Here is a 72,089-nt window from a genome sequence, read left to right as displayed (position 1 = left end):
CCATTGGGTCTTTCCCTATGCTATTTTCATCACCTGGAATTCCTTTTTCTTCTCTTTTTGTATAATGAATTCCTCTTAGTTTTCCATATATTGACTCACTTTTCAATTCCTCAAGGAAGCTTTCTGTGTGCTCTGAATTAGGTCAAATCTCTTTTTATTGTACCACGTACTTCTCATTTGTAGTATTTGAAATTGTACACTTACGTATGTGCTCATTCAATTCATACCGTTTTTCATTACACTGTAAGCTTCAGGAGATCAAGAACTATGAATGTTTTGCTCACTAGTTGTCATCAGCCGCTAGTGTATACGTGGCACTTTGTAGAATATACAAAATAACTTTCAGTAGTTTTGTCAGCAAATTAAATACCAAAATATATCAAGCATTCTAGGAATTAAGAAGTGTGCTAGGAATTCAGTATTTGGTGGCTTGAACTCATGCCAGTGAAATTTCTATGATATTGTTAGGAGATGACTCAGGACAGTATCTTAACCTCCACATTCAGCTCTCCATTCCCCACCTCCACTCCCCCCCATATGAAATTTTATATTTTCCATTCTTTGAATTATGTCTACAGTCTAGTATTTTCAAAAACATTTTTCAGGTTACAGGTGACAAACACCTTTTCCAAACTGAATCTTAGGGGAAGTCCAAGATATTCCCCAGGTAAATGTAGAATTGTTGGAGAAAGAGTCTCCAGGTCTCTGAAGAGTCCAGATATACAATAAGTGCTCTAAGCATTCCTTTTCTTTAGATCTATGTGACATATATATATATATCATAAATATATATATATATATTTAGTAATTATGTGAATGAATTATGTGATAGGTAAGGGTTAGTAAATGTGTGAGGTTAACCAGGAAATAGAAAACCTTGAGCTGTAATTTCTAGCTGAATTTTCAGTACTCTGGCTTTGGGGCTAGGAACAGCACGTACATGTTCTTCTTTGTTCTTCTAAATCCTAGTTACTATTTTGTAGAGTTATACTTATATACAAAGTAATCATAAAGCAAGTCAGTATACATGCCACATTCGTAGCAGAGGTACCAGGTGCTATAGGCGTTTTGATTAGAGAAGGATCACAGCTGCCTGCCAAAGATTTAGTAAAAGCAGTGGAATTGAGTTTAATATTGAAAATTTTCCATGATTTTTTAAAATTTATAACTTTTTCTTGTCACAGAAGCAATATAAACTCTCTGTAGAAAATGTCAAGCAAAAATAAACACACATGTGTAATTCTACTAGATAAAAGTAACCAGTGTTAACAGTTGGGTATATTTCTTTACCTAAAGGAGTAATAGAGAATATTTTATTTTATTACTTTTAAGCATAGTGGGAAATAGTTTCCGTTTCAGTAGATATTCTTCTATAACATGCTCTTTAGTAGCTACATATGTATCTTATGGATGAACCATGATTTATTTAAATAATCATAATGATGGCCACTTTTCTACTATTATAAACAATTACTGTGGTGAGATAGATGGTCAAAAATTTAGGGGGGCATGGCAGGCGATGAAGGTAGGGATATTCAAAATGTTTAGCTAGACCTGAGCTGAGCTATGAAACTTAGATAACTATATGTTGGGAGACTTGGCAAAGATAAATGAAAATCCTGTGACAGAGAAAAAGCCCAGCAAACCTTTCTCTGTTTTGATTAAATATAGGGTGGATACTTTGTGCTAACTGAGGCCTAAAGTTAAAGCAGGCAGTACAGGAATACAGTAATTAAGAACATTAGCTATAGATTCAGGCTCTAGGGCTCCTTACTTTGCCACTTACTATATGGTGATTCAGGGCAAGTAATTTTATTCCTCTGAGCCTCAGTTTCCTCAGATACAAACTGGGAATATTTATACTTGGCTAATAAGGTTGTTGTAAAGATTGGTATGATGCATCTGAAGTGCTTGGCATGGTGCTTATAACACAGTGAATGTCTATCACATGTTATCTATTGTTATGAACATTTTGAGACCCTTCAAAAAATAAAAACAAAAAATTTGAAACACAAATACTAAAATGGTAGTAAACATGGGTCTATACAAACCCCCGAGAAGGGGATGGTTTTGTATGTATGGTTGATTTTTTTTCCCCATTAGCAATGGCTCCTTTCCTCCGAAGTCTGTTAAAGCCATTTCTGCTCTGGTGCTTATCTGCACACTCAGAGGCTGTGAATTTTTGGGCAGTGCCCACTCCACCCTCCACAAACATTTCATGAAAATAAAAAACATGTAACATTGACTACCCATCCCCTCTTTCTTTCAAGGACAAACAAGTTATAAGAGATTTGGTCAAATGACAATGCTCTTCTAAAAAAATTATCCATGTATTTTTTATTTTATATCCATGTATTTTATTCAGTTTTTTTCCTAATGAGAAAGATGCTTTTTGAATATATGTCACATATATATACATATATATGTATATATATGGAGATATAATTGACCTATAACATTGCATTAGTTTTAAGCATGCAACATAATGATTTGATATAAGTATATATTGCAAAATGATTACCACAATAAGTTTAGTTAATATCCATAGCCACACATAATTATACATTACTTTCTTTTGATGAGAACTTTTAAGATCTACTCTCTTAGCAGCTTTCAAATATACAATACCGTATTGTTACCTCTAGTCACCATGCTGTACATTACATCCCCAGAACTTACTTACATTGTAAGTGGGAGTTTGTATCTTTTTGTACTAAAAGGTACAAAACACAATGCTCTTGACCAGAAATCTACCTTTAGTTGAGATTGGGCACATTCAGGATGGTATGGCTGTAGACTGACATCTAACTTTAGAAATATCTGAACTTTTTTTGGAGGTGATTGACCTCAAAAACATACATCTAAAAGGAGGTCATGTGAGTCCTGGGCTGAAGGCTGCAAAAGCGTGACTAATTGTGAGGCTGGTGAAAGTGTCTGAAAAGCCTTCACTATGCTAATAATTTACTGGGATTGTCACTGTTCATGTTAGTGCTCTGGTGTGTTAGTGCATAGGTTTTTTTTTTTCTTTCTTTTTTTTTTTAACATCTTTTTGGAGTATAATTGCTTTACAATGGTGTGTTAGTTTCTGCTTTATAACAAAGTGAATCAGCTATACATATACATATATCCCCGAAATATCTGAACTTTGAAAATGCACATTTACTTTTCTAGGGTTAGCACCATAAAGGATAAATCTCCGTGAAGAGCTGAAAAAAGGTTCTAAGTCCTTCCATTTTAAAAGCACACTCAGTATAGTGAAAGCAACACACACACACACACACACACACACACACACACGCCGACTTGTTGCATAAGGAATCAGTATAAGAACTTAGAGTTCAGAGGAGACCCAGGCAAGAAGTCATGATATGTGTCAGAATAGTCCTATTTCCTACCTCATACAAAATTCTGCTGAGGAATATTTAAAACATAATTGAAGGCAGAAGAAGAATGTTTTAGTGCAAAAAGGACTTGCTATTGGTACTCCTAATATCTTGGGTATTCCTTAGCTTCTCTGAACTTCAGTTTTCTCATCTGTAGGAAATAAATAATATAAGTGAACTTCGAGGGTTTTTTTTTTGAGGATTAAATGAATACTGTGTATGGAACCCCTAGTAATGTTGTGTATGGAATAATGTGAATGGAACCCCCTCAATATACTTCATTTTCGTTCACTTCTGCTTAATCACATTATCAAATCTAATCCTAAGGGTGGTATTTATAGCAGTAATTTGTCTGCCTTGCCCCTTTTGGGGCACTTGGCTTAAACTAAACCAATGAGACAAATGTGTAATTGGAGCACAGACACTCTAAATGTTTATCCTGGAGCCCTTGAACTGGGAGATCAGAGACCATGTAGAGTGGAGTCAGACCATGTTCAAGTAAAGGAAATTGGCCTGTGGAAGGAAAAGAATGGAGCAGTTGTACAGAGGGAAGCTAAGATGAGAAAAGCCCTGAGGCTCTTGACAGACCAACAGAGTTGAACAGGTTCATCAACTTGTAGTTCAGGTTCTAGCTGCTAGAGAGACCCTTCTGAACTTCCTGTTCTTGCAGGGTATCAGTCATGTTTCCATCCATATATTACTGGATCACTAACATCCAGGAAAGAGTAATAATTAAGACAGATATGGTCTTTATAGAACAGACATAGATACCTAGGTTTTATTTCAGTAACATCTCTTTCTACTGATGACAGCCTATCTGTATTGGTTTCTTAAACCAAACTGACTAAAACCCTGGGCAAAGTTATAAAGTAGGCAGTACGTGTCTTATCCTCGTAGAGATTCATAGCGAGAGCTCTATTATCTAGTATCCAAATGTGGACTACTCAGTTTTTACCTTCAATGACACACCTCTAGGAAGTCTGTCTGGATCTTTCTAGATACTGTCATTCCCTCTGTCCTTGGTGGTCCCATACATTTTTATTAACAGTTCCTCGCCTACCCCCACTCTTTCATGATACACTCACTGATGTTTAAGTCAAGATAGAATTCGTGTGTAAACACATTTCTTAGTCAGCCCTATAAACTGCTACATATATTCCCTCTGATTCAAAGAGGGAAAGAAAACACAAGAAAGTAAAAGGCATTAGGATCTAAGGTTTGCTGTCTCATAGAGTAGCCATTGGCCACGTGTGGCTGCTTGAGTTTAAATTTGAAACTAAACACAGTTAAAAAATTTTTGTTCTTTAGTTGCACTAGCCACATTTCATGTGCTCCGTACCACACATGGCTACCATATAGGACAGCATAGATTATAGAACATTTCTACCATTGCAAAATGTTCTATCACATAGTGTTGACATAGAGAAAGCATAATAAATATCTCCGTTCTTTTATACTTGTGTTCTGATTCATTTGAGAAATATTATCACATAGAAAATGGATTATCAAAATACAATTATTATTTCAGATAAAGAGATTTGAGGACACAGCTTGTATCCGTGGACAGGAGTGCTTGTTTATACAGACTTATCCATACAGACGTGGAAGAGCTTTTGGGGTGGCTTTTGCTATGTGTTAGAGAGAGTCTCTCCTGGGGGAACAGCTGAGAGAAGATGAAAGGCAAACCCAACGAGGACAAAAGGTCACCTAGTTTGTTCTGCCCAAATTCATCCATCAGATAGTTCACTCTACCTCCCCTGGAGCAGAATGAATAACATACCAAAGACAGAGCATTACAGTCACTGATCTCCTTTCCTGTGGAAGAAAACAGGTATATAGAAATTATCTCCCTGAAATAAAAGATAAAAATAATATCCCCAAAATTTCATTATGCACTATGAATTATAAGTTATTTTGGACTCTAGGACTAGAGCTTCTGAAACTATGTATCTTGAGATGACAATCCCTTTAGTTCTCGGAGTGGTACCTGAGGAAGCTGGAACTCTTTGCTGATTGTTACCTGCTTCCAAGCTGCCTCATCCTGGGTTTCAAGTCATTCATAACTTATTCCAGTTTGCCCAAAAATTTGGTTGATTATGAAAATATTCTAGGTGCCACAATGAGAAAGGACACTAAGATGGTGCCCAACTTCTTCCACTGAATCTGAATGCCCTTTGTACTCCGTGTCTCCCTCTATGGGACCTTTTTTTTTTTTTTTTAAACTCCAGTATACCCATATTTTTGTGTATACACCTTCTACTTTAAGGTAAGATTGGTTTCTGAGAATTGGTCATCTTGTATTGAGACACGTTTTATAGTTGACATGGTTTGGTTTTAGCTTCACCATTCTGAACAATCAAGAAGTGAGTTTTATTCTTTCTTTCTTGGTCTCACACAGTGGCTCACAGCAGACATTATCATTTATGTCTTCTACCACAAACATCTTCTTCCTCTCCTAGACAACCACCTCCTTTTAAGAATCTGTGCCCTGAATGAGTTTAAGTTGTAAATTTAATTCAGAAGTGTTCACTAATTTGTTTATCATACTCTGTGCCACTTCTAAATTTATCATGTCTTCTTTCTGTCTTTGTCTTGAACTGAGTCCTAAGTGCAACTACATTCTCTTATCAATATGTCCGCAGAGTTCTAACCTGAAGTGGATGCACATTAATTAAATGATAAATTGAATTAAATAGATTGGATAGCTTTAGACCATTTAATACTCTATGGTAGTGATGTATTTTGGATTCAGTTAGGATCTTTAAATGCCCCTCTTGTCAAAAATAGCCCCTGGACTGAATTGAATCCTGGCTTCTTCATCTACTAAATATATGACCCTGGACTACTTATTTAGGCTCTCATTTTCCTCACACTAAATTAGAGACAACATTGCCTATTTACCTCATACAGCTGTTAAATTTAATTGAGCATATTCATGTAGAGCATGATGAAGGGCACGTTGGACGTGCCAGAAAAATGAACGATACTTTTATCTTTTTTGAACAATTTAAAGATACTTATTTAAAGTCATTTTAAGATTGCTCTATTATCTCTAGTTTCTCAGGTATGAATTCTTCCTTTTGTTGAGTCTGTGGATTATATTTCTTGGTGATAGACTTTTTCATGTATTTTAACTTTTGCCTTTGGTTCATTTTCTACGAAAGTTATCTCTCTTGGGAGTCCCAGCATACCTTGAACTGTGAAAACTCTCCTAACAGATGAGGTTTTATAGTTTCTGCTGTCTCTACTCTATATTATTCTTTCAGCTCAGGGTTTCTGCACCTTACTACTCACCCTTATTCAGGGCAGGCTAAGGATTCTGATTTTATTTCTTGGTGAGGCTGCTGTTGGAATTTGTTTCTACTTATAGCTCTATTAGGCCAATTGCTTCTTGCTATACCCCTAGACTAGTGAAGTAGAGATTTTCTAGCCTTGTTCACAGATTGGGCAGAGTTTTTCTTCTTTCTTTTTATAACATTTACCAGCTAACCGTAAGTAAGCTACTTTACCTTTCTCTGCTCCAGTTTCTTAGAAAATGAGGCATAATAATAGTACACACCTCATAGATTTGTGTGAGGATTAAATAATCTGATGTACGTAAATTGCTTAGAACAGTGTGTAATATAATAAATGTTATATAACTGTTAATTATTATTGTTATTTCTTCTCTGGGCATTAAAGTTCAGCCCCAATCATACTGAGAGCATATCTGCTTTTGGACCTCTTAAATTCATCATTATGGCCATGTTGTCTACCTCTCATAACTTGAAATTTTCCTTTATTATTTTTTGCTCTTGAGTTTATATAGGTATTTTAAATTAGAAAACAATTTGGCAAGTTGTTTTTTTTTTTAATGTTTGGAGAGTATGAGTGTATGTATGTTGAAGGAAGATCAAGTGGAGAGGCAGCATTCATGTGTCAGCTTAGTCGACCACCTGACAAAAGACTTAGATCCTGTTGTTATTGCAGATATTCTTTTTTTAAAATGATTAATAAACTTGTTTCATATCTAAAGTTGCAAAGGTTGTTTTATCAGTTAGGATTCTTTAGATTGTATGTCACACACACACACACACACACACACACACACACACACACACACACCTGCTCAGAGACACACACACACACCCCAAACCAAAATGCCTTAATCAAAAAGAATTTATTAGCTCATGTAACAAAAATAGTCGAAAGGGAGATTATAAGCTCAGTTTGATTGAGACTCAAAGGATATACCAGGATCCAGATTTTCTGTTTCTAAGGTCTGCCTGCTTCTGAGTATTGATTTTGTGCCCAAACTAAGTTTTGCATATGGTAACAAGATGGTGGAATTAGCCTTAGCCTACATAAATGCAGTGACAAAATTCTCATCATGTTTTATTGATCTTATTGGGTCAGCAACGGGAGAGGCCACGACAGTGAGAGGCCCGTGTACCGCAAAAAAAAAAAAAAAAAAAAAGAGAAACAAAGGTTCTTCCCTATATTCATAGGCTATTGGTGTCTGATATTAGATGATTTGACAATTGTGTAATACGCACATCTTCACCTCCTTTCATGGATTGTCTTTCATAAATATGTATTTCTTTTTTTTTTTTTTTTTTTGTGGTAGGCAGGCCTCTCACTGTTGTGGCCTCTCCCGTTTGGGAGCACAGGCTCCGGACGTGCAGGCCCAGCGGCCATGGCTCACGGGCCCAGCCGCTCTGTGGCATGTGGGATCTTCCTGGACCGGGGCACGAACCCGCGTCCCCTGCATCGGCAGGTGGACTCTCAACCACTGCGCCACCAGGGAAGCCCATAAATATGTATTTCTTGAAAGGAAATTTGGCTCATCTTCTCTAACATCTGCCTTTATCATTTACTTTTTTTTTCAGAGACTTATCAATGAGCTGATATTCTTCACCAGAAGGTTTGCAGATTTGTAGTTTATAGGTTTGCAGATTTGTAGTGAGTAAGAAAGGATACCACATGGCAAATCATTGATTGTATAATAGGCATCATTGTTCTAAAGTTTTTTTATTTGACAGTTTTTTTTAACATCTTTATTGGAGTATAATTGCTTTACAATGTTGTGTTAGTTTCTGCTGTATAACAGTGAATCAGCTATACATATACATATATCCCCATATCCCCTCCCTCTTGCGTCTCCCTCCCACCCTGCCTATCCAACCCCTCTAGGTGGTCACAAAGCACGGAGCTGATCTCCCTGTGCTATGCGGCTGCTTCCCACTAGGTATCTATTTTACATTTGGTAGTGTATATATGTCCATGCCACACACTCACTTTGTCCCAACTTACACTTCCCCCTCCCTGTGTCCTCGGGTCCATTCTCTACGTCTGTGTCTTTATTCCTATCCTTCCCTTAGGTTCTTCATAACCTTTTTTTTTTTTTTTAGATTCCATATATATATGTTAGCATACAGTATTTGTTTTTCTCTTTCTGACTTCACTCTGTATGACAGACTCTAGGTCCATCCAACTCACTACAAATAACTCAATTTCGTTTCTTTTTATGTCTGAGTAATATTCCATTATATATTTGTGCCACATCTTCTTCCATTCATCTGTCAATGGACACTTAGGTTGCTTCCATGTCCTGGCTATTGTAAATAGAGCTGCAATGACCACTGTGGTACATGACTCTTTGAATTATGGTTTTCCCAGGGTATATGCCCAGTAGTGGGATTGCTGGGTCATATGGTAGTTCTATTTTTAGTTTTTTAAGGAACCTCTATACTGTTCTCCATAGTGGCTGTATCAATTTATATTCCCACCAGAGATGATTATATGGTTTTTATTCCTCAATTTGTTAATATGGTTTATCACATTGATTGATTTGCGTATGTTGAAGAATCCTTGCATTCCTGTTATAAAACCCACTTGATCATGCTGTATCATCCTTTTAATGTGCTGTTGGAATCTGTTTGTGAGTATTTTGTTGAGGATTTTTGCATCTGTGTTCATCAGTGATATTGGCCTGTAGTTTTCTTTCTTTGTGACATCTTTGTCTGATTTTGGTGTCAGGTTGATGGTGGTCTTGTAGAATGAATTTGGGAGTATTTCTCCTTCTGCTCTATTTTGGAAGGGTTTGAGAAGAATAGGTGTTAGCTCTTCTCTAAATGTTTAATTGAATTTGCCTGTGAAGCCATCTGGTCCTGGGCTTTTGTTTGTTGGCAGATTTTTACTCACAGTTTCAATTTCAGTGCTTGTGATTGGTCTGTTTATATTTTCTCTTTCTTCCTGGTACAGTCTCAGGAGGTTGTGCCTTTCTAAGAATTTGTCCATTTCTTCCAGGTTGTCCATTTTATTGGCATATAGTTGCTTGTAGTAATCTCTCATGATCCTTTGTATTTCTGCAGTGTCAGTTGTTACTTCTCCTTTTTCATTTCTAATTCCTTTGTTATGAGTCTTCTCTCTTTTTTTCTTGATGAATCTGGCTAATGATTTATCAATTTTGTTTATCTTCTCAAAGAACCAGCTTTTAGTTTTATTGATCTTTGCTATCGTTTCCTTCATTTCTTTTTCATTTATTTCTGATCTGATCTTTATGATTTCTTTCCTTCTGCTAACTTCGGGGTTTTTTTGTTCCTCTTTCTCTAATTGCTTTAGGTGTAAGTTTAGGTTGTTTATTTGAGATGTTTCTTGCTTCTTGAGGTGAGGATTGTATTGCTATAAACTTCCCTCTTAGAACTGCTTTTCTGCATCCCATAGGTTTTGGGTCATTGTGTTTTCATTGTCATTTGTTTCTAGGTATTTTTTGACTTCCTCTTTGATTTCTTCAGTGATCACTTGGTTATTAAATAGTGTATTGTTTAGCCTCCACGTGTTTGGGTTTTTTACAGAACTTTTCCTGTAATTGATATCTAGTCTCATAGTGTTGTGGTTGGAAAAGATACTTGATACAATTTCAATTTTCTTAAATTTACCAAGGCTTGATTTGTGACCCAAGATATGATCTATCCTGGAGAATGTTCCATGAGCACTTGAGAAAAATGTGTATTCTGTTGTTTTTGGATGGAATGTTGTATAAATATCAATTAAGGCCGTCTTGTTTAATGTGTCATTTAAAGCTTGTGTTTCCTTATGTATTTTCATTTTGGATGATCTGTGCATTGGTGAAAGTGGGGTGTTAAAGGCCCCTACTATGATTGTGTTACTGTCGATTTCCCCTTTTATAGCTGTTAGCATTTGCCTTATGTATTGAGGTGCTCTTAGGTTGGGTACATAAATATTTACAATTGTTATATCTTCGTCTTGGATTGATCCCTTGATCATTATGTAGTGGCCTTCTTTGTCTCTTGTAATAGTCTTTATTTTAAAGTCTATTTTGTCTGATATGAGAATTGCTACTCCAGCTTTCTTTTGATTTTGATTTGCATGGAATATCTTTTTCCATCCCCTCACTCTCAGTCTATATGTGTCCCTAGGTCTGAAGTGGGTTTCTTGTAGACAGCATATATATGGGTCTTGTTTTTGTATCCATTCAGCCAGTCTATGTCTTTTGGTTGGAGCAGTTAATTCATTTACATTAAGGTAATTATCAATATGTATGTTCCTATTACCATTTTCTTAATTGTTATGGGTCTGTTTTTGTAGGTCTTTTCCTTCTCTTGTGTTTCCTGCCTAGAGAAGTTCCTTTAGCATTTGTTGTAAAGCTGGTTTCATTGTGCTGAATTCTCTTAGCTTTTGCTTGTCTGTAAAGGTTTTACTTTCTCCATCAAATCTGAATGAGATCCTTGCTGGATAGAGTAATCTTGGTTGTAGGTTTTTTCCCTTTCATCACTTTAAATATGTCCTGCCACCCCCTTCTGGTTTGCAGAGCTTCTGCTGAAAGATCAGCTGTTAACCTTATGGGGATTCCCTTGTGTGTTATTTGCTGCTTTTCCCTCGCTGCTTTTAATATTGTTTTTTTGTATTTATTTTTTAATGGTTTAATTAATATGTGTCTTGGTGTGTTTCTCCTTGGATTTATCCTGTATGGGACTCTCTGTGCTTCCTGGGATTGATTGACTCTTTCCTTTCCCATATTAGGGAAGTTTTCAACTATAATCTCTTCAAATATTTTCTCAGTCCCTTTCTTTTTCTCTTCTTCTTCTGGGACCCTTATAATTCGAGAGTTGGTGTGTTTAATGTTGTCCCAGAGGTCTCTGAGACTGTCCTCAGTTCTTTTCATTCTTTTTTCTTTATTTTGCTCTGTGGTAGTTATTTCCACTGTTTTATCTTCTGTGTCACTTATCCGTTCTTCTGCCTCAGTTATTCTGCTATTGATTCCTTCTAGAGAATTTTAAATTTCATTTATTGTGTTAATCATTGTTTGTTTGCTCTTTAGTTCTTCCAGGTCCTTGTTAAACGTTTCTTGTATTTTCTCTGTTCTATTTCCAGGATTTTGGATCATCTTTACTATCATTACTGTGAATTCTCTTTTAGGTAGACGGCCTATTTTCTCTTCATTTGTTTGGTCTGGTGGGTTTTTACTTTGCTCCTTCATCTGCTGTGTATTTCTTTGTCTTCTCATTTTGCTTAACTTACTGTGTTTGGGGTCTCCTTTTCGCAGGCTGCAGGTTTGTAGTTCCTGTTGTTTTCGGTGTCTGCCTCCAGTGAGTAAGGTTGGTTCAGTGGGTTGTGTAGGGTTACTGGTGGAGGGGACTGGTGACTGTGTGCTGGTGGATGAGGCTGGATCTTGTCTTTCTGGTGGGCAGGACCATGTCTGGTGTTGTGTTTTGGGGTGTCTGTGAACTTATGATTTTAGGCAGCCTCTCTGCTAATGGGTGGGTTTGTGTTCCTGTCTTGCTAGTTGTTTGGCATGTGGTGTCCAGCACTGTAATTTGCTGGTCGTTGAGTGGAGCTGGGTTTTAGCATTGTGATGGAGATCTCTGGGAGACCTTTCGCCAATTGATATTACATGGTGCCAGGAGGTCTCTGGTGGTCCAGTGTCCTGAACTCAGCTCTCCCACCACAGAGACTCAGGCCTGACACCCGGCTGCAGCACCAAGACCCTGTCAGCCACATGGCTTTTATAGTGTTCTTTATTTTGCCAATAGGACTTCTCCTTTGTCCCCTTTCTCCTGGTCTGAAGTAGCTCCCCATGAGGTCTGGGGAGACGGGGTGCATCAGCCCATAGAGCCTTGCGTCCACCTGAAGGGGACTAAGTGGCAGATCTGTTCTAAAGTTTTTAAAGATTTATTTTCTAAAACTTATAACAGAAAATGTATATGAGCTAAATTTTTCTTCTATCCCTGACTGCTGCCATCTTGCTTAGGCCATCATTCTTATTTCCTTTCCTCCCAGGTTCTCCCATCCTTTCCACCAGCTGCCAAAAGTTCATGAAAACCTGCTTATTATTTTCTCTTGCAAAGCAAGCTAACTATATTTAGTTCATATAGCTCCTCTATTAAGCTATCTATACCATGGTGAGGATCAAATATATGCTACTAATTAACCATATAAGTGCTATTGAAAAAAAAAATCTTTCCTTAAAAGGGTTTCTGGGGGCTTCCCTTGTGGCGCAGTGGTTGAGAGTCCGCCTGCCGATGCAGGAGACGCGGGTTCGTGCCCCGGTTGGGGAAGATCCCACATACCGCGGAGCGGCTGGGCCCGTGAGCCATGGCTGCTGAGCCTGTGCGTCCGGAGCCTGTGCTCCGCAATGGGAGAGGCCACAGCAGTGAGAGGCCCGCGTACCGCAAAAAAAAAAAAAAAAAAAAAGGTTTCTGCATTTCTTCTAATAACTGGCTCAAGTTTTGCCTCATTTCAAGAACAATTTACCTCACTTTCTACCTTATCATTGTTATTAACTGAATGTTATTACTAATATACTATATACTTAATTACCCTGTGAAATAAGTGCCGTTATTATCCCCATAATACTGATGAGAAAACCAAGTAATTTTAAAACATTCCAATACATTTAAAGTAATTTTTCTAAGATCATGCAGCTAATTAGGGGTGATGCTTACTTATGGTAGAATCTGTGTTATTAACCACTAATTTCTAGGTCCTACTGTGAGACTATGGACTAGAGGGAAGGAAACTGTATTTCGTTTATTTATATCTCTATTATCTTACATAAGATTCAGGACATAGTAGCTATTCTGTAAATATTTGTTGTTCAATTATGAAAAGCTCCTAGCATTATAAACATATTTGTGACTGATTGAAAACAAATGATAAAAATGATGAAATAAATTTACAGATCAGTAAGACAATATGTCTTAACCAGATGATCATAAGTTAAACACGTTACACAGACATGGGAAATCTATTTATAGTTTCTTATTTTCCAAGTAATTTTACAGACAGAGTAACTTTGGGAAGAGAACAGTCTAATTGTCCACTTAGTTTTATTTTACATTAGGGACAAATGAATCAGATGAAATCAACAATTGGCTATTTTTATTGAGTAATTAGAGAGAGTGTATTTTTTTTGAGTTTGAAAAAATAAAGAGACTCTAATTACAAGTTTAAAAAAAATCCTAAGCTTAGCTCCTGTAGTAGTCAGCTGTGTTTTCTACACCTTGTTTTATTACACATGGAATGCTGCAGCAGCATCTCCTTAAAGCCAGTATGTCAAGGTGTCTCAGACCAAAGTTCCAACCACCCTTCTAACACTGCCCATACTGTCTTTGTTTCATTCTTTTGAAAACCTCAGACATACATTTCTAGGAAAAAAATCATCATTATATTATGAGTCTTAAAGATAAACTCTAGATTAAAAAATAATTTAAAAAAATTTACCCATGAAGCAAATGTAGTTTTCCAAGGAGGATCTTTTAAAAGTCATGATTTCTTTTGATGAAAATCTTGGGAGATTTTCATAATTGTTTTTGTTTATCTTTCTCATGTTTTTGTCCTTAGTGCGTCTTTTTTTTTTTTTTTTTTGTAAATTACTGATCACTGTATGTATTTATCCATTTATTTGACCAGAGTTTATTGAACAACTTCTGTGTGTCTGGCATTGGCTTTGGTAAAAGTTGGAGATGCAGCATTGAACAAGGAAGACAAAGTTCCCTCCTAAGGGAGCTCACATTTGATTGGGTGAAGCAGATAATAATAATAAAGGAAATATATGCATAAAGAGCCAAGAAAGAAACAAGAGTTTTGAGATAGAGATTAATTGCCTACTTTAGATAGAATGGTCCAAAAAATTCTCTCTCAAATGCTGAAAGTTGAGATCTGAAATATGAGAAGGATCCAATTTTACAAAGAGCTAGAAGAACATTCCAGAGGGAATAGCAAGTATAAAGGCCTTGAGGTGGTAATGACCTTGGTATACTGGAGGAGTGGATAAGACCCAAGCGTGGTTAAGGAGAAAAGTCAGTTCATATTGAAGAGGGGCTACAACATGTAGCATCTTCTAGGCCATGGTAAATTGTTTTGATTTATTTTAGGAGTTTTGATAAGCCACTGCGGGGGGTTTAGTAGAGGAGTGACATGACATACTATATGTTCTTAAAAAAAACATTAAAAACATCAACTTCGTAGTGGTAGAGTATATTTTTTTTGTAGGGGTCAAGGATGGTGATTAGGAGAGCAGTTAGTATTCTGTGTCATTGTTCAGGCCACCAGTGATGATGGTGTTGACTCGTGTGGAAGCAGGCGTTTGGAGAAAATGAATGGATTTGAGAAACGTTTTGCAAGACTGGCAGTGTTTACTAATGGATTAGATACGGTAGTGAGAAAAAGAGCTTGAAATAGGTGAAGGATTTGGATTTGGGCAGTGGAGTAGATGACAGTTACTTAGGTGGGAGAAGGCTGGAGGAGAAGCCACATGTTTTTTAGGTGTTTGAGTATCCCCTACAGTTTTGCTTTTCATAAAGGACAAGGCAAGAGGTCTTGGTCTTTGCTCTATTCTGCTTCTAAAAAGTTCTTTGACTTTGGCATGACAGTTAATTTATTTGATTCTTGGTGTCCCCATCTGTAGATTATAATATGCTGCCAGAGTGATTTTTATAAAGCCTAAATATAATAATTCCACTACTTGGCTTAAAAATATTTAAACCTTTCCCTTGCTCCCATTCTTGATATGTCTCATACAGTTCTGCGTGTTCTGGCTCTTTCTTGCATTTCTAGCTTCATCTCCTACCATGCCTCCTCTCACCTTCTCTACCTCAGCCATCATGGCTTCCTCCAGGCCCTTGTTCTCACCAAGCTCCTCTCTGCCAGAGGAGCATTTGCCAGGCTCCTCTTGCACATGCTTTCCTTCTCTTTGGAAATCTGAATTTTCCCTCCTTGGACTACTGAGCTTTCATTCTGCTTCAGATGTGGATTAAATTGTCACTTCGTCAGGAAAAGATTGTTGTCTTGACTAGATCAAATGGGCCTTTTATATGCTCTCATAGCTCTATGCTTTTTCTCTCCCAGCATTTGTCAACAAGATTTACGTTTGTGTGTTTGATTATTTTATTAACTCTATTTCCTACTTGAGGACAAGAGCTCTGCCTGTTCTTAGTATCATATCTCCTACACCTAGGCAGTGCCTGCCACTTGATAATGTTATTGAATGAATGATTTGTTGAATGCAATAATGAGAGGTCAGATCACATAATGACTAATGTTCTTCTAAGCACTGGAAGCTCTAAGAAAGAAAGTCATTCTTTTAAATGCATGTGATTTTTGTCAGTGTGTCATTTTTCATACTTGATTCCTCTGACCTAGAATATTCTCTGCTCGTAAAAGTTCTTTCCAGTCTCTAGCTCAAGTCTCACCTCTTTAAAGAAGTCATCTTTACCATTGCAATTCTTATTACCTTTTTCAGGGATTCTGAGCTATATATTGTTATAGGTTGAATTTTGTCCCCCCCCTCAAAAAAAACTATGTGTTGATGTCCTAGCCCTCAGTACCTATGAATGTGACCTTACTGAGAGTACATTTTTATAGATTTAATTACGTTAAGATGAGGTTATTAGATTGGCTTTCATGCACTATGACTAGTGTCTTTGTAAGATGAGGGAAAATTTGAAAGCATGTGAAGATGGAGGGCAAGATTGGAGTGATGGAGTCACTCCAAGGAATGCCCAGGCTGTCAACAGAAGAGAGAAGCATGGCACAGATTCTCCCTCAGAACTCTCAGAAGGATCCAACCCTACCAATTTCTTGATTTTGGACTTCTAGCCTCTAGAACTGTGAGACCATAAATGTGTGTCATTTTAAGCTAGTTTGTGGCACTTTGTTATGACATCCTAGGAAACTGATATAATCATCATGCAGTTGTTTGTTCTTTACTTGCATATCATCTTCTCTCTGTATACAGTCTCCCTGCGTTCAATGTCTGTCTTAGGCAGTATAGATACTGGTACAATATTGACATAAGTAACGGCTCTACATTCAATGCTGAATATAATGAATGAGGTTTTAATTTTCCTAAGGCTAAAAAAGTCTCCACTTTGGTTAATTCCTTTTCTTCCAACCTAGCAAGATGTGATTTATTTATTTAAATAGAATAATCGAAGTTTTGTTTATTCTGGAATCCAGCATGGATTTGAGGTATCTAAAGAGTAGATTTATAAAATGACCCAAGAATTTAACAAAACAACACCTGTCCTCTCCTAAGACATGTAAAGAGTTCTTATTTTAATACAATAAAAATCGGTTTGATGTAACAATTGTGTAAATGACAGTTGGAATCTATTCAAGTTTAGGTCTTGAGTTCCAAAATTATCTCTTAAATATGTTTCCTAGAATGGAAATGAGTGCATTTGTATTCTTTTCTGTGTTAATTTTTCTTTTTTGTTATTTTATGAAATATAAAAAGACAAAGGATAATTTATATCTAAAATTAATCCTTGTTAATATTTTATTATAGTTTCTTTAAAGAAGTAAAAATCATTCAGATAATGTCCATTTTGTCACTCACCATGAAGACTAACAAAGTATTTTTTTCTGATTTTTATTTTTTTAATTTAATTTAATTTTTTTAATACAGCAGGCTCTTATTAGTTATCTGTTTTATACATATTAGTGTATATATGTCAATCCCAATCTCCCAATTCATCCCACCACCACCATCCCCCAACAAAGTATTTTTAAATATATACATAAATGTATCATACTGCACATATCAATCTGCAACTTGCTTTTTCTAAAAATCATATTTTTGAGGTCTAATCATTTTGAGATATAGAAATCTAGCTTATTTCTATAACTATAGTATAGTGTTACTTACCACATTCTACTTATATTATTTCCCTATTGATGATATTTAGGTTATTTCCAATATTTTGCTATTGAAAAGCAGTACTGCAATAAATGCTTTCCCTAGGCTACACTGAGAAGCAGCAATTCTGGTCCATAGGGAATACAGATTTTCAACCATACTAGATTCTGACAGATTGTCCTCCATATTGTTTTATTAACCTACACGCCCACCAGCATGAGCCCCTTTTTTTTTTTATACCCTCCTCTAAACTTAATATTAATCAGATGTACTAATTGTGTCTAGTCTTGCAAGTGTGTGAAGTGGTATCTCTCACTGTGTATATTTGAGTGCATGTTTTTAGCATATTTTGGGAACTGATCTTTTTAGGCTGTGTATTTTTAAAATATGGCCTCCTGATCAATAACTTATCTTTCAACTTTTTTTTTTTACTTTAAGTTAAATAAACTTAAATTTATATACTTTTTCTTAATAATTTGTGATTTTTGCATTTTACCTCAGAAATTCTTATCTAAAGGTCATAAAGTTATTTTCTATATTTTTTCCTAACTTCTTGTGGTTGCATTGTTTTCATTAAAGAAAGGGTTGCTTCACACATAGGATTATTTTTTCCTTACTAAGTCTTAGTCCATTTTATTCTGCTTCTTCTCAAAATTTCATCTACACTCTAAATCTTACAAAGACACCTAGACTGTTTCTGTCAAAAATGGATGTGTGTTTTTTTTCACTTGAAAACAGTAGGAGAAATTTCTTAATAATGTTCCAAGTTCACATTTTTCCTAGTACACTTTGTAATTTCTTCAAAAAACCTGGGAGATGTGATACTTTGTCTTATCGTTTTATTTTATTGTTTTAGAATTTCACAATGCTGTAAACAACTGAATGACTCGCCTGCTTCCACCCTCTGCTCTGCTATATCATCTGCTGTCTGGTAGCACACCACTACCTCTTCATAGCTACAGATACTGCTTTTACCCTGAAGCCAGAATACCTTCCTTTGATTGATTTACTTGAATCTTCCTGGACTGCAGTTATGGGGTGGAGTCATGTTTCTGCACGGCCAACACCAAGAGCTAGGTTGGCTCAGGATCATTAAGAAGCAAAAGACATTAGATGCCATCCGTCTATCGTGATGAGGGACTCCACATATTACAGGGGTCATGAATTTCCCTTTGCTGAGCTTATCATTTAGATGCACTAAAACAGTTCATATTCATGCAGTAGTTCTTCCTGCTGTCAATATTTTATATACCTCCCTCCATTTTGAATATGGTATTTTTCTCTTCAGAGGCATTTGAAATAACTTTTATAGTGGTATAAATATGAGTCCTTAACCCTAAATATACAAATAATTTGTTTTTCTATATCACAGCCTAATTTTAATATCAAGACTTCATTCTGCAGGAGTGCTAAGGGGTCGTTCCAAGGGCTTGTGTAGTACTAAGACATTGTAGCATATCTGGCCCTTGAGTCATCTATTTAAGCAAGAATCCTCAGAGACTTACCTTTTCCGATTTAGTCCTTAGTCACTCAGGAATTAAGATTCCTCTTGAGTCAACCCATGTTCCTGTCCTCAAGGCTCCTTCCAGTCTGTTGGCATCTCTTTTCCACATCAGAGTCAGACTTAAGGCATGGACATTATCCTACAGCTTCTACTCCATGATGTGGCACTGGAAGCTCCCAATGTCTGCCCAGGGCTCTGTCTGGATCTATTACACAAATGTTCTTCACTCTCCCTCATGGTTTGCTGCCTTCCCCAACCCCACTCTGAACATCCTACTCTGAAATCAGGGCACCGGGCCCCTCTCTCAAAAACTATACTTTCTCTTTTTTTGTTACTTCTTTACCATCTCTTCTCTTCTCTTCTCCACCCAGGGTGTTATTTTTCTAGTCTGAGTGGGAGTGGGCATGAAACACCCCTTTTTTCCTTTGCTTTTCCTATACACTTTATTCTAAATCCTTAAAATTTCTCCAAAGGAATTTAAGTTTTGGGAACACAAAAGGTAGGCTCCTTCTACTTTTTATCCTGTGACAACCTTTTGCTGAAATGATAAATGCAGAGTCAAGTATTTGCCTGCATGAGGAAACAGATAGAGGAAGAACACCAAAAAAAAAAATTTTTAAGGGAAAACCTCAGTTAACTTCTTTAAAATATGGCTTTGCCATGCTTGCACTTTATTATTTTAGTTTTAATAGCTTTGATTTCTGTACTTTAAAATTACTATTATAATTTGGTCTATTTATGATTGCCACTGCTGATTGAATTTAGTAAGAGTAATACTGAAAGTTCTCATTTCTGTTCAATCAGTCTAAGTTCTTGCTGTCTGCTGGCCGCCAGACCTGTACCTATTAAAATCCACATTTATTAATGCTCATGGTTCGTGGTTGGCTTTGAGCTTTTCTAATCACACTGTCCTTCCTGTCTTAGTTTTCTTTTAAAACAGACTTTAAAACATGTCTTCATTTCCTACCATCAATCATTAGTTGAGCCTTGATTTGTTAAAACCTCTGTCTAAAGCATTACGTTAGTAAAATGATTAGACTTCAAGTCCATGTCTCTTATCATTAACTAGAGTTTTTACATCTGATCCCTACGGCGATTCAAGTGAAGAATTGTTTTCCATGAGCTGTCATGGAGAAGGAGGTCATTATGACAAAAGATTCCTGCCTAATTTATATAGTAAGGCATGCTCACTAATTCTGGCGTCAGAGCTCGGACCAGTTACCAATTGATTTCTATCAGTGTTGTGTGAGATGATAAATTTTAATCAGAGCTTTTTGGTCTCTATTAGTCTGGCTTTCTTTTTATAATGGATTTCTCTCATTCATGCTTTCCCTAGTCTGCATTTTTATGACTGTGATGTGCTTTGATTTACTTCATTCAAAGTATGATGCTCTGGCTTCAATTATTCCATTTAACTTTAAATAGACATTGCTACAAGTCTTACTGATACAAAGAACATCTGGTGTCAATAAATTGCAGCAGGAGGTGCCATGTGGGAAGGAACCCAAGAACTAAACACATTTCTGGGCACATCCATCAGGACATGAGCATACATGTCATGGCATTCTGCCACTTATCTTCTTAAATGCTCTCAGAGTGGAGCTAGCTCTAGTTGTTCAAGCCAACATGGCATTTTGATTATAATTGTAGCAATGCTTGACTCACTGATGTAAAGCTCCAGACACTAAACATTCTGTTCAGTTGATAACATCTTTGAGGACGACTTTTGCTAAACAAGAAAGGAACAGAGAGCGAGGGGACACTTTTTTCTATGTCTTGTACAGAGTGTTTAATGAAGGATGTTGTAAAGAAGTCAGAAAAAAGAACTCTATTCCTCACACTCCCTCCCCACCAAACACACCAGAACGCAAAGTGCTGGAGTTTCCGCAGGGAAATACATTGACTCCCTGCTATTTTGGGGTTGATCCCAACTACAAATTTTAATAATTACCTAAGACTACCAAATCCAGATAGTAGAATATGCAGTAATTAAAGAGAAACCTTTGCCCATTTTTAAGCTTTGAAAAATAACTCTTTAATTGCAAAAGTATGATACAGAAATAATTTACCGAAGATGTAATTTACATTTAAATTTTATTCTGTATAGAAGAGCTCTGTTCATAATCCAAGTTATGCACTGATAATTTGAGTCTTGTAAAAAAAAGGGTGTCCCTAGTAATAGGCTTTATTTAAATGATCTTTAATTGAAATTATTTATGGATGTTATACTGGGAAGCGTGTGTCTTTTTTTCACAGTGTATTTTGAAACTCAGGTTCTCAGGCATGAGAACAAGGAACCCAACTTAACCTAACTCTTCTTGTCTCCACTGCTTATTTCTGCTTGGCTTCATGGCTCTCTTCCTGTGCTGGAGAAGGAGTTGACCAGGAGCCATAGATATCACATCCTCCTAGTTTAATGAACTCTGTAGAAAGAGAGAGTTGCTCTTTCCCGAAGTTCATGTATTAATCTTGCAAGAGGACCCCAATTAGCCCTGTTTTGTGATGTGCTCATCACTGGATCCATCACAGCTGCCAAGAAGAAAGAGAACGTGATGGGCCAAGAACTGAATCTACAGTGGAGGAGAGCAGGTTCTGTTCCCAGAGGGAGGGAGATGAGAAAGCTTACTGGGTGAAAAACAAACCAAAAAATAAACCAAACCAAACAAACAGTTGTTACCACTATCCATGATTCTTAGTGAACCAATTCCGGATAGGGATGAGAATGAGAAAGGCATGCATTTCAGACTGGAGACACTTTGTTCTATCTATTCAGAGCTGAAATGTTCTCATAAGACAGGCTGTCTCGTCCTGCCACAAGGCGGGAGGAACCAGACATCTCTTCAGCATTTCGGAAGAACGCAGTAGCAGTGAGAGAGACTGTTCTCTTGGAAGCAAATATCAGAAAATGGTTAGACTAGGTCAGCACGTCTCCAGGTGTGTCCTCATAAGATGGTAAAAGATGGCATTAAGTGAGTAAAAGGGAGACGATTAGGTTACACAAAGTGAGAAAGAAAGCTTTCTTTACTGAAAATTTTCATACAACCTCTAACATAGCAAAATACTTCTGAGAATTTCAGAGGATGATATGCATGCATAATTTCCAAAACATATTTAGCCAGAGAGCTCTTTTTTTTTGTTGTTTTTTTTTTGCGGTATGTGGGCCTCTCACTGTTGTGGCCTCTCCCGTTACGGAGCACAGGCTCCAGATGCACAGGCTCAGTGGCCATGGCTCACGGACCTAGCCGCTCCGCGGCATGTGGGATCTTCCCGGACCGGGGCACGAACCCGTGTCCCCTGCATCGGCAGGCGGACTCTCAACCACTGCGCCACCAGGGAAGCCCCAGAGAGCTCTTTTTATTCTTTAGGGAAGATGAAAGATTAGATGATTTCTAAATACCTTGCTTATTCTGATATTCTCCCAATTTTATAATTTTAAGAGAGCAATATAAAGCTGGGATTCCAATCCCAGAGCTTATGTTAATGCTGTGGATATCTATGGGGTCAGAAAGCCCAGTCACAAGTTTAAGTACCTTTCTGTATCCTGTGCTTGTCTTCCTTTTCTGTGATCACCACCTTCCTTTTCTGTGATCACCACCTGTCTTCCTTTTCTGTGATCACCACCTGGTGATAGAGGGTCATTGGAATCAATGTCAACTCAATGTGATATACCCAACCTGATGAAATACAAAAAAAAAATCATGCCAGGAAAAACATTGTGGCATTGGCTATATAACAAAACTTCGCTTAACAAGTCTTTAAATTTCAGGCTTTAAAATCCAGTGCATAGAATGTCTATATAGTTTTCTCAGGAGCAGATTCTTAAGTTATCCATGCTATATATTATTTGATATGGAAGCTGAAGGAAATGGGGTATAGATATCTACCCCCACTGTGTTATGCAGTCCCTGATTCTGCATCAACTCCACCTCTTGCCAGAACTTCTTGGAATCTTCTACACTGATTCAAAAATTTTGGTACACAGACCTGAAGCCTGTCGGTTAAAGGAAAGAATGCTCAAAACAGATAAAAGTCTACCTTTCTATATCAATTTCTCTGTGCAGAAACCAACCATCTGACTATCTTTAGCTAATGAATATCACCTTATTTTAGATCATAAAACAACACCTGGGCAGAGGATTTTTGTTAGCCATTTTCAGCCTTTTTTGGTTTACCTAGTTCTGTGATTTTTAAAGCCATTATGTTTGTGACATTTTTGTTTGTCTGCCATTTATTTTACTTTCTCCTTTTTTCATAGAACAAGGTTAGTTTGTGAAATGGAAGAGTCTGACAGAAGGCAAATTTGGTGGGGAAGGTTAAGGGAGTACAACACATTCTCTCTTCAAAAGCTGATGTCAAATGCAGTGGATGCTTTATTTAATAGCCTAGGAAAGGCACAAACAGTCCCTCTCTTCACAGGCCAGATTCATAAACACAACACTAACTTTTATCTACTCAGGGAAAACAGTTGAGTTAGTTTTTGTAGAACAAATATGCTTTCAGTTTTGGATCGTCTCAACCTCACTGAAGTGCCATTGCTAGTGAATAGATGTCACTGAGTGCTGAATTTGTGAAGTCACTAATAAGTTTTCAGGAACTGATGCATACTTTTACATTTACCACTTAGCCTTTGAAAACTCATGTTTGGACAGTGCAGTTAATTTAGAAATTGGATCCCATTTACATGAAAAGACTACATGACTTATGATATGAAGATCTAGAATCAAACTCTTGTTGCCATTTTATCTTTCTCTTCTTGGGCTAGTTATTTCACCTCCCTGAATCTCAGGCCTCTCATTTGAAAACTGAGGTAGTAATGATAACATTTATTCTCCCATTCACAAAGGTGTGATGATCAAATGAGAGAATGTCTATGGCACTTTGTGTATTTTGAAATCTGTCACAAAATTTTATGTTGGGAACTGCAATGATGAGAGACCCCCCCGGAGCATATGGACTTTGCAGAGAAGCAGTTAACCATATATTAAGATAAATGCAGGAGGAGTATATATAACAACTACAGTATACTAGGATAAATGCAGGAAGTGTATCTAATACAGTCTTAGAGGAGTGGAGGAGACTTCTGGGAGGTAGTGACACCTGTATGAATTGAAAGATAACTAGGTAAAATGAAAAGGGAATATTTTTCTTTCAGATGGAGAATATGCAAAGATCCGAATTGGAGAGAGAACATGGCATATTTGCTGAGTAAAAATGAATTCAGTTTGTTTGGAGCATTAAGTTTGGGGAATTGGGCCAGAGAATGACAAGATATGGAGTAAGAGAGACAAATGGAGGCCAGGTGATTTTTAAACCATATGCAGAAATTTGGACTTTAACCTGACAGCAATGGAGAGTCCAAGTAAAAATTATTTTAAAAGTTTTACATAGAGAATGACAGAAGCCATTTTATGAATATTGGTTATTACTGGTTTTGTGTTAATTATTTTAGAAATAATATTCAGAGAGAAGCTCTAATTTAGTTTGCAAACATTTAAGCTAACACATTGAGGTAGTCTTAAGAATGTTACTTAACTATTTACATAGGATCTGCCCCTTTAGATGGGCCTATTCTTTGTTACTTCAGTCTTGGACTTACATTTCTAAGAGATTTAACCGGCCATTAAAGAAACTTGGAAAAATAATGGCAAAGCATAAAATAATTTGAAAATACAGAAGGAATACAGGCATTTCTAGAATTTCAGCTGAATTATGGTGATTCTGTCAGCATTTCCCATGAAAGGTTAATTCTGTTGGCATCAAAGACTTTATGAAGCAACATAATTCGTGTTAGTTGCAAATCAACAAATGCTCTCTCAAAAATTAGAAATCATTTTCCAGGAAATGATCTGTCCAACTGATTGCTCTTAAAGTTTACAACTTAACTGAGGGAGCTGTAATTAGAAGTAAATCCTTTACCATGTTTTCATTTTATTGTATGTCCTTAGCCTCCTTGAACTTACAGCATTGTCTTGAAGAACTTCCTTGCCTTGCAGCTGGAATCCTCATCATTTGTTGATGATGTTTTTTAGATTAAAGGAGCTGTCCCTATTAACTTGAGGAAAGGGGCAGTCTCTATTACAGTACCATTGTTATTTGGACACATATGGAAACACTTGTACAGCAGATTGTCCAGTTGCTCCTTCTTCCTTGCTTTTGCAGTAGTCAGTTGTTTAAGTTACATTCCACTCATGATGTAGTGATAGAAAGGTAGGACATGATTTTATAAATATACCTCCTTACTTAGATCTCCTTTTGAGATAGAGATTTTCATTTATCAATAATTCATGTTCCCTATTAGCTTCGACCAACTCATTTCAACCTGCACAAAAGTGAGATGGAGATACTTTCCTCCAAAATATGTGACGATTTAAATACCTAATTGTAGAAAAAAGTTGTTAATGAGATTTTTGAGCAAAACACCCTATCAGAATGGAAAGGATGTGGGAAATAAGAGAATGTTTGTATGTTAATAAAAGATCCAGGAAGGAGTGGAGAGAGGAGAGAGAAAGAGAGGAGAGTTGATGATGCAGGAAAGAAAGAAGTGGCTGCGGGGGGGGGGATGTCTTTGAGAAAGAAGATGGGGTCTAACACACAAGTGGAAGGAAGTGCTTTAGATGAGTGTGGGCACTTATTCTACCCAGGGTTAACAGGTGAGAAGGCAGAAGGCAGAGTTATGTGTATTGATGCTGGTAGTTGCACCTGTGGGAACTTCTGGAAGTTGTCTTTCTGAATGCTTCTGTTTTATCAGGAAAATAAGTCATGAGCTGAGATTGAGAATGGGAGATTAAGTGTTGTGGGTTTAAGGAGACAGAGACTTTAAATAGTTATCTAGAAATCTGGGAGTGTGAATGAAGTAGGGAAATAAACTGTGGTTACCAGGTGTCGTTAAAAGCTCACCTGGGATTTGAAAGTAACTTTTTTTTTTTTGGCTGTGCCATGGCATGTGAGATCTTAGTTCCCTGACCAGGAATCGACCCCATGTCTCCTGCAGTGGAAGCGTGGAGTCCTAACCATTGGACTGCCAGGGAATTCCCTCTAAAAGCTCACCTGGGATTTGAAATTCAAGTGTTCAGCAACTTTCTGTTTTTCTCCAGCCACATTCAGTTGCATGGGTAGTGGGCTGAGTAGCTAGGTAATTGAATTTAACTACAGGTAGGATTTTGTCAAATGATTACAAATCTACAAGAGATGGAGATGAGAGTTGATATGTATGCAAGGAAGAGATAATAATGATTGCCCATAAAATTTAATGGACAGGTAGCAGTATCAATAGATTTAGGTGTCCCTGTGGCAGAGGGATCATTGGATTTAGAGTAATACGGAGAGTAAGCTGAACAGGGAGAAAGTAATGATTGGCGAGTAGGACAATTGAAAGTGAGATTCTGGAGAATTTGTAGTGATTGATAAAGACAAGGGAGGGATATGATCTTGATGAATCACTGGAAAAGAGGCTCTGAAGGAATTGACAGACCAGGTTTTCAGTCGAATCACTTAAGCATGGATAGAAATCACCAAAAATTAAATGGAAGTGATGTTTGGGAGAGAGGCATAAGCAGGGAGCTAAGATCTTTGAGGAGTGAGGAGTGTTTCCCAGAAGTCAGGAAAAACACTTCAGATCTTAATGAAGAAACAAGCTCATTTTGCTACTTTTGTGTATCTGTGGGTGCCTTAAGAAATGCCAATTGAGATTTTTATTTTTTTATTTTGTCAGGGGGATTTATAAGGTGCTGCAATGTAGGCAGAAGAAACGAAAATGAGTACAATGCTATGTTTCTGAATACTGATTTGTTAAGTCTTTCTTTCTAGGAAACTGGAAATAATTGTCTCAAAAACACTAAAAATGTGTTATAAATATTCTCATTCTTTTTTTTTTTTTTTTGGGTAGAATGGTCACTTTATTTTTTTTTTATTATTTTTTTTAAATTTACGAATATTTCATTGTTGTAAAGTTAAAGCCATAAAAATAATCAAATGGCCCACTATCATACCGTTAGAAGAAAAAAAAAAAGGTGTTCATGAGAGTTCCATATTAGAATACAAGTTTTCCTTAGGCACCTGTTTATGTATGCTATTCTGCTCTTTACAATAAATAATTAAATTTAAAAGACTTAATTCCTCACTTTTAAGACCTTATTAGTTTACAAATTACATATTGACCTATGCTAAATTTTATACCGACCCATGCTAATGAATTCAGTACAGAAAACAGTCTGAAGTGGGTCTCTTGTAGACAGCAAATATATGGGTCTTGTTTTTGTATCCATTCAGCCAATCTGTGTCTTTTGGTGGGAGCATTTAGTCCATTTACATTTAAGGTAATTATCGATATGTGTGTTCCCATTCCCATTTTCTTAATTGTTTTGGGTTTGTTATTGTAGGTCTTTTCCTTCTTTTGTGTTTCTTGCCTAGAGAAGTTCCTTTAGCAGTTGTTGTAGAGCTGGTTTGGTGGTGCTCAACTCTCTCAGCTTTTGCTTGTCTGTAAAGGTTTTAATTTCTCCATCAAATCTGAATGAGATCCTTGCTGGGTAGAGTAATCTTGGTTGCAGGTTTTTCTCCTTCAACACTTTCAATATGTCCTGCCACTCCCTTCTGGCTTGCAGAGTTTCTGCTGAAAGATCAGCTGTTAACCTTATGGGGATTCCCTTGTGTGTTATTTGTTGTTTTTCCCTTGCTGCTTTTAATATGTTTTCTTTGTATTTAATTTTTGACAGTTTGATTAATATGTGTCTTGGCGTATTTCTCCTTGGATTTATCCTGTATGGGACTCTCTGTGCTTCCTGGACTTGATTAACTATTTCCTTTCCCATATTAGGGAAGTTTTCAACTATAATCTCTTCAAATATTTTCTCAGTCCCTTTCTTTTTCTCTTCTTCTTCTGGAACCCCTATAATTCGAATGTTGGTGCATTTAATGTTGTCCCAGAGGTCTCTGAGACTGTCCTCAGTTCTTTTCATTCTTTTTTCTTTATTCTGCTCTGCAGTAGTTATTTCCACTATTTTATCTTCCAGGTCACTTATCCGTTCTTCTGCCTCAGTTATTCTGCTATTGATCCCATCTAGAGTACTTTTAATTTCATTTATTGTGTTGTTCATCGTTGCTTGTTTCATCTTTAGTTCTTCTAGGTCCTTGTTAACTGATTCTTGCATTTTGTCCATTCTATTGTCCATTCTATCTCCAAGATTTCGGATCAACCTTACTATCATTATTCTGAATTCTTTTTCCGGTAGACTGCCTATTTCCTCTTCATTTGTTACGTCTGGTGGGTTTTTATCTTGCTCCTTCATCTGCTGTGTGTTTTTCTGTCTTTTCATTTTGCTTATCTTACTGTGTTTGTGGTCTCCTTTTTTGCAGGCTGAAGGTTCGTAGTTCCTGTTGTTTTTTGTGTCTGTCCCCAGTGGCTAAGGTTGGTTCAGTGGGTTGTGTCGGCTTCCTGGTGGAGGGTACTAGTGCCTGTGTTCTGGTGGATGAGGCTGGATCTTGTCTTTCTGGTGGGCAGGTCCACGTCTGGTGGTGTGTTTTGGGGTGTCTGTAGACTTATTATGATTTTGGGCAGCCTCTCTGCTAATGGGTGGGGTTGTGTTCCTGTCTTGCTAGTTGTTTGGCATAGGATGTCCAGCACTGTAGCTTGCTGGTCGTTGAGTGAAGCTGGGTGCTGGCGTTGAGATGGAGATCTCTCGGAGATTTTTGCTGTTTGATATTATGTGCAGCTGGGAGGCCTCTTGTGGACCAGTGTCCTGAAGTTGGCTCTCCCACCTCAGAGGCACAGCACTGACTCCTGGCTGCAGCACCAAGAGCCTTTCATCCACAGGGCTCCTTAATTTGGGATGATTCGTTGACTATTCAGGTATTCCACAGATCCAGGGTATATCAAGTTGATTGTGGAGCTTTAATCCGCTGCTTCTGAGGCTGCTGGGAGAGATTTCCCTTTCTCTTCTTTGTTCTCACAGCTCCCAGGGGCTCAGCTTTGGATTTGGCCCCGCCTGTGCGTGTAGGTCGCCGGAGGGCGTCTGTTCTTTGCTCAGACTGGACGGGGTTAAAGGAGCCGCTGATTCGGAGGCTCTGGCTCACTCAGGCCGGGGGGTAGGGAGGGTCACGGAGTGTGGGGCGGGCCTGCAGCGGCAGAGGCCGGGGTGACGTTGCAGCCTGAGGCGCGCCGTGCGTTCTCCCGGGGGAGTTGTCCCTGGATCCCGGGACCCTGGCAGTGGCGGGCTGCACAGGCTCCCCGGAAGGGCGTGTGGCTAGTGACCTGTGTTCGCACACAGGCCTCCTGGTGGCGGCAGCAGCGGCCTTAGCGTCTCATGTCTGTCTCTGGGCTCCGCACTTTTAGCCGCGGCTCGCGCCCGTCCCTGGAGCTCTCTCAAGCAGCGTTCTTAATCCCCTCTCCTCGTGCACCAGGAAACAAAGAGGGACGTAAAAGTCTCTTGCCTCTTCGGCAGGTCCAGACTTTTCCCCGGACTCTCTCCCGGCTAGCCGCGGTGCACTAACGCCCTGCAGGCTGTGTTCACGCCGCCAACCTCAGTCCTCTCCCGGCGCTCCGACAAAAGCCGGAGCCTCAGCTCCCAGTCCCGCCCGCCCCGGCGGGCGAGCAGACAAGCCTCTCGGCTGGTGAGTTCCGGTCGGCCGATCCTCTGCGCTGGAATCTGTCCGCTTTGCCCTCCGCACCCCTGTTGCTGTGCTCTCCTCCGCGGCTCCCAAGCTCCCCCACTCCAACTCCCGAAGTCTCCACCCGCGAAGGGGCTTCCTAGTGTGTGGACACTTTTCCTCCTTCACAGCTCTCTCCCGCTGGTGCAGGACCCGTCCCTATCCTTTTGTCTCTGTTTAGTTTTTTCTTTTGCCCTAACCAGGTACGTGGGGGGTTCCTTGCCTTTTGGGAGGTCTGAGGTCTTCTGCCAGCGTTCAGTAGGTGCTCCGTAGGAGTTGTTCCACGCGTAGATGTATTTCTGGTGTATCTCAAATATTCTCATTCTTCATTTATTCCAAAAAAATAAAAATTGGGAATTATCTAGTCAAATGTACTTCTCAAAATGACTGGCGTATACTTTTTTGTTTTAAAGTGTTCTTGATTGTTATTTATGTACTTAATAGAATATGACAAAACTGAACTTACAGATTTAATATTTTTGCAAAAATTTTTTAAGCTCACATGTTCTTATTTCTTTCAAATTTGAGCTTTCTTTAATTCAGTACAAAATTAAAATTTGAGATATACATTAAATTCTGTTTTCTATTTCAGATAATTCTGTGTTCTTGGTTTATTATTTGAATAGTTTCCACATTGCAGTGTTTCATTAATTGATATGTACACATGAGCCAGACTCTATATTATGTCCTAAATGGATCATAATTAATAAAAAGAAAGCTAAGAGAAACACGTTTTCACATTTTTAAAATGTCTTCAGAAAACCATGGTGAATTGAATTATTAGCTTTTTAAATGTGTTAATTATTCATTAAAAATTTTGTGAAAAGGAAAGTAAATCCAGAATTGAATGCTATTGAATGCTAAGGTAAAACAAATATGAACCTGTCTTTTCAAAAACCAAGTTTACTCTAAAGATGGAAATTTATTCATTGTGATATGCTGAGAAAGGCTGCAGAGTGAGGTGTTTAAGAGCCTAATTCTGGAATCAGGAATCCTGGCTTCAAGTCCTGGCTTTGTGCCTTGTGAGATTTACCTTGGGAATGGGTTCAAATTCTACAAGACTGAATTTCCTCTGCTGCAAGATAACAGTAATAAAATAACCAATTTTATAGGGGTTTTAATTAAAATTGAATAACCTATATAAAGCACTTAGCATAATTCCAGGCACAGAGTAATGGTGTTTTGTACTATCCTATGCCAACTTCAAGATTTCTCACAAGCCATATCCCATACCCAGAACACTCTTTTTTCTACTCTGTTTAGCAACCACTCCTTAACTGAAAAGGATCTTCTAGAAAGATTAAATTAACCTATTAGAAATAAAGTGATTCCTCTAGTGTTTATAGAAAGTATTGGATTGGCCAAAAAGTTCATTCTGGTTTTTCTGTAAGATGTTATTGAAAAACCCAAAAGAACTTTTTGGCCAACCCAGTATACATCTGTGTCCATTTAATCCTAAGGTGCTTTGGTTGGGGGGAGAGAAATTATAAGATAACTGCTGTGGACTGAATGCTTGTGTCTCCACCAAATTCATATGTTAAAGCCCTAATCCCCAAAGTGATGGTATTTGGAGGTGGAGGCTTTAGAAGCTAATTTAGAGGAGGTCATAAGGATGGAGCATCATGGTGGGATTAGCATCCCTGTAAAAAGAGGAAGAGACATGAGATCTCTCTCTGTCTCTCTCTCTGTCTCTCTCTCTCTGTCTCTCTTTGTATGTACATACCAAGAAAAAGCCATCTGAGGACTTAACCAGGAAGAGGGCCTTCACTAATAACCCAACTGTGCTGACACCCTGATCTCAGACTTCTAACCTTCAGAGAAATAAATGTTTGTTGTTTAAGCTACCCAATCTATGGAAGCTTGTCCTACCAGCCCAAACTGACTAAGATAGGTACTCAGTGGTATTGTATACACAAAGTGATTTTGTTGGTGAACAATGTTTTGATAGAAGTGGCAATGCTAGAAATTGATAGGACTCTAGATCTCCTTGGTTAAAGACGTCTAAATTCCCATAGAGGTATTCGATGCTTAAGACCGAGGCCAAGTGTGCTTCAAATTTTGATTGCCCGGGTGAAAGTAGTGGATGAAATGTTTGTAGCCATGGGAAAAAAATAGTGATTTATAAAGCTTCAGAAATGAGCAGAGCCTAGAAAACCTTTTGCTACAATATTATTAAAATGTTTGATCTCTCAGGAGAACAGACAGTTACTGATATCACAGCCAAATTTGACTAGGTAATAACTGCTTAATGACACATGCTGCCAATTAACAACACCTGTATTCAGTATGAGACAGTATAGTTGGTAGAAAGAACAGTGACCAGGAGTGAGACCCAGGTGCCCACTTAGCACTTGTATGTAGTGGGCCATAGACCCACTCCACCACTTTGCTGAATCTGTTAGTTCACCTGCCAAGTGAAGGGCTTGGAGCCTCAGATTCTTTCCTGTCCCAATGTTTTGTGACTTTCCTTTATTAATTGTAGATTTTAAAGCCTCGGTGTCACTCGTTTTTCTCTTATTGCCTGCTCTTCAGATGACTGAGGTAAAAGAGTATTTCATGTGTTTTGTGGCCTGAATGGCTTGACCTTGTGCAGCCTTTGAGTATCTGGATCAAATTTGCAGTCAAATAAGACTGTTTCCCCTTCCCTCAGCCTTCTTCGTTTCCCATCTCTTTCCACGATTTTTTAGTCTGTCCTAGTTTTATGAGAATTAAAAAAAAAAAAAATGCACTGTGGAAGATTTGGAGGAAATGATGAGGTCGTTGGTTGCCGGGTGACTGCTCTTTAACCGTGATTCAGTGTTTAATAAGATTGTTTTATCTGGTTCCAGGGTCTTCCCAGAATTTCACTGTTGCTGATTTTGTGTTCTTTTGGGAAAAAAAAAATAACCAGTAAACTTAGAAGCTTTTTTTCATGATGTTTCCCAAATTTATACTTTTCATTTAAATTGGTGCTGTTTGTCAAAGAATATTCCAGTCTGATCAGGGCCTGTCCTTTGTTCTCTTGATAGAAAGGGATTTTCTTAAGAAACATTTCAAATAATTTACATCAGTTCTCTCAAAGCAGTTCCAAAAACCAAATGTAAAAAAAATAGCATACTCTCTATAGTCTATTTAAATAGGTTTCAAAGCTCAGAAGCAAACCTTTTAACATAGCTCCTCCATTGCTGAGTTCTTTGTTCATAAATTATTTCTGAAGTGGCTACAATTTATTGTTGAATAGCATTTTCAAGAGGGATCATGAGTGTTACATTTCTTGAGTTCTTTGAGGTTTAAAAATACCTGCCTGTTGCTCTTACAATAAATGACACCATGGCTGGATGCAATCCTTGGGTCACAATTTCTTTACCTTGGAAATTCTGTGGCAATTGCTCAATTTTCTTCTCTGCTTAAATTTTCTTTGGAGAAGGCTGAAGCCAGACTGAATTTTTCCCTTTGGTAGGAAAATATTTTTTTGCTGCCTGGATGACTAGAAAAATTGTCTATAGCCTTAGGTTAAATAACCAGAAAATGTCTTTATATTAATTGATCTATATAAAATATTCTGATACATAACACTATATAACCATCTAAAGATTCAGAATTTATCTGTTTTAGGGAAAATTTCCTAAATTATATCGATGAATACTTTTTTGGAATGTCTATTGAGTTTTCTATATTTCAGTGGTTCTAATTATCTCTGCTCTCTTGCTTACACAAACTATGACTATCCTACTTATAACAAGGTTGAGAGCAAGCCCCAAGCACTGAAATTAAACTAGCTCTGTAGACTGTCTATCCTCTGATGGAAAGATTAATCTGCTCCCTCAGGCATCCTCAACTTTATTATAAGGATCAGAGGACACCTCAGTCTCCCATTATCCTTACCTTCCAATAATCATAAAACTTTGAATCCACCAGGATGTTTATCTCTGTCTACGATGTCATGAGAATGCATAAACTACCAGATCATCCTGTATATATCTCATTTTGATTCCTATAAAGATCTATATAAACCATCTTTGCCCCACATTTCATCTGTTCCCACTTCCTGCAGTACTTCCATTGTGCTCTTTTCAAATTCATAGTCAATCATCTGCAAAATCTCTTCAGTCCTCAAACTCTTCACTGAACATTTGCTTCACATTAATGCTCTCACATAGACCCAGCTTTCACTTGATGATCCTTCTTCCCCTGCAGCTTTCTTAAGTAGTGGTCATAGGTTTTATGTTTTGTTTTGTTTTGTTTTACATAAACTTTGAACCACAAATTTGCTTACATTTGCTTAAATTACTCTTTGGGGATATGTGTTGTGAGTGGATCCAATGCAATTCCTATTCATTGTGGGTGGAACTCTCTCCTCTGTTGGCATAAACAGGCACCTTGAAAGATTTATGTTTTTGTTATTACTTGGCCTGGCCCACATTTTCTGTTTATGGTTTCATGTGCTTTATAAATTCTGGGCTAATATCAGACATTGTGAACATTCTGAAATCATACCCCTAATGTGGGACCTTGTATGTAAATGGGCAGGAAATCCCACCCCTGAATAATCCTGCTCCTTCAAAAATGGAACCGCATATGTTTATCTAGTCTTGGGAAAACCAATCAGTATCCCAGTAAGGTTTTTTTTGTTTTCTGTTCCATAGTCATTAAAGTCCGTATCTTCTTCAACAATCACATGATCGAGCCATTATTAGTCTAGGTCAGGGCACAAACTCAAATGCATGAAGAAACTAGCCAGGTAATACAGATGATGGATGCAGTCTAGGTGAGAGAATATATGGCTTGTCTAAAGCACACATGTTCATTCAACTCTACCTGATGCTTGCTTTCAAAGTGAAACCTTTAATGCCAGAACTCTGATTTTTCAACAGAAGCAGGAGTTCCATATTTTCTTTATTAATCCTTTGACTTTAAAATATTGGCACAAATTATTTAAAACTATGCAAGGAATATACAAGCTATGTTTGTAGCAGCCTCTTTCACTTGGCTTTCAGTGTATGAGTACCTTGGCCTCTCTCCTCAATCTTCTCTTCTTACCCCATACTTGTAACCAGTGTCATGCATAGCCAAGGCTTCACAGACTGTTATGCTCACCTCTTTGCTCATACTGGATGCTGAAGCACCTACTTGTTGTTTCCCTCTGGTTGTTTTACATACATTTACATGAACTGTATGTCTAAGCTTGGATTCAAGATCTTTCTCCCCAAATAGCTCTCATTTCATTAAATGAAACCTTTATGCACTCAGTTGCTCATGTGGGAAAGGGGATAAACCCTAGGGCCCAGTCAAAGTGGGAGAGAGAGACCAAGACATCTGCATGAAAGCAGCATCCTCTATGTGTACCCTAGAAATCAAACAAATTAAAAAATAAATAAAAACCTACCCACAAAGAAGAAGGTAAGGAGAATTACCTATCTTGGCTTTAAGTCTGCATGAAGGAGAGGAAAAAAAGTCTCCCCTGAAAATAACCAACTAGAATCCATCCCTTATGTGAATTTGAGTCCAGAAAACGTACCATACATGGAGTCCCCAAAGCATCTCACATTCCATTTGTTTTCAGGTGCCCCTGGGTTAGTGGTGTTCTCTAGCAGAAACAGATGCAAATCCTCTCTCAAGGAATACATCTTCACCCCAGCCAACAAAGATAAGGTTGCAAAGGATATGAGCTCACATTTTTAAAACACTAAACTCCTGAAGAAGCAAGCTAATATGAGTAAGAACATACAAAACAGCATAAATAAATTCTCAGAGTTATTCAAGACTGAAGATATTGTATATAAATTTTTTAAAAAGTATATTTAATGAGTGAAAAGAAATAAACATTAAAATAAAAAATATGACTACATAAGAACATATAACAAAAAGTAACAGAGAGATTTGTAAAAGAGCAAATATAATTTCTAGAAATAAGAAATATTATTGAAAATAGAATTCAATACAAGAGAGAAATAGTAACCATAAAGCTTCATCTGAAAAACAATCCCCTTATGAAACAAAGTGATGGAAAATATGAAAGAGTTCTTAAAATATATGTAGGATAGGGTGAGAAAGTCTAATTCCAGTTTAATCAGAATTTCAGAAGGACAACATAGAGACAATGGAGATAGGAAAAACTGAAGAGATTCAAACAAAACTGGTATTAACCTATAATATCAGACAAAGTGGATTTGAAAGTTAAAAGCATTACCATAAACATAAGAGTTAATGCGTCCTAATAAAAAGTTCTGTTCACCAGAAAGATGCGATAATTCTTAGTATAGATTGAGCATACTTAAAAGGTAGAAGTACAAGATGAGATTAAGAAGGCCATCATCATAATGGGCGATGTTTATACACCTTCATCAGTGATTAATAGATAAATCAGATAAAAAATCAAGAATTCTGAAGATCTGAGCAACAAAATTAACAGTATTGATCTAATGATACTTTTAACACTATTTCCAATAATTGAGTAATGCACAAGGAATGTTATAAGACATAGCAAACATTAAAAAATGACATTTGAAACTTTGTCATGACAAATAGAAAAAACAAAGTGCTTTTTTCAAAGATTTTTCAGTGTCAGAAAATATTTTCCATTTATGCAAGTAACAAAGGACTAATGTCTATTTAAAATTTTTTTACACATTAATAAGAAAAAGACAACCCAACAAAAACAAAATGGGCCAAGACTATGAGTGTGAAAGTTACAAGAGATAAAGACCAATGACCAATAAACATGTGAAAAGATGCTCAACCTAACTGGTGACTAGGAAAATGCAAATCAAAAGAAGAAGGTATTGCATCATACCCATCACTTAGGAAAACATTACTCCATCTGGTAATGACAAGTACTGAAGAGAAGATGGAGAAGAAGAAACTGCTATATACCACTGGTGGGAATGTAAATTGGTACATCTACTTTGGGGAACAAGTTGACAATAATAAAATTTAAGACACACATACTCTCTAAGTCAGAAATTCTATTTTTCAGGGTCTACCCTAGAGAAATCCATGCTCATAGAGACAGATACAAAGAAAGTAATTGCAGGACTGTTTGTCATGGCAAAAAGAAAAAAAAAATGTCACTCAGTAGGGAAATGAATTAATCATGGTTTACTCATACAATGAAACACTATTCAGCAGTTAAAATGAATAAACTTGATTTACCTGCATAAACATGGAAAATCTTAAAAAAGATAAGAGTAAAAAAACAAGTTGCAGAAAGAGAGGCAGAGTATGGTAAGATTCATGCAAATATTGACATAATAATAGTATATATTGTTTATGAATATATATGTGTAGTAAATGTATAAAACCATGCAGGGAAATGTTGTACACCTTCCTCTGGGGAGAGTGAGGGAGAAAGGTTCTGGTTAGGGCTTTAGCTGTTCGTGTATCACTTTCTTGTTTTCATATTCTTTTAGAAAGGTAAGGTCTAAAGCAAATAGGACAAAATGTTAACATCTGTTTTAGTGCTGAGTACACAAGTATCTGATTATTTTCTGACTTTGTAAGTATGTTGCATAATGCAAAATTTTAAAAATGAAAGACTAAGAAAAAAAATTTACCTTTGAAAGCTGCAATGTTTTGGAAATAAAATGAGGGCAAAGTTGTTGGAACAGGCAATCATTTTAAAAATGAGGACTGGGAAAAATATTAGATTTAGTAATAACTTTCAAGAGGGCAGCATCATTGTTGAGTGCGAAGCAAAGTACACAGAGGCTCCCTGGAAACTTGGAAGAAGGTAAAAGATAGATAGCTAGCATAAAGCATCAGATAGTCAAGAAAAGATGTTTTAGAATAAAAGATTAAATATTTACCAATATAGCATTAAATAAAAGAAACAGTAGACAAATATCTAAATGAAATAAAATGAGCTGATGTAAGAAAGTGACGGTTATTTCTGAGAATTCTTTAACATCACTGATATATAGATGTATATGTAAACAGTTTTAGTAACTGATTGTTTATGAAGCAGTTTTAAAGAACATTTAGTTTCCATTTCTTATATTAAGTACGGCATCCAAAATATTTATCTAATCATGCGCAAATGCATTAAATTATTAATTGGAAAGGCACTTCCTCTTTAGCCTGAAGAAAAGGACTAAATTAGTATCATGTGTCAAAGATTGTGGGCACACTATTGCTAAACTCAATGCTCATTTCTTGAGAACATCAAAAAAAACTTTCTTTGAGTGTTTAAAAAATTATACAAACCTAAAATAAATGCATTTGTGAAACAATAACTACATTGTATTTAAACTTATGCATGTAATTTTAAAAGAGTACTATAAAGAAGGGTGACTTTAAAGGCAGATTGTTATTTAATAGTCAACAATAATTGAGAAATAAATATTAAAATGCTTTCATTGCTAGCTGTATACATGTGACCTACATTTATGACTCTGTGAGGTATAGACTAGAGCTTTGACACTGCTATTTTTTGTCTATATAGGACATGTGAGAATGTTGGGGCCACTGAGTGGCAGTTATGATACCTGTAATTGCCACTGCAACCATAGAAGTAGGCACTGCACTATAATCAGTTCCCAGGAAGCAGAAGCTTTGAGGGAAAGTTAAGCTTCGCATTGCACAGCGTGCTTAAATGCATGCCACAACAACTCCCCTTTAAAAGGTCCGAATCCTATTTATCCAGATTAATCCCAATGAAATAAAGATTATTTCAACAAATAGTTCAAGTAACAAAGGTATACTTTTGATAGATCACAAGACACTTTAACAAGCTTACGGCAATAATAATTCTGGCCTTCTTGCTGGAGAGATTCTTTATGATTTCCTTTGAAACTAGTATTTATTTCCCAACTGTAACCTGTCTTAATTTTCCACTGTCAGTTCCATTCTGACTTGCCTTTCACGTCTTGACTTCAGTGTCCACCATTTCAATCCACTGGGAATATGTTCTACTTAGGACTTCCAAAGCATTGATGTGCATAGAATCACCAGGGTGTTTATTAGGAATGCAGATTCCAGACTGCCATCATAAAAGATTCTGATTTGGAATATGCTTTAGTATAAGATTTCCACAAACCATACGTGGACTCCTTTTTATTCTTCTGCCACACCATATAAATTCCAGCACTGGGGGAGAACTTCAAGATGGCGGAGAACTAAGACGTGGAGATCACCTTCCTCCCTGCAAATACATCAGAAATACATCTACATGTGGAACAACTCCTACAGAACACCTACTGAGCACTGGCAGAAGACCTCAGACTTCCCAAAAGGCAAGAAACTACCAACGTACCTGGGTAGGGCAAAAGAAAAAAGAAAAAAAGAGAGACAATAGGGACAGGACCTGCCCCTCGGGAGGGAGCTGTGAAGAAGGAAAAGTTTCCACACACTAAGAAGCCCCTTCGTGGGCGGAGACGGGATGTGGGTGGGGGGAAAGCTTCGAGCCACTGAGGAGCACGCAACAACAGGGGTGGAGGGCAAAGTGGAGAGATTCCCGCACAGAGGATCGGTGCCAACCAGCACTCACCAGCCGAGAGGCTTTTCTGCTCACCCGCCAGGATGGGCGGGAGCTGGGAGCTGAGGCTCGGGCTTTGGAGTTCAGATCCCAGGGAGAGGACTGGGGTTGGCTGCGTGAACACAGCCTGAAGGTGGCTAGTGCACCACAGCTAGCCGGGAGGGAGTCCAGGAAAAAGTCTGGAACTGCCTAAGAGGCAAAAGACCATTATTTTGGGGTGCATGAGGAGAGGTGATTCAGAGCACCACCTAAACGAGCTCCAGAGACGGGTGCAAGCCATGGCTATCAGTGCGGACATCAGAGAGGGGCATGAGATGCTAAGGCTGCTGCTGCAGCCACCAAGAAGCCTGTGTGCGAGCACAGGTCACTATCCACACCTCCCCTCCCGGGAGCCTGTGCAGCCCGCCACTGCCAGGGACCCGTGATCCAGGGACAACTTCCCCGGGAAAACACATGGCGTTCCTCATGCTGTTGCAGTGTCACACTGGACTTTGCCACCGCATGCTTGCCTCGCATTCCGTGCCCCTCCCCTCGGCCTGAGTGAGCCAGAGCCCCCTAATCAGCTGCTCCTTTAACCCTGTCCTGTCTGGGCAGGAACAGATGCCCTCAGACCACCTACACAGAGAGGCGGGGCCAAATCCAAAGCTGAACCCCAGGAGCTGTACACTGCTCAGGAGCACCGGATTAAATCTCCACAAAAAACTTGATGTACCTTGCATCTGTGGAATACCTGAATAGACGGTGAATTATCCCAAAATTGAGGCTGTAGACTTTGGGAGCAACTGTAGACTTGGGGTTTGATTCCTGCATCTAATTTGTTCTAATTTTATCTTTATCTTAGTTTATTATTTAGAGTTTATTATCATTGGTAGAGATTTGTTTATTGATTCAGTTGCTCTCTTCCTTTTTTTTATATATAAATATATATATATTTTTCCTTTTTCTCTTTCTGTGAGTGTGTATATGTATGCTTCTTTGTGTGATTTTGTTTGCATAGCTTTGCTTTTACCATTTGTCCTAGGGTTCTGTCTGTCCATTTTTTTTTGTTTGTTTTTTTTAGTATAGATTTTAGTGCTTTTTATCATCAGTGGATTTGTTTTTTGATTCACTTGCTATCTTCTATCATTCTTTTTTCTTTTTTTATTACATTTCATTTTTTAATTTTTAATAATTTTTAATTTTTATTTTAATAACTTCATTTTATTATTTTTCTTTCTTTCTTTCTTTTTTCTCCATTTTCTTCTGAGCTGTGTGGCTGACAGGGTCTTGGTGCTCCGGCCAGGTGTCAGGCTGGCGCCTCTGAGGTGGGAAAGCCAAGCTCAGGACATTGGTCCATCAGAGACCTCCTGGCTCCACGTAATATCAAACGGCAAAAGCTCTCCCACAGATCTCCATCTCAACGCTAAGACCCAACTCCACTCAACAACCAGAAAGCTACAGTGCTGGACACCTATGCCAAACAACTAGTAAGATAGGAACACAACCACAGCCATTAACAGAGAGGCTGCCTAAAATCATAAGAAGATCACAGACACCCCAAAACACACCACCGGACACAGTCCTGCCACCAGAAAGACAAGATCCAGCCTCATCCAGCAGAACAGAGGCACCAGTCCACTCCACCAGGAAGCCTACACAACCTACTGAACCAACCTTACCGCTGGGGGCAGACACCAAAAAAAAATGGAACTACGAACATGCAGCCTGTGAAAAGGAGTCCTCAAATACAGAAAGTTAAACAAGAGAAGACAGAGAAATATGCAAAAGATGAAGGAGCAAGGTAAACACCCACCAGACAAAAAAAATGAGAGGAAATAGGCAGTCTACCTGAACGAGAATTCAGAGTAATGATAGTAAAGATGATCCAAACTCTTGGAAATAGAATGGAGAAAATACAAGAAACATTTAACAAGGACCTAGAAGAGCTAAAGAGCAAAGAAACAATGATGAACAACACAATAAATGAAATTAAAAATTCTCTAGAAGGAATCAATAGTAGAATAACTGAGGCAGAAGAACGGATAAGTGACCTGGAAGATAAAACAGTGGAAATAACCACTGCAAAGCAGAATAAGGAAAAAAGATGAAAAGAATTGAGGACCGCCTCAGAGACTTCTGGGGCAACATTAAAAGTACCAACATTCGAATTAAAGGGGTCCCAGAAGAAGAAGAGAAAAAGAAAGGGACTGGGAAAATATTTGAAGAGATTATAGTTGAAAACTTCCCTAAAATGGGAAAGGAAATAGTCAATCAAGTCCAGGAAGTGCAGCGAGTCCCATACAGGTTAAATCCAAGGAGAAACACACCAAGACACATATTAATCAAACTATCAAATATTAAATACAAAGAAAAAATATTAAAAGCAGCAAGGAAAAAACAACAAATAACATACAAGGGAATCCCCATAAGGTTAACAGCTGCTCTTTCAGCAGAAACTCTGCAAGCCAGAAGGGAGTGGCAGGACATATTTAAAGTGATGAAAGGGAAAAACCTACAACCAAGATTACCATCAAGGATCTCATTAGGATTCAACAGGGAAATTAAAACATTTACAGGGAAGCAAAAGCTAAGAGAATTCAGCACAACCAAACCAGCTTTACTACAAATGCAAAAGGAACTTCTTTAGGCAAAAAACACAAAAGAAGGAAAAGACCTACAATAACAAACCCAAAGCAATTAAGAAAATGGTAATAGGAACACACATACCGATAACTACCTTAAATGTAAATGGATTAAATGCTCCAACCACAAGACATAGACTGGCTGAATGGATGCAAAAACAAGACGCATATATATGCTGTCTACAAGAGACCCACTTCAGACCTAGGGACACATACAGGCTGAAAGTGATGGAATGGAAAAAGATATTCCATGCAAATGGAAATCAAAAGAAAGCTGGAGTAGGAATTCTCATATCAGACAAAATGGACTTTAAAATAAAGACTATTACAAGAGACAAAAAAGGACACTATGTAATGATCAAGGGATCAATCCAAGAAGAAGATATAAAAATTGTAAATATTTATGCCCTGAACATAGTAGCACCTCAACACATAAGGCAAATGCTAACAGCCATAAAAGGGGAAACCAACAGTAACACAATCATAGTAGGAGACTTTAACACCCTACTTTCACCAATGGACAAATCATCCAAAATGAAAATAAATAAGGAAACACAAGCTTTAAATGATACATTAAACAAGATGGACTTAATTGATATTTATTGGACATTCCATCCCAAAACAACAGAATACACTTTATTCTCAAGTGCTCATGGAACATTCTCCAGGATAGATCATACCTTGGGACACAAATCAAGCCTTGATAAATATAAGAAAATTAAAATCATATCAAGTATATTTTCTGACCACAATGCTGTAAGACTAGATATCAATTACCGGAAGAAATCTGTAAAAAATGCAAACACATGGAGGCTAAACAATGCACTACTAAATAACCAAGAGATCACTGAAGAAATCAAAGAGGAAGTCAAAAAATACCTAGAAACAAATGACAATGAAAACACGACGACCCAAAACCTATGGGATGCACCAAAAGCAGTTTTAAGAGGGAAGTTTATAGCAATAAATACAGCCCTACCTCAAGAAACAAGAAACATCTCAAATAACCTAACCTTACACCTATGCAATTAGAGAAAGAAGAACAAAAAACCCCAAAGTTAGCAGAAGGAAAGAAATCATAAAGATCAGATCAGAAATAAAAGAAAATGAAGGAAACTGTAGCAAAGATCAATAAAACTAAAAGCTGGTTCTTTGAGAAGATAAACAATTGATAAACCATTAGCCAGACTCATCAAGAAAAAAAGGGAGAAGACTCAAATCAATAGAATTAGAAATGAAAAGGGAGAAGTAACAACTGACATTGTAGAAATACAAAGGATCATGAGAGACTGGTACAAGCAACTCAATGCCAATAAAATGGACATCCTGGGGCTTCCCTGGTGACGCAGTGGTTGAGAGTCCACCTGCCGATGCAGGGGACACGGGTTCATGCCCTGGTCCGGGAAGATCCCACGTGCCGCGGAGCGGCTGGGCCCGTGACCCATGGCCGCTGAGCCTGCGCGTCCGGAGCCTGTGCTCTGCAGTGGGAGAGGCCACAACAGTGAGAGGCCCGCGTACCACAAAAAAAACAAAAAACAAACAAACAAAAAACCCCACCCCAGTCCAAAAATAGGCAGAAGACCTAAATAGACATTTCTCCAAATAAGATAAACAGATTGCCCACAAATGCATGAAAGGATGCTCAACATCACTAATCATTAGAGAAATGCGTATCAAAACTACAATGAGGTATCATCTCACACCAGGCAGAATGGCCATCATCAAAAAATCTACAAACAATGAATGCTGGAGAGGGTGTGGAGAAAAGGGAACCCTCTTGCACTGTTGGTGGGAATGTAAATTGATACAGTCATTATGGAGAACAGTATGGAGGTTCTTTAAAAAACTAAATATAGGACTAACATATGACCCAGCAATCCCACTACTGGGCATATACCCTGAGAAAACCATAATTTAAAAAGAGTCATGTACCAAAACGTTCATTGCAGCTCTATTTACAATAGCCATGGAAACAACCTAAGTGTCCATTGATAGGTGAATGAATAAAGAAGATGTGGCACATATATACAATGGAATATTACTCAGCCATAAAAAGAAACGAAATTGAGTTATTTGTAGTGAGGTGGATGGACCTAGAGTGTGTCATACAGAGCGAAGTAAGTCAGAAAGAGAAAAACCAAAACCCTATGCTCATACATATATATAGAATCTAAAAAAAAAAAAAAAAAAAGGTTCTGGAGAACCTAGGGGCAGGACAGGAATAAAAACGCAGATGTAGAGAATGCACTTGAGGACATGGGAAGGGAGATGGGTAAGCTGTGACAGAGTGAGAGAGTGGCATGGACATATATACACTACCAAATGTAAAACATAGCTAGTGGGAGGCAGCCACATAGCACAGGGAGATCAGCTATGTGCTTGTGACTACCTAGAGGGGTGAGGTAAGGAGGTTGGGAAGGAGATGCAAGAGGGAGGAGATATGGTGATATATGTATATGTATAGCTGATTCACTTTGTTATAAAGCAGAAACTAACACACCATTGTAAAGCAATTATACTCCAATAAAGGTGTTAAAAAAAAAAATTCTAGCACTGGTAATTTCCCTGGCCTGACTTCTCTTCTCCCTGAGCTGAGCCCTGCTACAAAAGATCAAGGCTTTACTGAATGTTTCCACCACAAATGTGTGTGGTTAAGCATATGTGTCTTATAGTCAGACAGACGTAGGTTGACCCTATCACATGCTAGCTGTGTTTTGGACAAATTATCAAACTACTTTCGGTTGTAATTTCCTTATCTGGAACATGGGGATTCATTCATCATTCATTCATTCATTCATTCATCCATCCACTGATTTAATTTTTTGATTTATATTTATGTTTTTATTTTAAATATTTGTTAAATCAATACTGTTCTAAGTATTGGAGATAGAATAATTACCAACATCTAATGGTGCCTGCCTCCATGGACCTTACGATTTCATTCAATATTTGTATTTAATGCATATGGTTGTTGAGAGGATTAAATGAAAGCATAGTAATAGCTAACACATACGCTAGTTTTCAAGTGCCAGACAAGGTTTTGAGCACTCTACATAATTAACTAATTTATTTCTTATAACAATAGTGTGAGATAGGTACTATTATTATTTTCATTTTACATGTGATGTAATTAAGCTGCAGAAACTTTAAGCATTTTCTTCAAGGTTACTCAGTAAGTGGTAATGCTGGAATTTTCACCCAGGTGGCCTGGTGTAGAATGCATGCTTTTAACCTGTAGTATAATACTTCTCTATAAAAATCATAATGTATCTATGATATTTCTGAAGAAGTAAGCCTGAAATACAGAATGTCTCCAAGTCAAAGTCTATACCTCAATCTGATACTAGCAATACTTAAAGAAAAAATGTGTCAACTAGCAGGAGTGTTCTCAATGAATATTACAAAAAATGTTACCCTCCTGAGAGCAAAAATTGGTGGTCTATTCAGCCCTTCCAGAGGAGAAACCTAATGTTACCCACAACAACAACAGTAAGTATAGAATATTTACCACTTAGGCATTGTGCTAACTGCTTTCCAATGGTTAACCCAATTCATCTTGACAGTACTTTGCAAGGCATATAATATATCTATAGTACAAAATTGAATTATGGGTCCAGGGTCTTGCAGGCAGCAAGCACCTCTAGCCAGTTGGTTTGACCCCAGAACACACCCTCTTCATGACCACTAAGCACCATTTTTTATATCAGATGTCACATTCAATCTGCACAATATAAAACTTATGGTCTTATACATGTTTCTTTTAAGTAGCATAAGAGCTGGGTAGAATATACTTCAAGACTATATAGTAAAACGTTAGTTAAAATGTGCTTCTCTCAGAGATTTCTCCTCTGGTCACATCAACTAAATAAATCAATGTTCTTTCAGAGAACTCTATTTATATAATTATTACATTGTTTATCTCCACTTCCAGGCTCTAAAACCCATGAGGTTGATAATGTGCCTCCTTTATTTTTCAGTGTGCCCCGTTCTTGGTTTATGATATGTGAAAGTTTAGTGAAGGAATGAATGCTCTGTTTCTGTGTTCATTATGTACATTTCTAATCATTTGTCTGGTTCATCGGGTACTCTGATAAAGACAGAAATGCAGACACAAGCTTATAAGGCACTGGAAAAGGATAGCTTTATTGTGACTAAAATAGTGCAGGGAAAATATGTATTAAAATTAAGACTATCTGGGTTGCTGGTAACATTTCTCACTTTATTAATTCATTTTATTTTTCATTTATATAACATAATCTTGTGTGTTAGTTTAGTTTGATACATCCCTGAGAGATTAATCAAATGAATAAATAAAATTAAGGAATAGACCCATCAGTTTGTTCAGTCACTGAACAAAGCACATGGCCTAAGCAACCAGCCAGAAACCGTATTATTGGAAACCCAACAGACAGACTAAACATGAATTTGGGGTGGCAGCAAAGCAGAAGCAGGAAGCATCATTTCTTTTGAAATAATTCAGTATTTCAAAATGAGGCATCAGAGTGTTCATCATGGGAAATATCAGAACTTTGTTGAACTTCATTACAAATAATTTGTTTTTAATATTATTTTGATCTTGATTTATACATAAAGGTCAGACACCACAATCAGTTCAGTGTTTGGTGTTCCTAAAATTATCATCCAGCCCTGAGCTCCTCAGGAGCACAACGGCCATCCTCTTAAATCACATGGCAACACCTGCCTTCTTTCACATTACTGATAGTATGATATCTTATTTTTAATTTTTTTTGTTTGGTCTCTGACAAAGAAACACCCCAGTTCTTTGATGAGGTGAACCTCTTACCCTTAGGACTGATCTTGGTACTCACAGTAGAAATCTTGATGATTTTTTGATACTCCATCTTCATTAGCACGTATCCTAAACACAAAGTCTCTCAACTCTGCTTCCTCTTCAATCTACTATTTTTATTTACAAACTTCCTAAAGGGCTATTTATGTTTAGTGCTTCCTCAGCCTCCATAGTAGTTGTGCCTTTGCAGCCAGGCTTTCAACCAGTCCAACGTTCCTCTGTGTTGTGTATGAGCTCAGCTTTGCTTAAAACACCTAACTTGTGTGTATTTTTCTTTTCTATTAATTCAGTGATCACCTTACTCATCTTCATAGTCCTTGTCAGAGCAACTAACATTACTTACACATATAGTAGGTGCTCAATAAATATTTAATGAATGAAATTATTTCATTGATTTTATGTTTTGGATTATTTCTTTGAATTATTATATTTCAAGGTATCTTATAAGTTATTTCAAAGTACCTTAAAATTAGAATGAGTATAAAAAACAAACCTATTTGAATTAGATGAAAAGATGGAGGAAAAAAAATCAAATAAATCCAAACCTTTTTTCTTTTGAGGATTGAACAGTTATCCCATGTTTTCTAATTTTTAAAATCATGTCTCCATATTTTACACATCCTGTAGTCACTGTATTTTCAATTCTGTAAGGATGTATATGTTTAGCAACCTTTTAGGATAATTCAAATCATATAATTTAGAGATTCTTTAGAGTAAGTGAGTTTGGTGAATTTTCAGTTCCCCCCCTTTTTTTCTATACTGAGAGGTTCAGGAAAGAAACTGATTTTAAAAGTGAATACCATTTTAAATTTTATTTTATTTTTATCATCATATTTACTCTCTCTTTTTGTTTATTGATGTATAATTTACTCATAGTAAAATTTTGAATGTTCACTTTTACAAATATTGACAAATTTATACAGTTGTGTAACTACCACCAACAATCAAGACAGAGAATATAGAGTATTTTCATCATCTCAAAAAGTTCCCATATGGCCCATTTGTAGTCAGTATTTTCCCCCACCCCCACTGTTGGCAGTCCTGAAAAAATGAATGACTTTTTCTTCCTAAAGTGCATTTTGGAAAATTTCACTTAAGATATAAGTATCTCTGGTAAGTCAAGAATTGAGTAAATATAATTTTAATAGCCTTAAACTGTACTTGCTAGTATAATGCTGGGAGAAAGATACTTCAGAGGACAGAATTTAAATAAGTAATATAAAATATAACTGCTTCTGTGCTGATGGAATGTAACATTCAGTCTGTGGACAGAAAGCACTTACTTTATGGCACCAAGCTTTGTGACTCACAGGGTAAGAAGGAAAAAAACCCTCTTTTTAATGCCTGGGTTTTTTCTCTCCTCCTTCTGCTTTTTCTTCTTTTGGGCAGGGATGGGAGCGATGAGTTAGTTTAGGATCTGTAATTTTTTTTTCATCTGAACAAAGTTTTTACTTGTTCTGAAGTGATGTAGGGGTGATTAAAAAATTAATATGCCTGACAAATGAAAATTATAGAACATGCCAAATTATACCAAGGATTACAGGAAAGAGCCATCTCTAAATTTAACTTAAATTAAAATCCAACTAAAGACATTCTTTATTCTTTTTTTTTTGTGGTACGTGGACCTCTCACTGTTGTGGCCTCTCCCGTTGCGGAGCATAGGCTCCGGACGCGCAGGCTCAGCGGCCATGGGTCACGGGCCCAGCCGCTCCGCGGCATGTGGGATCTTCCCGGACCAGGGCACGAACCTGGGTCCCCTGCATCGGCAGGCGGACTCTCAACCACTGTGCCACCAGGGAAGCCTCATTCTTTATTCTTTTAATGATGGTTATGTGGAACAGGGGATGTCAATGGGAGTTTCTGGAGAACAATTAATTGCTGAAGAAGACCCGTTTTGGGGTGTCATGCCTCCTCCATGTTCTCATCTTTGGAAGCTGTCTGACACAGGCCCTGTGGAAGAGAAGGGATAGCCATGTTTATACCACAAGGTCTGTCTTATTCTGGGCAAGGCTAATGGGATTAGGGACAGACCTAATCCAGTGTTTCATCAGTGACAAATAATTCTGTATTATCAAAATTGGAACTAAGATAAATACAGACTGCCATCAGACAATGGTGAGAACTAGTAAACCATAGTTTACGTCATAATTTAACTGTATTAGACATCTTTGAATATTCTCCCTTTTTAATTGATATTTTTCCTCTTTTGATTTATATGAACAGGCTTTCCTTGTTCTCCTTCTCTGCCTGACACTGCTCAGTCATTACTGTTTGCTCCATATCACATTTCTTGTACATATATTTTGTCTTTATTTCTCTTTTTTCTTTCTTTATAGTCTTGCCTTAGCTTAGGCCATCTTTTCTATTCCAGTTTCTAAGTGGATAGGTCTATATCTCCTGCCAACTATTTCAGTAACTTTAGATCTTCAACTTTTTAGGTTCTTAATGAGGATCTGTGGTAGATTTTTCACAAGTTCTTAAAACTCAGTATGCTCCGAAAAAATCTTCCTCTGCTGTACATGCTAGTTGCTTAGTACACAAATGTTTAATTTAATTGAACTGTGATCACTTATGGTGAGAAGAAAACAAGAATGCAGGTTTTAAATTGGGCTTTAGTGGATAAATATTGCTGGGAGAGATGAAAGAAGAAAAGGATCTTCCAACTGTAGAGAACACCATGAAATACAAAACCAAGTTTGAACACTTTCTATTTTTAGGAGAGTGAGACTAGCCTGTCTAGAGCAGAAAGAGATTGGTGGGATGTAAAGTTGGGTAGTTAGAGTGGAACAAAATTGTGGCAGAATTTGAAAGAGAAGTTTAAACTTGATTTTTTTAAAAATTGAGATCCATTAATTACTTTAGAGTAGTAGAGATAATGGACATTTGTTGGTTCCTTATATGGCTTCATTCTTTGTTCCGTTGTTTCTAAGAATTTTCAGAACTTCATTCTGGGTATCCACTGACCTCTCCTCAATAGAGTACATATGTATCAACAGAAGATAACTTCACCCTTTGCTTCAGGGGACATTATGTGGCCCAAGTCTCTCCAATCAGAATGAATCTCAGAAATCTTGTTCAGAAACATGCATGCTCTTGTTGTGTGTAGAACTGACACCAACATATGTTACAGCCATGATGTAACTACACTGGAAGCCAGCCAGAAAACAAAGCTGAGACAAGGCTGGAATGATCTTTATCTCTCAGCTGAAGAAAATTTCTGGAAATTTTGAAGTGTCATGAAAACTAAAAGGTTGATTTTTGGAAAATGCTGATGTGAAATTTCCTTTGGTACTATTTTACCTATAAATCAGTTCATTTTGGAGGAACACAAAAGTATTGGGTATTAAGTATTATGTCTAATTTGGAGGAAACACAGAAGTACTGTATGATTTGTGTGTTCAGGAAATGAGCTTATTGACTTATCAATGACTTGAATTTCTATCAATACTTTTATAAATTTTAGTGTTAATGGAACTAAAAGGAGAAAAGTTTAACTCTATTTTTATTTCCATGTCTTCAGCTTTAATTTTCTAAGACAATTTTTTAAGAGCAGTTTTAGGTTCATAACAAAGTTGAGAAGAAAATACAGAGATTTCCCATATGTTTTCTGCCCTGACACATGCATACCACCCCATCTCCTAATGACAGCATCACTCACCAAAATGGTACATTTGTTACCAAGAATGAATCTATACCATAACCACCTAAGGTCAGTAGTTTACCTTAGAGTTTACTCTTGGTGTTTTATATTCTATAGGTTTGAACAAATATATAATGACATATATCCATCATTATAATATCATACAAAGTATTTTCACCTCCCTAAAAATCCTCTGTGCTCTGCCTATTCATCCCCTCACTCCACCCCCACCCACATCCCTGGCATCCATAGTTTTGCCTTTTCCAGAATATCATATAGTTGAAATCATGCAGTAGCCTTTTCAGATTGGCTTCTTTCATTTAGTAATATATATTTAAAGCTCTTCTATATCGTTTAATGGCTTGATAGTAACATTTTTTTTAGCACTGAAATAATATTCCATTGTCTGTAAGTACCACAGTTTATTTATCCATTCACCTACTGAAAGACATTTGGTTGCTTCCAAGTTTTGGCACTTATGAACAAAACTGTTATAACATCCATGTACAGATTTCTGTGTGGACATATGTTTCCAACTCCTTTGGGTCAATATCAGGGAGCACAATTGCTGGTTTGCATGGTAAGTGTATGTTTAGTTTTGAAAGAAACCACCAAATTGTCTTCCAAAGTAGCTTGTACTATTTTGTATTCCCACTAGCAGTGTATGAGATCCTTTTTTTTCCACATCTCCACCAGCATTTGGTGTTCTTAGTATTCGTGGTTTTGGCCATCCTAACAGGGATGTAGTGGTATCTCATTGTTGTTTTAACTTGCGTTTTCCTGATGACATATGATGTGGAGCATTTATTGTATGCTTATTTACCATCTGCATATCTTCTTTGGTGAGGTGTCTGTTAAGATATTTGACCTATTTTTTGATCAGGTTGTTTGTTTTCTTATTGTTGAGTTTTAAGAATTCTTTGTTTATTTTGATTAACAGTCCTTTATTAGATGTATCTTTTGCAAATATATTCTGCCTGTCTATGGCTTGTCTTCTCATTCTCTTCACATTGTCTTTCACAGAGCAGAAGTTTTAAATTACAATAAAGTCCAGCTTATTGATTATTTCTTCCATGGATTATGTGTCTTTGGTGTTGTATCTAAAAAGGTATCACCATACTGAAGGCCATCTAGGTTTTTCCCTATGTTATCTTCTAGGAATTTTATAGTTTTGCATTTTACATCTAGGTCTATGATCCATTTTGAGTTATTTTTTTTTTGTTATGGGTATAAAGTCTGGGTATAGATTTCATTGTCTTATATGTGGATATCCAGTTGTTCCAGCACCACTTTTTGAAGAGATCTACCTTTGCTCCATGTATTGCCTTTCCTCCTTTGTCAAAGATCAGTTGACTGTAGTTATAGAGGTCTATTTCTTGGGTCCCTATTCTGTTCCATTATTCATTGGAATAATGAATAATGCCAGTACCACACTGTCTTGATTACTGTAGCTTTATAGTAAATCTTTAAGTCAGGTAGTGTCAGTCCTCCAACTTTGTTCTTTTTTTCATTATTGTGTTGGCTATTCTGGGTTTTTGTCTCTCCATATGACTTGAGTTAGGTTATCAATATTCATAAAATAACTTTCTGAGATTTTGATTGGGATTGCATGGAATCTATAGATCAAGTTGGGGAAAAATGACATCTTGATAATACTGAGTCTTCCCTATCCTTGGACATGGAAGATCTCTCTATTTACTTCGTTCTTCTTTGATTTTCTCATCAGAGTTTTGTAATTTTCCTCATGTAGATCTTGTACATATTTTGTTAGATTTATACCTAAGTATTTCACTTTGGGGGTGATCTTTATCTCTCAGCTGAAGAAAATGTAAATAGTATTGTGTAAATGTAATGTAAATAGTATGTAAATAGTATTGTGTCTTTCATTTTAAATTATACTTGTTTATTGTCAGTATATGGAAAATAAATTGACTTTTGTATATTAATCTTATATTCTGCAACCTTGCTATGATCATTTATTAGTTTCAGGAATTTTTTTGTTGAAACTTTTGGATTTTCTGCACAGACTATCATGTCATTTGCAAAGACAGTTTTATGTCTTCCTTTCCAATCTGTATATATTTTCTTTTTCTTACCTTATTGCATTGGTAAGGATTTCTAGTACAGTGTTGAAAAGGAATAGTGAGAGGAGATATCCTTGACTTGCACATGATTTTAGTGGGACAGCTTCAGAGTTTCTCATCATGTAGTATAATGTTGGCTGTTGGGGATTTTTTAGATAGTCTTTATGAGAAGGAGAAAGCTTTCCTTTATTCCATAAAGTTTTCATGATGAATACTTTCATCGTGTTGGATTCTATTAGATGCTTTTTCTACATCTATTGATATGATTATGTGATTTTTCCTTTCTAGTTTGTTGGTGTGATGGATTACATTAGTTGATTTTCAAATGGTGAACTAGTCTTGCACACCTAGGATAAATCCCACTGGGTGATAGTGTATAGTTTTTAATACTTTTTAATATTTGATTTGCTAATATTTTGTTGAGGAGTTTTACATCTATATTCATTAGAGAAATTGATCTGTAGTTTTCTTTTGTTGTGATAGCTTTGTCTGGTTTTGGTATTAGGGTAATGCTGACCTCATAAAATGAGTTAGGAAGTATTCCCTCTGCTTCCATCCTCTAAAAGAAATTGTAGAGAATTGGTATAATTTCTTTCTTAAATGTTTGGCAAACTTCACTAGTGAACCCATCTGGACATGGTGCTTTCTGTTTTGGAAGATTATTAACTATTGATTCAATTTTTTGGATAGATGTAGGCCTATTCAGAATGTCTGTTTCTTCTTGTGTGAGTTTTGGCAGGTTATGTCTTTCAAGAAGTTAGTTTGTTTCATCTAGGTTATCAAATTTGTGAGAATAGGGTTGTTCATGGTAGTCCTTTATTTTCCTTTTAATTTCTATGGGATCTGTAGTGATATCCACTCTTTCATATGTGATATTAGTAATTTGTGTTCTTTCTTCTTTGATCTTTTAAAGAACCAGGTTTTGGTTTCATTGATTTTTCTCTGTTGATATTCTGTTTCCAATTTCACTGATTTCCACTCCAACTATTTCTTTTTTTTTTTTTTTTTTTTGCGGTATGTGGGCCTCTCACTGTTGTGGCCTCTCCCACTGCGGAGCACAGGCTCCGGACACGCAGGCCCAGCGGCTGTGGCTCACGGGCCCAGCCACTTCGCAGCACGTGGGATCCTCCCAGATTTGGGCATGAATCCGCGTCCCCTGCGTTGGCAGGCGGACTCTCAACCACTGCGCCATCAGGGAAGCCCAACTCCAACTATTTCTTTTGCTTACTTTGAATTTAATTTACTCTTCTTTTTCTAGTTTCCTAAGGTGGAAGCTTAGATTATTGATTTGCAATCTTTTTTCTTTTCTATTATATGCAATTGGTACTATAAATTTCCCTCTAAATACTGCTTTCATTGCATCCCACAAATTTTTATAAGTTGTTTTCATTTTCATTTAGTTCAAAATATTTTTTAATTTCTCTTGAGAAATTAAAATTTTCTGTGACTCGTGTTATTTAGATATGTGTGGTTTAATCTCTATATTTTGAAATTTTCCAGTTACCCTTCTGTTGCTGATTTCTAGTTTAATTTCATTGTAGGCTGAGAGAAGACATTGTATGATATCTATTCTTTTAAATTTGTTACAGTTTGTTTTATGGCCCAGAATATCGTCTATCTTGGTTAGCTTTAATTTTATTAATTTTTATCTTAAACCTTTGTCCAAAGTGTTCACAAAACCTCTTGCTGCAAACAGTGGTGTGCTACAACTGGCTGATATTGCAATAGTGGACTGTTAAATTTTCAGTTAGTTTGAAACCTGGTTTTTATTTATTTATTTATTTGTTTATTTATTTATATTTTTTTGCGGTGTGTGGGCCTCTCACTGTTGTGGCCTCTCCCACTGCGGAGCACAGGCTCCGGACGCGCAGGCTCAGCGGCCATGGTTCACAGGCCCAGCCGCTCCGCGGCATATGGGATCTTCCTGGACCGGGTCACGAACCCGTGTCCCTTGCATCGGCAGGCGGACTCTCAACCACTGCGCCACCAGGGAATCCTGAAACCTGGTTTTTAAATGAGCCATTATTAAAAATAAAATTATATAAAATCATAATCAAATTTATTAAATTAAGCAAATTATATTAAAAACAAAGGTAATAAATACTCGAAACTCAGCACTTTCTAATTATTTTATACATTTTGTTATTGTCTGTGCTCTTTAGTTTGTTTATTGCATCTACATAGTGGCAATACTATATGATCGTAAACTACTGAGCAACACTTTCTAACTCTATGTTCAGTGATGTTACATTAGTAGTTTGAAATGGTTCATGGTAAGAGTATTTATATCATAGAAATAGGCAATGCCACAAATCATGGCTGGAATTAATTTCTTTATAGTCTCTAGATATAAGAACGTGATGGAGAAAATATTAATGCAGATGAAACTTAAAAGTGTGTCATTTGTGCAGCTGTTGCATTGTGAGGCACAAAAAATTGATTAAATGGTCTTCCGGTATTTTAAAACTAGTATCTGATTCATCAGAGATGTTGCTTGCATCATTGATGGAGGGTTGAAGTTCTGATATTGGTCTTCATTGTTTCACTTTTATCTCAATGGGTAAAGAAGTGAAAAATACCCATCAACATGCATATCAGGACCACACGTATTTGTCAATTGCAACTATAGGTTGGTTGGTATGGTTACAAAAGTTTAGAGAAATCAACAAAAGTATTCACATTCTTTACATCAGTATAATTTATAATAATCTGATGTACATACACAAGCGCGCGCGCACACACACACACACACACACACATCCTTTTTTTCTAGAGAGGTCATTGTTAAATGATTACCAGCACACCACTGACTACAACTGTCTACTGTGCTTTTTACTTGATTTATTGAAGGCTTAGTTAGAAAGATAAGAACTTTTCAACAATGTTTGAGATGTCAAGTCAGCATGAGAAAGCAGGCATACAAGTTCAAAAGGCACTGGGTCATTTTCTTGTGAAAGATTCAACTATTCTTCCTCTTTCTGGTAAAGCTTCAATTATTCTTCTTGACCTATAAGAACAATAAGAACTTGATATCATAGAGCATTGTACAAAATCAATCTTTCTGTTGAGTAGCTGAAAGAAATTGCTTTTGGTTATAAATGCTAGGGTAGTAATAGCTAAGTATTTCATGAAGAACTTTTTTTTATTCTTAAAAATTGATAATGTAAGTAATTTTCACATTGGACAGAGTCTCCAAAATACAAACTTTTTTATTCTGCTTTATTTTGTTTGTTTCCTCATGTTTTTATACCATGTATTTCCTCCAGGGTAATTCTGCCCCCTGCAGGAAATGAGTAGTTGATGATAACTCCCCACTCTGAATTCCAGTTATTAAAATACTATAAAAGACACTTAAAAAAACCCCAGACAAACATGTTCTTATTAGTGCCATCCAGTCAGTGTGCTTCTCATGAAACAGTATTGTGTGTGTTATTATAAAAATTAACATTTAACTCATATCTCATGATAAAAGTTTTATGTAATTTCTCCTCTTAGGTTTATGAAGCTTGTACCTTTTCTCCCCCAGCAAACTAGTTGAGTTCTCTGCACATGTTAGTGCTTAAATATACTACAGAAGAATATAATTCATTGCTTTTACTTTTTCCATTTTGAAACATCCCTATTTTGTAGAGAAGGGTTTGAGTTAATTTATTAAATAAGTGTCCTACATCTATATTCTTATAGAAAAATGTAGCATGAATATTTCCCCCTTTTAATCTTTCATTCTTTTATTGTTTCCTTTTGGACCAATCGAACTGGTCTTTGTGTGTCAGTTTTGTTTCAAATGCATGACAGTACTTATAAAATGTGGGAGAATCTATTTCACTTTGGTACCTGCTCTAAGAGCAATAGGTCATTTAAAGAGGATTTCATAGAACTATGTATACAGTTCTTTCAGTCGGGCATTGATCTCTGCTCTTTCTACTCATAGCAGAAATGGAAAACAGCTGGTCACCAGCTTCCCTGCACTGCTCACTAGTTTGACAGAGCAGAACCTCAGACACCATTTGTTGTTTTTCATGGTAGAGGCAAGGTGATTAAAACAAGATAAACATGCCCAAAGAAGAAAGAAGGAAAATACCTCAGAATAATTTGGGTGTGAAAAAAAAAATCCTCTTTGAACTTTCTAAAGGAAGACTCAGGGGACTATGTATAATGGGGATAAGTATATGTGGTTAATATTAAGAAGAAGTTCATGTTACAGGGGAGGAAATATAAGGAGAATACACATCTCTGAGGAGTTATAAAAGAATATGGAGAGTTTTATCTTCATGCAGCATTATAGCAAGTCATTTTTCACGTTAACTGTGCTCCAAAGAATTTTCTTTTGTTTTGTTTTGCCATAGCTTGTATGCCTTTTAAAATTTCTTAGCTAACTTAAGCTTAATTAGAAAATTCCCTTCCCCTTGCTACTGGTTATCCCTCTAAAATTTAAAGATATTCTTTACCCAAAATGAATAGATCACAAGCCTATTTAATACTAGATATCTCAAGAATCTTTGGGCCTCTCACCACTGTGGCCTCTCCCGTTGCGGAGCACAGGCTCCGGACGCGCAGGCTCAGCGGCCATGGCTCAGGGGCCCAGCTGCTCTGCGGCATGTGGGATCCTCCTGGACCGGGGCACGAACCCGTGTCCCCTGCATCGGCAGGCAGACTCTCAACCACTGCACCACCAGGGAGGCCCTCAAGAATCTTTTTAAAAATAAGCTTTTAATTTTATATTTAAAGGATAGTCAAAGATAACACAGAGTTCCTCTATATTTTGACATTGTTAATATCTTTATTTATTTATTTATTTTAACATCTTTATTGGAGTACAATTGCTTTACAATGGTGTATTAGTTTTTGCTTTATAACAAAGTGAATCAGTTACACAAATACATATGTTCCCATATCTCTTCCCTCTTGCGTATCCCTCCCTCCCACCCTCCCTATCCCACCCCTCTAGGTGGTCACAAAGCACCGAGCTGATCTCCCTGTGCTATGCGGCTGCTTCCCACTAGCTATCTATTTTACGTTTGGTAGTGTATATATGTCCATGCCACTCTCTCACTTTGTCACAGCTTACCCTTCCCCCTCCCCATATCCTCAAGTCCATTCTCTAGTAGGTCTGTGTCTTTATTCCTGTCTTACCCCTAGGTTCTTCATGACCCTTTTTTTTTTCTTAGATTCCATATACATGTGTTAGCATACGGTATTTGTTTTTCTCTTTCTGACTTACTTCACTCTGTATGACAGACTCTAGGTCCATCCACCTCACTACAAATAACTCAGTTTCGTTTCTTTTTTATGGCCGAGCAATATTCCATTGTATATATGTGCGACAACTTCTTTATCCACTCATCTGTCGATGGACACTTAGGGGTTGTTTCCATGTCCTGGCTATTGTAAATAGTGCTAAAATGAATATTGTGGTTCATGACTCTTTTTGAATTATGGTTTTCTCTGGGTATATGCCCAGTAGTGGGATTGCTGGGTCATGTGGTAGTTCTATTTTTAGTTTTTTAAGGAACCTCCATACTCTTCCTCATAGTGGCTGTATCAATTTACATTCCCACCAGCAGTGCAAGAGTGTTCCCTTTTCTCCACACCCTCTCCAGCATTTATTGTTTCTAGATTTTTTGATGATGGCCATTCTGACCAGTGTGAGATGATGTATTTCATTGTAGTTTTGATTTGCATTTCTCTAATGATTAATGATGTTCAGCATCTTTTCATGTGTTTGTTGGCAGTCTGTATATCTTCTTTGGAGAAATGTCTATTTAGGTCTTCTGCCCATTTTTGGTTTGGGATGTTTGTTTTTTTGTTATTGAGCTGCATGAGCTGCTTGTGAATTTTGGACATTAATCCTTTGTCAGTTGCTTCATTTGCAAATATTTTCTCCCATTCTGAGGGTTGTCTTTTGGTCTTGTTTATGGTTTCCTTTGCTGTGCAAAAGCTTTTAAGTTTCATTAGGTCCCATTTGTTTATTTTTGTTTTTATTTCCATTTCTCTAGGAGGTGGGTCAAAAAGGATCTTGCTGTGATTTCTGGCATAGAGTGTTCTGCCTATGTTTTCCTCTAAGAGTTTGATAGTTTCTGGCCTTAATTTAGATCTTTAATCCATTTTGAGCTTATTTTTGTGTATGGTGTTAGGGAGTGTTCTAATCTCGTACTTTTACATGTACCTGTCCAGTTTTCCCAGCACCACTTGTTGAAAAGGCTGTCTTTTCTCCACTGTATATTCTTGCCTCCTTTATCAAAGATAAGGTGACCATATGTGCGTGGGTTTATCTCTGGGCTTTCTATCCTATTCCACTGATCTATATTTCTGTTTTTGTGCCAGTGCCATACTGTCCATTGGTGAAAGTGGGGTGTTAAAGGCCCCTACTATGATTGTGTTACTGTCGATTTCCCCTTTTATAGCTGTTAGCATTTGCCTTATGTACTGAGGTGCTCTTAGGTTGGGTACATATATATTTACAATTGTTATATCTTCATCTTGGATTGATCCCTTGATCATTATGTAGTGGCCTTCTTTGTCTCTTTTAATAGTCCTTATTTTAAAGTCTATTTTGTCTGATATGAGAATTGCAACTGCAGCTTTCTTTTGATTTCCATTTTCATGGAATATCTTTTTTCTATCCCCTCACTCTCAGTCTGTATGTGTCCCTAGGTCTGAAGTGGGTTTCTTGCAGACAGCATATATATGGGTCTTGTTTTTGTATCCATTCAGCCAGTGTGTGTCTTTTGGTGGGAGTATTTAATCCATTTACATTTAAGGTAATTATCGATATGTATGTTCCTATTCCCATTTTCTTAATTGTTTTGGGTTTGTTATTGTAGGTCTTTTCCTTCTCTTGTGTTTCTTGCCTAGAGAAGTTCCTTTAGCATTTGTTGTAAAGCTGGTTTGGTGGTGCTGAACTCTCTCAGCTTTTGCTTGTTTGTAAAGGTTTTACTTTCTCCATCAAATCTGAATGAGATCCTTGCTGGGTAGTGTAATCTTGGTTGTAGGTTTTTCTCATTCATCACTTTAAATATGTCCTGCCACTCCCTTCTGCTTGCAGAGTTTCTGCTGAAAGATCAGCTGTTAACCTTATGGTGATTCCCTTGTGTGTTATTTGTTGTTTTTCCCTTGCTGATTTTAATATGTTTCCTTTGTATTTAATTTTGACAGTTTGATTAATATGTGTCTTGGTGTGTTTCTCCTGTATGGGACTCTCCGTGCTTCCTGGACTTGATTAACTATTTCCTTTCCCATATTAGGGACGTTTTCAAGTATAATCTCTTCAAATATTTTCTCAGTCCCTTTCTTTTTCTCTTCTTCTTCTGGGACCCCTATAATTCGAATGTTGGTGCATTTAATGTTGTCCCAAAGGTCTCTGAGACTGTCCTCAGTTCTTTTCATTCTTTTTTCTTTATTCTGCTTTGCAGTAGTTATTTCCACTATTTTATCTTCCAGGTCACTTATCTGTTCTTCTGCCTCAGTTATTCTGCTATTGATCCCTGCTAGAGTATTTTTAATTTCATTTATTGTGTTGTTCATCGTTGCTTGCTTCCTCTTAGTTCTTCTAGGTCCTTGTTAAATGTTTCTTGCATCTTCTCTATTCTATTTTCAAGATTTTGAATCATCTTTACTATCATTATTCTGAATTCTTTTTCAGGTAGACTGCCTATTTTCTCTTCATTTGTTTGGTCTGCTGGGTTTTTACTTTGCTCCTTCATCTGCTGTGTGTTTCTCTGTCTTCTCATTTTGCTTAACTTACTGTGTTTGGGGTCTCCTTTTTGCAGGTTGCAGGTTCGTAGTTCCCGTTGTTTTTGGTGTCTGTCCACAGTGGTTAAGGTTGGTTCAGTGGGTTGTGTAAGCTTCCTGGTGGAGCGGACTAGTGCCTGTTCTGGTGGATGAGGCAGGATCTTGTCTTTCTGGTGGGCAGGTCCACGTCTGGTGGTGTGTTTTGGGGTATCTGTGGCCTTATTATGATTTTAGGCAGCCTCTCTACTAATGGGTGGGGTTGTGTTCCTGTCTTGCTAGTTGTTTGGCATAGGGTGTCCAGCACTGTAGCTTGCTGGTCGTTGAGTGAAGCTGGGTGTTGGTGTTGAGATGGAGATCTCTGGGAGATTTTCGTCGTGTGATATTACGTGGAGCTGGGAGGTCTCTTGTGGACCAGTGTCCTGAAGTTGGCTCTTCCACCTCAGAGGCACAGCACTGACTCCTGGCTGAAGCACCAAGAGCAAAAAGTGGAAAAGGGGAAAAAATAATATATCTTGCTCTCAAAGTCCACCTCCTCAATTTGGGATGATTCGTTGTCTATTGAGCTATTCCACCAATGCAGGTTACATCAAATTGATTGCGGAGATTTAATCCGCTGCTCCTGAGGCTGCTGGGAGGTATTTCCCTTTCTCTTCTTTGTTCGCACAGCTTTGGGGGTTCAGCTTTGGATTTGGCCCCGCCTCTGCGTGTTGGTCGCCTGAGGGCGTCTGTTCTTGGCTCAGACAGGCCGGGGTTAAAGGAGCCGCTGATTAGGGAGCTCTGGCTCACCCAGGCCGGCGTGATGTTGCCCCAGCCTGAGGCGCACCGTGCGTTGTCCCGGGGAAGTTGTCCCTGGATCACGGGACCCTGGCAGTGGCGGGCTGCACAGGCTTCCGGGAGGGGAGGTGTGGAGAGTGACCTGTGCTCGCACACAGGCTTCTTGGTGGCGGCAGCAGCGGCCTCAGCGTCTCATGCCCGTCGCTGGGGTCTGCGCTGATAGCCGCGGCTCGCGCCCGTCTCTGGAGCTCCTTTAAGCAGCGCTCTTAATCCCCTTTCCTCGTGCACCAGGAGACAAACAGGCAAGAAAACGTCTCTTGCCTCTTCAGCAGCTGCAGACTTTTTCCCGGACTCCCTCCTGGCTAGCTGTGGCACATTAACCTCCTGCAGGCTGTGTTCACACCGCCAGTCCTCTCCCTGCGCTCAGACGGAAGCCGGATCCTCAGCTCCCAGCCCCGCCCGCCCTGGCGGGTGAGCAGACAAGCCTCTCAGGCTGGTGAGTGCCGGTCGGCACTGATCCTCTGTTCGGGAATCTCTCGGCTTTCCCCTCCACACCCCTGTTGCTGTGCTCTCCTCCGCGGCTCCGAAGCTCTCCCCGCTCCGCCACCCCCAGTCTCTGCCCGCGAAGGGGCTTCTAGTGTGTGGAAACCTTTCCTCCTTCACGGCTCCCTCCCACTGGTGCAGGTCCCGTCCCTCTTCTTTTGTCTCTGTTTTTTCTTTTGCCCTACCCAGGTACATGGGGAGTTTCTTGACTTTGGGGAGGTCTGAGGTCTTCTGCCAGCGTTCAGTAGGTGTTCTGTAGGAGTTGTTGCACGTGTAGATGTATTTCTGATGTATCTGTGGGGAGGAAGGTGATCTCCGCGTCTTACTCTTCCGCCATCTTCCCCCTCTCCCCGACATTGTTAATATCTTATGTTGCCATGGTACATTGGTGAAATTAAGATACTGACATTGACATTTTATTATTAACTAAATTCCAGAAATTACTTGTATTCCATCAGTTTTCCACTATTATCCTCTTTCTTTTCCAGGATCCAATGCAGCCTACTATATTGCATGTAGTTATGATACTTCCCCAGTCCCTTCTGGTTTGTGACAGTTCCTCAGTCTTTCCTTCATTTTTATGACTTTGGTGGTCTTGAAGAGGAATGGTCAGGTAGCCTGTCGAATGTCTATCATTCTGGGTTTATCTTATGCTTTCTCATGATTAGGCTGCGGTTATGGATTTTGTGGAAGTATATCACAGGTGAACTGCCCTTCTCATCACATCATATCGTGAGTAAAAGATATCCACATGATATCACTGGGAATGTTAAACTTCATCACTTGGTTAAGCTAACACTTACTAGATTTCCCTACTATTTTTTCCCCCTTTCCACGCCCTGTTCTTTGGAAGCAAGTCACTAAGCCTAGCCTATCCTCAAGTGGGTGGAAGAGAATTGAGCTCTACCTCCTGGAGGGCTCAACGGTCTTTTGCACATTGTTCTGTGACTTTTTATTGGTCAGGAGTCAATAAAGTAGACACTATCAGATCAAGTTTAATTAACAAATTGAGCACTTCAATTAATTCTATGTCTATTCATATTCACGTATTTCAAAAATATAAAGCATTAATCAACTTTCATAGAATTGTTGAAATGCAAATTTCTAACACTGTCTAAAATCAGTTCCCTGGTGGAATAGTGAAGGATTCCAGGGCATACTCACGTGGTAAGTCCATGTTATAGTGTAAAGAAATGAGTCATGTATCAAATGGTGAAAGTTGGAAGGAATGTTCCCAACTATTCATGCTTTCCTACATTATTTCATCCAGATTTTAAGTTTAGATAGGACCCATTTCACCCTCTAGCAATAAAGGCCGACATAAATTTCTGTAGGAGCTAATTCCAACTTGTGGTGCAGAAAGCCTCCTAGGACAGGAGATTGACCTTCACATTCTAGTGTCAACAAAAATTTGTGGCCATAGGGCTTCCCTGGTGGCGCAGTGGTTGAGAGTCCGCCTGCTGATGCAGGGGACACGGGTTCGTGCCCTGGTCCGGGAAGATCCCACTTGCCTCGGAGCGGCTGGTCCTGTGAGCCATGGCCGCTGAGACTGCGCATCCGGAGCCTGTGCTCCACAACGGGAGAGGCCACAGCAGTGAGAGGCCCGCATACCGCAAAAAAAAAAAAAAAAAATTGTGGCCATAAATCTGTCTCTGCCAAGTTGTTTGGATATAAATAAGAAAAATGTTTTTAAAAGACATTTTGATTTTTGTTTCTGATTTTTTTTAAGAAGCACGGATGATCCAAAATGATGCTTGAAGATAGTAGTCATAGGTTCAATTTTCCTGTTAACCAATAAGTGTGTGTCTTTAGCACTTTGCCAAGGGTTGAGAATTTTTTCCACATAGAGGATACTTCAGATGATTTTCCGTTTCTTCAAAATAATTGTTACGAGTTGATGAACATCTTGACAAATCAAGTATTACTAACCCATCAGATGCCCCCTTTTCCTTGTCCTCTTATAAAGTGAGACGAATTTTGTGAATCTTTCTAGGATCATATGATACAGATTTTTGAGTTAGCCTCATTCCTAACTTTATTTAATGTACCAACACTTCTTTTTCTTACTCACTTATAATTTATATCAGTTTGAAGTATTTTATGTATACTAGAAGTGACTTTAAATCCTTTTGGAAACAAGGTGAAACAAAAATATGGAAATAAAGTAAAATATTGGGGTATACTCAGGAGAAGTCTAGGTATTTATAAGGAGCTTGCAAAGTACTTAGAGAACTATTTATTTATAAACCAACATGCTTAGACACATAAGCTTATGGCTTCTTGGTTCCTTTTTGCTGAAAGCCTGATAGCATCAGCGAGCAGGGGACAACTGATAACTTAGACCAGAAGTACCAAGCTGGGAGGTTTTCTTTTATGAATGTCTTCCATATGACACTGCCCTTCAAGTCCTTTTAGAGCTAGGGTACAAACAAGGAAAATGTAAATCTGAAAGGCTTTGTGATAGAGAGGGATCCTTAGCATAATTGGATTTATCACTTGGTTATAGTGATCACTTTATTCTGCTCCCAACTCTGGAATAATGACAGACTATTAGAGTAGGGCCATGACAAGTTTCATTCTCTTGAACTGCCTAGCTTTGTCACTTTCCCTTGCTAATAGTCACTTACTGAGTCAGAGAAGTTGCAGACACTGCAAATAGAATGATTTCTCATATGTCTCTAGGGATACAGTTCTGAGCTACAGATCTACCAAGGGCATGAGAAAGAGAAGAAACCAAAAGAAGAAATCATCTCTGCTAATTCAATTGTGGGTTTCCTTGGATCAAAGACCAACTACTATGGCATACCAAGTTCAAGACTTTACTCATAGGATGCTGGAGGCCCACTCCTCATGATTTATATTAAGGCCTAAATGGTACACATGTGGCCTCTATGGAAGTATATTTAAAAGATTCTTTTTTATCATTAGCAAAATGAGGAATAACATAAAAGGAGGTCCCAGTCTGGTGATGCTGTTTAAGTACTGGAAGGTTGTAGGAAGTGAGGAAAATGAGTAAATAAAATAAGAAAGATTCATATATTGAACACCAAGTAGGATTGAATCTCAAAGGAGCAAATAAAAATCTCTAGCAAATGAAATCATCTCATTTGAACATATAACCAAATAGTTAAAAAGTCAGAGAGTTTGTTTCTCAGGGCCTTAAAACAGAGGGAGAAAATATTTTAAAAAACACATTGGTAGGCATGGGGATCATTTAAAAAAATCATTATTTTCAACCTTTGGGTTAGAGAATACACTTTTTTTAAGGAAAAATAAGTGAAAAATAGTTAATGGGCAGCATTTTCTCAATTCTGCCGTGAATAAGTAATTACTAAAAATTTTAGTATACAAACATAGATGTCTAAGAAATAGAATTTTCTGTATTTTGTTATAACTTTATTTCCATTTCAAGCCTATATTCCATTAGTGGCAGAACCTCAACTACAGTTTATGATAATCTCATTATAATCAGAATTTCCTCAGTCAATTGAGGAATTCACGTTCCTCCTCCCTCTCCTTTTTCTTCTAGCTGTTTCTCTTATGGTTGGTTTATAACTCTTTATTAGTTATCTTCCTTGATAAGAAAGGGGAAAGAAAGGTGAAAATTTACATCAGTTAAATTTTCTCTTTCTTAACAACTGGTGTACTTTGGATGAGAATACATATAGATCAGGTGATTTCCTATAATTTTCTGGTGTTTTCCATTTAAATAATTTTATTTGTGTTCCTCTGCAGAGTTTATCAAGATCATTTACACTGACAATATAAGAGTTATTGAAGTTAAGTATTTAGCTTTTGCCTTTTGGAAATTGTAAAAAGTGTACCATCTTTGTAAACACTTAGAAAATAATTCTCAAGTTCCCTTTCAGGCAAATGACTAGATATCAGACAAGTGACTTTAAATAGCAGGCTCAGAACTGTAGATACATATTGTTTTGACTTCCTAGAATCATCTTATTCTAAAAACTGTCACTTCCCCTATTCACATTTGTTATTCTATCTTTATTCCAAGAGTTGGTAGCTAACCAAATCTGAGCCAACTCTAATCCTCTCCCTAGTGACAACTAATTGGATCAGGAATAAGTAATTTATTCAAGCTGAACTTGTTAAACGTTTCTCTGGGAATTTGGAATCAGGACTAAGATTACAGATGTCTGAGAGGACAGTATAAATTTGGGTATTAGTAGTATTTTTGCTCTACTGTGCAGACTGAGATGGGAGAAAATACTGCTCAGCATTAAACAAATAAAACAGAAGAAACACAAAACAAATATCCTGATAGAACTTGCGCCCTTGGTTTCAGTTGTTCTTCAGACTTAGTTTAAATGTGCATTTCATGTTCCTGAGAAACAATAATATCATTTCCCCTTTTGGCTTACCTTTATGTTACTTGCAACCAAACAAGTTGCAATACTAACCAATACTCCCCAGTGTCTTTTATGCCAGGCTAATTCAGATGGACTCTATTACCATACTGCAGAGAGAGCAAATGACTTGGTTTTCCTCAGTAGCTATAAGTTATTTCTCTATCCATGTGGTTTCACTCAGGAATTGAGGCACAAGTAGAAAACCACGTGTTTATAACTTCAAAACACCAAGAGGAAAATTCATTCTAGGAGGCCTTCTCATAATCAGAGAGATATTAAAAATGATATAAGCTCATATTCACTGAATTTAATTTTGGTTTGACCAACAAATAGTTTAAAACATAATGAGAATTTTTGTCAATTTAGCTGTGAAAAGTCTGCTGAATGTTGGAGAAAGAAATGTCTTTGCTTTTTAAGAGGTTTTCTAGAATATGTAGTTTAGGCCCTAATAAAAGAAGAAAGCAAGTCTTTGACTACACATATGGCTTATTCTGTTTAATTAATTCCTATTTTCCAGAAACATAAACTCCAGCTTGTCAAAAAAAGAAAAAAAAAGGGAAAACCATAAAGCTGTGCAAACTGTTAGATGACACAAAGTAACTTTGTTGTGTGACTTGAGTTAATTACTTAATCTCTCAGTGACTCAGTTTTTTTCCTCTGTAAAATAAGGATAAGAACTCCTACATCATAGGACGGTTATGAGTTATAAATGAGCTAATATATGTAAATCATGTAGAGTAGTGCCTTATATTTAATGTAAACATAGTTAGGGCTCAACCAGTGTTAGCTATTATTTTCTCAGATAGAAATGCTAGAAAATATAGTTTTCATAGAGTTTTGATTGTCTGCAACTGAAGTACAACTAGCCCTTAAACAAATGGGCCTTTCACAGTACTCCATTTATGCCTGTTTCTCTCAAGGTATTTAAAAACAAAAATAAATTTTAAAATGAAAGGGAAAAAAAGGTATTCTCTATGCAGTTTTTAGGAAGAGCAGGGGCTGCCACAAAGTCTAACAGTGAGAGAGTGCTCAAATTCCAGCCTATTTAGAGATCTGCCCAAATGTAGTAGACGTATTGTTTTTCCCTACCCTCTTTCTTTTCCTTGCTTTTGATAACAGAACCTCTATTTCATGTGGAAAACATCCACATGGTGCAACTGGGAGTGAAACTGAACCCTCTTTTTCCAAGCCACATGGTGGGCAGGTGACCCAGGCCTAGCTAATCAGAATGTCTGATCCAGGACTGTTAGGGAAAGCACTCTCTCTGTGGTAGCATGCCAATATTTGGTTGTTAGCCTTCATCCAGCTACATGAAGAGAGCTTGGATAGAGAGAGCTGATCACCTAATGGAATTCTGTGAGACCTTGGATCCCAGCCAAGCATTCCAGTGATTACACCTAACTGTATCTGTGTTACCTTTTTTTTTTTTTTTTTTTTTTGCGGTACGCGGGCCTCTCACTGTTGTGGCCTCTCCCGTTGCAGAGCACAGGCTCCGGACGCACAGGCTCAATGGCCATGACTCACGGGCCCAGCCACTCCGCGGCATGTGGGATCTTCCCGGACCGGGGCACGAACCCGTGTCCCCTGCATCGGCAGGTGGACTCTCAACCACTGCGCCACCAGGGAAGCCCTGTGTTACCTTTAAGATGCTAAAGGAGAGAATTCACATTCTGCTTCCATTAGAATGGGGTCCATTTGGTCTACTTTCCCCCCAACAGAAAAAAGCTAAGAGACATTTATGTATGTTTTTACCAAGTCCAGTTATTTAACTCATTGATTAGAGAATTAGGTTAACCAGAAAAGACTGGAAAAAAATAAACAGATCTTAAAAAAATCTTTAATAAATTGATGTCAGTTTTAAATTTGCTGTAGTCAAGGATAAAGCCATTTTAAAAATGTATGCTTTAGAATAATGATTTCAGATTCATGTATCAGAAGATCACATAGACATAAATTTTCTGCCTTGAGCTAAGATCATAAAGATTATCAAGTTTTAGTTGTTTAGTTTTTTTTTTTTTTTTCAGTTTTTAGATCAAGTGTTAAGGTATTCTGAAATCCCATTCAAAAGTGCATTAGAGTTCAGCTGTAAGCTTAAAAAAATTCTTGAGGATGAGATATAAGAATATGCAAGTAAACAATTTTGAACTGATCAGGAAGAATGAGAATAAAAAATAGAGTACTTCTCAGCTTTGCACCCATTCCCATCCCCCTCTGCATATGTCCTTTATAATAAGTAATCTTCATCCAATTGTATGTGTTGGGCAAGGAAGGGACAGGAAGGTGCTGGGACTGATGACTAGAAGCTCTTTAGAATGTCACTTAAGATTTTCCCCTGTGGGACTAGTTAGAAAATTTCCCTCTGCCAGTTTTTAATATCCACCCCAGCACTACGAAGAATTTTGCTTTCCACCCATCCATCCTCTAAAAGATATTGGTCTTAACACAATCTTTATCCTTAAGAAATTGAGGCACAGATTGCTTTAAATTCCTCCCCCAAAAACCTCACAGTGAGATTATGGCAGAGATGAAATTATGACCCCATTACATTACCCCTATCATACTACTTTCTATACAACTATTATTCCTGCTTTCCATGCTTTGTTGTTTCTCAGACCTGCTTGTGTGCTCAGATATCCAGAGGATATGGGAAAATATATGTAACTGGGAAGACTGAAGTTTGGCTATATCGATCACTTCTAGGCAGTCCACTGTGGCAAGAGCCATACATGGTGTGCAAGTATTATTATCCAAAACTATATTTTAAACTCATGTTAAGTCCTACCATTTCCATTGACTTTTCCCAGTTCTCTCAGTTTGTGACAATTTCTTCATTTCCTTGAACTTTTGGAGTGTCTCACTGTAAATAATCTTATGGTAGTCTTTATTGTGTATGATTTTCCAACATAAATATAGGGTCCTCAGAGGGAAGTATGTAGGACTGTCTTCTGTTGATACTTTATCCTTTTTTCCACAACACCTCACATTGTTCTGGGTTAAATATATATGTGTGGAAGGACTTGCCCATAATCTTGCATATGTCAATTAATGGTGGTTTCTCCATTTAATACTCACAGTTTCTCCTGAGTGTTTTTATTAAGTTTTGCATAGCAGTACAAACAAATGCACTATTTACAGTTTCAGACCAGATTATACTCTCCTGAGTAGTCACATACCTAATAAAGGTAATCAGTAGCATAAAGAAAACCAATATTTAACAAAATCACTTTTGTGGCACAGTCATTCAATCTGGATGAGTGGTCACTTGCTAAATTACTCAGGTAACAACCTGGTTCTGAGTCTTGTGGAGAGGAAACAAGGTTAGGGGATTGAGATGGAGAACGGAGGTGAGAAGTTTATATAGGAATTACTTTAAAAATAAAAGTAAATTAAATTTTTTGAGAAAAGAAAAAGAAGAGCAAAAGGGTAAGATACAAGGGAAATTACTGATGTGTGCATAAATACGCATATATTATTTTCCTGTGTGTCTATGTACAAACACATGAGAGAAATGCAAGGAAATCTGTTTCTTTTTATGGTTGACTCTTCTGTGTGTAGTGGGATTTTCTGGCTACATCTGAGCTAAATATTATGGCAAATAGCAGAACACAGTAGTTATTGCACACGATTGTCTGTGAACTGGGTGGGCAGGAATTTTTCATGTCGTAAATCATTTCAGCTTTCTGTTCTAATTCCATAGGACTGAGAGACTAAAAAAAGCTCAGAAAGAAAAATGTGCTTTGTGTTTTTTCTTCTTATTTCACCCTTTTCCAGTTTTGATAGATCTTTAGTGTTAATGATTAGTTTTTTAAAGATGTGTCAAAATATCTTTATTGCTCTGCTTTTGAAGCCAGTTATTATGTTTTTCTTTTTTTATTTTCTTCCTTGCCCGAGAAATTTAGTACCAAAAGCAATGGAGTCTACTGCTTCCTTCCTTTTTTTCAGTTTATTTATAGCACAGTCTGTATCAATGAAATAATGCTATATTATTTTCCTGCTGATTGCTTACCGTTCATAGTTCAAAATTCCAGCCAAAGTCCTGAAGTGGTTTTGCCCTTATTTAAAATTTCCTGCTAAAGACATTCTATTACAGCTTTGCAAACAAGTACCTCTCTGCCTCAAGTCGCTATAAAGGTAATTTAGTAATTTAAATAAACACCCTTTGCCAATCTGTTTCCTCCCTTCAAGGAGACTGCGGAAGTAGTTTCCTTAATATTTCAGGTTTCTCTCCATTTTCCTTAAATGATCCTTTAGCCTTCAACCAAGATGTTAGTTTAGGTAGGTTATCTGTAACATGTCTCCAGGCAAACATGGAATGTTCTTGGTGGGACAAAATAAAAAAGGTTAAAAAATTTTGCTTAACAGCTAGTCAGTGAGCATTGTTTTGAAATTTGCTTACTGCTGGGGTAAGAAATTTAAATCAGTTCTTGAGACTATATGGTTATCATAATCAAAATCCAGAGCTATGGTTCCAGGTCTAGAGTCAAGAACTCCCCCGTCCCCCAATTCCACCTTCACAGCCTGCCCCTCACAACAGTTAAAAAAACATTTCCCTTCAGCTCTTCCCATTTGCTTATCCTGCCTTCTCACCTAGCATTTTCGTAAGTCCCTCACATTTGTTATTGAGCTCATATTTAGAATTGGCTGACAGAAGTTAGCATTCAAATGTCAAATAAAGAGAAGGTACCCTTTATATTTATTTAAACAAACCTTCTAATTTGCCATGGTAATAACTAAGATGAACAGAATCACAGCTGAGTTCTGTTAACATGCAAACAGCCCCTTGTGCTAAGTGAGTTTTGTTGGTTTTAGTAATAGGTTTCTGATTGGATTTTCATAAAGATTTTGAGTATTGTTTGCTCTTAGTTCCTTCTGAAATCCTGAAAACTACATTATACAGTTAATTTCTCTGATTTGATTTCAAGAAAGTTAAAAAAATTATATAAAAACAAATTTATAATTACTATATTGGCTGAATTTAGTGTGGTTCTCTGTATATATTGTGATTTTTTTTAAAAAAAGTGTGAAAATTAAAGCAATACAAGAGGTAGTCCATAGCTACAACTAGGAGATACAGAAATAATGATTTAAGTGAGAGTTAAATTTCTGAAGTGCTTCATTTTCCTCAATGTAAATAGTCTGTGTAAGCATGGTTTAAAGATGAAAATTCTTGATATAATCATTAGAATTCAAGAGAAAATTTTAAAAGTCAGGTGAACATAGTGCTTTTCATTTGAACTGCGATTAATTCTCAAAAACTTCATTTGATAAATTATGAAATAGAAATGAATGGCCCAGCTTAGGTTAGGTCCAGTCTGAACACTTTCCTAGGATTTTTGAACATAAACAATAGAAAGTATCTCTCAGCCTGTCTCTGATGGAAAGGCTGTGACTGGGTTACTAGATCTTCCAGTTGTTTAGCAAAAGTCCAGAGTCAGAAAAGTCTGGAGACTATGGATTTTCTCTTGGGCAAGCTAACAGTCCCCCACACCCACCACTGGTTTTCTTGTAGTTTGGTTACAGGTACCAGTATATAACCCTCTTTACTAATCTAGTTTGACTTGGATTTGTCACTTCCAAGAAAAGGGTTCTAATAAAACAACCATAATGTGTATTTTTGTATACTTTGTAAAAAGAAAAAATATACATATGTATACATATATTGTTATTATTGTTATTATATACTTCTGTATTTTCCTATTGAATTAGGTCCTCGGGGTACTCCGGTTATATGGTCACATAAATAAGAAACAAGTAAAGGAAACTATGGGTTTCGAAATAAAAAGATTTTTTCACATATATTAAAACTTGTGGAGAGCGTCTTTTTATATTCATCTTTTCTTTCCTGTGTACTTTTTCCTCTTTTGTAATTAAATGTTTCCAATGTCCTTCACACCAAGCCAAGCATAAGCACTCTAGTTACTATGGCCTGAAGACAACTCTTTTACAAAAAAGAGCCAAGAAAAGCAGAGTAGACAAAAGTTGAAAAAGATAGAAGTTATGAGAGGAAGCAGGTAAAAGACATATATCTTGTAAACAATTTTTTTCTTCTGAGTTGCCACAAGGTATAATCAGTCATATGCTGCTCATTTTGGGTTTCCTTTGCTACCTTCTCCAGCTCTGGCCAATCTGTGTATATATTTGTGTAAGTGAATCAAAGTACATTCAGTGGGTTTAGGGAAAAAGATGAAATATGATAGGAAATTGAGCTACCAACTGTACCAATTTAAAAGCCAGAGAAAATGCTCTGCAGTTATTTTGAGTCAACAGTGCTTCAACGCCTGATAACATTGACATTATTTTTATTGAGGACATCAGAGAAGGTAGGCACAGACTTGTCCTATGTTCTTAGATGATTTTAAGCCCTGTGATTTTGATCTTCTCCAGTCTCTGGCTACGC

This window comes from Grampus griseus (assembly GCF_964374135.1).
Source record: "Grampus griseus genome assembly, chromosome: 16".
In the NCBI taxonomy this organism is placed as follows: Eukaryota; Metazoa; Chordata; class Mammalia; order Artiodactyla; family Delphinidae; genus Grampus; species Grampus griseus.
Note: the sequence above shows the minus strand (reverse complement) of the source record.